Genomic DNA, 72089 nt, shown 5'->3' on the forward strand with positions numbered 1-72089 from the left:
ATATCATGACTGATCCTTGTTCTGTTTTCCCCTTTTCATACTTGGAACAGAAACACGGTGTGAAGTACGCAGGGTGTGGTCGGATGGTATATATCTATATATCTCAGTGATCAACAATGCTGCATCAAGGATGAGCTGAGCAGTACCGACGGGGCTGCGCTTGCCCGGCATCACTAGCTAGGATTACTGCATCCACATCGACCGCCTGGTCCATCTTTACCTCTCACGCTTAAGTAAGGCAATAGACTATGTTACGTAATTAGTCTTAGGATAGAATATGACAGAGTCGAGTAAATGAGGGGACTTTTTCGAACTCAACAGCCACTCTCAACATCACGGTACTATGTTCATCAGCACTTGATTTAAATTCAGTTTCATGTTTGTGTGCATACCGAGACACTGTCCTTCTGCAATTGTAGATGGCCTGTGAGACAGTATGAATCAACCAACCGAAACATTCAAAGACAAAATCAAAATCTCTGTAGAAATTAATTTGACTGATGTGGTACATGTACAGCTCTAGCTTTGCATATCATGGCATCTTCCATTCGCTCTAGAAAGCACAAGATAGGGGGAGTGAGGAGAAAATCAAAAAAGTAATTACACATATATGCATATGCTATCAAAAAATTTATCTTTCCATTTTCATTTTACATTGAGGCCATGTAGGCCTGGTTGTAGGAGGAGTCCATCTCGTGGACGACGAGGCTGGTTGCGGTGACCTGGGCGCCGGTGGCGTTGTTGAAGAGGTAAACACCGGCGTTTGCATAAATCGCCTCGGTCGGGTACACCCGCGACGTCACTGTTGACCTCCCGTCCATCGCAAAGCTCTCCACGATGGAGTGGTCCACCAGCACCCTCACTGACAGGTCCTCACCGGAGAGAACCGGCACAGTGTTGCCAACGACCCTCTTGACAATGTCATAGGCGCGAGACGAGCGCGTCTCGTCATGGCAAAAGTGTGTGCGCAGGCCTCCATCGAGGCCCCTCGAAACATAGAAATAGACGGCGGTCCGCTCTGCGTCCCCACCATGGTGCCTGGCATCGGCGAGCACGAGGAAGCCGAAGGGTCCGAGGGCGCCCCGGCCCGCCGCCCCGCCACTAGTGCTACAATTGTAGCCGATGTCGGCCTCATTGGCGGCGGCGAGATCCAGCGAGTCGATGTGAAATGAGGCCTGAATGTCGAGTTGGGTTGCACGGTGAAGGCTGAGCGGGAAGACCGAGCCGTGGTCGATGGTGACCTGGCCGAGGTCGGTGGAGTTGGTCCGGAGCGTCTCCACCTCCTGTACCGGCCACTGCAGAAGGTTGCTTCCTGTCTTGGTGTCCAGCACCACCGTCCGAGGGATTGACTGCAACATTAGCAACATACTAAGATTAATTAACAATAATTGATAACTATTCAGCAAAGTATCCTAGGTATCAATCATTGACAACAAAGAAAATAATCCTAGGTAGTATCATTCAACGTCTGAGCGGAAAGAATTGCTAACTAACAGTGTGGTAAGCAGACAAGACAACCCTTTTTCTTGTCTAATCACAATTTGGTTGGTAGTAGCAGAAATTATTTAGTATTTAGTTTGTTGTTAGTACCAAATTGCCAACCTTGGCCTGCCACTAGACCACATGCTACCACATGATTGATTCAAGGGGTATGCAGAGTTTGTTTGTGGGACATAACCTTTTTCTTGTATGTAAAGTATAAACCAAGTTTGGTTCGTGCTAAAAGAAATTGTATCAACAAACTGGCAACAGATTACCAATCTTGGTATCCCAACAGTAGCTGCAACTAGTTTGAGCTGTATGCAAGCTCAAGGAAGCTAAGAGACACTTGACAACGAGATGACAGCAACATTGCTTTAGCTGCTATATATGATGCTGTCTATCCATGATTCATCCCAAGTGGCTGCTATTATTATTTGCATGCATTGACCATGGCCCACCGGGCCATGCCATCATGCCGAGGTGTCTATGGAACCAAACCAAAAGTGTTTGCAACGCTCCTAACCATGCAAATTAAATTCACAAAAGCAACATTTTCTTAAGAATCAACTAATGGAGGTTAATCAACCAATTGATTTCACCATGTTTGCACAACAAGAAGATGTTGACCCCCACAAAAAAACAACAACAACAAGATGTTGAAAGTGGCAAGTACCTGGAGGGAGGCCCATCCCTTGGCGACGTCGGCGCGCTCGGAGTCGGTTTCACCGACCCACCCCCAGAGCACACGCCGCTTCTTTGCCGGATCGTAGAAGGTTTTGGACGCGTAGAACTTTCCCCAGTCATACCTCAGCCCGACGCCAACATCGGCGTCGGTGTCCAATGGGGTCCAGATGTTCTTTGCCGCATCGTATCGCCCGAGCGCATAGTAGTCGTGCCGGTCATCGTCCGAGCTCTCCTTCATCACATGCAAAACATCGTCGCCCCCATTTGTGTACGCGGCCTCCACCGCGTCCGTCATATCGATGCCCCTTGCACCGCCGACCGGGTATAAGTCGATGCACTCCCACATCCCCGTCCCCGGTACACGGTGAAGCAACCCGGGGACAAGCTCATAGTCGATGAAATCCTTGGTCTTGTAGGTCATCACCATGCCAGCATGGCGGTCATCCTTGGAGCCGATAACGAGCCGCCATGTGTCATCGGAACCGTCGAACCACGCAGTGGTCGGGTCCCGGAAGTCCTTCTCCCCGACGCCCGGTGGCGGGTACATCACCGGATTGTTCTCATACTTGGTCCAGTTGATTAGTAAGGGATCAGAGGGGTCACTAGGGAAGGCAAGGCACTGGACCTGGACAGAGGCGTTGGTGGAGCCGGTGTAGAGCATGACGATGCGGCCATCGGGAAGGACAGTGGCGGAGCCCGACCAAACGCCGTTCATGTCATACCACTGGTCGGGGGACATTGCGACGGGCAGGTGGCGCCAATGGAGAAGGTCGCGAGAGGCGGCATGACCCCACGCAATCTTGTTGCCCCAAATGGCGCCATCTGGGTTGTACTGGTAGAAGAGGTGGTACCACCCCTTGTAGTACACTGGACCTGAATTTGAATTCTCAAAGAAATGAGTTTCTGATGGAATCTCTAACAAGAATAAGAAACTTAGAGCAATGCCATCATTTGTATTAGTGCAACAAAAGAGGAGATGCGTACCGTTGGGGTCGTTCATCCAGTTCTTCTCGGGCTGGAAGTGGAAGCCGGTGCGCTGCCACTGGAGCATGGCATTGCTCCACGGGAACGCGTTGCCACCGGCGTCCGCCCCAAGCATGCCGCCGTGGGCGCTGGCGCCGGACGTCTTCTCCGAGACGCCGGACTCAGGGCCCCGGCTGCTGGTGCTCATCGGCGCAGCGTCGACCTCGGTCGGGTGGCCGGACATGACGATGCCCGAGGCGGGCAGCTCGCTGGCGAGCCTGACCCCGGCGAGCGCGGCGACAGCAAGGAGCACCGCGGCCAAAGTCAGGAGCACTGCGGCGCACACCGGCCCGGTCCGGCCTGGGCGCGCGCGCCCGGCCTGGGCCTCGTCATCGTCCAGCGGCAGCTGCGCGTAGGAGCATGGCACCAGCGCCGGCATCGAGCCGCGGTCTCTGGTCTCCATTGACATGGAAAAGAGACGGAGGAGACAAAGGATGCCTCGATCTCCGCAGAATCCAAAGGAGGGAGAGGAATTGGTGGGACTGATCAATTATCGCCTCTGCTAAACTTAACAAGAACGAGGAGAATGTGTGTGCCTGTGCGTGTTTGCCGAGGAGCTCCGCGGGTGCCATTTATAGTCGCCACCTTACTGCCTCAACGGCGCACCTGGCGCGGCCCCATTGGCTGGCGGCGGCCGCGGCGCGGCGGGGCTGGATTGTCAGTGCTAATCATCATCCATCCAGGCCATGTTATCCAGCTCGATTATGATTACGCCCTGTCGCACTCACTGATTGTTCTCTCAGAACCAACTACTCGTTGGCTCAGGCTGGATACGTGTTTGTGCATGTTCAGATCCTTCCATGCATGTATGATTGAGTTAGGTTAGTTGTTAATTAGCGAAAGACACGCTTATTGTGTGATACTATGGTTAGCTAGCATTGTTAGAGCATCTCTAGTCTATCTGCAAAGTTAGTTACCAAGAACCTATATACAAAACATTTTTGGTGGGTGAAACTTCCGATCTACTCCCTTCATCCGAAAAAACTTGTCCCTTAAATAGATGTACCTAGCACCAAGTTAGTGCTAGATACATCCATTTGAGGAGCAAGCTTGGGACAAGTTTTTTCGGACGGAGGGAGTATTCGTAATCAAGCATGACAGAACACTAGATATAATAAAAATTACAACCAGGTCTATCAAGCAACTAACAACGACCACAAGTACTAAATCAAGGTGAAGGTGCGCCACGCTCTTCGCCCCTCCCTTACCGGAACGGGCAGACCTTTTTGTAGTAGACAGTCAGGAAGCCATCCCAAAATTAACTTTTCAACATATTTTTTGCTAATTCACAACTCATTTTACAATGAAATTATTATTATTATTATTTTCACAATATTACATAAAACCGGAAAATAGAACATTTTGGAATCTATTTTTCATTTCGTCTAACACATGGCGTTCCTCGCGAGCCGGAGTGTCTGGTGGCCTGTGGGAGCTCGCTCCAGACACCGCGGTGGCCGGACGGGGAGCGTGCACGGAGCAAGAGATGTGTCATGGCCCAATAGCCGGCCTCGGCGACGACCAAGGCTGCCTCTCCGCTCTGGATTAAAGTGGTGGCCGACGATCAATTCTTTTGGTTTGTGTCTTAAAACCTTTTGGGTGTTAAACATTGTCACGTTACAAGTCTGTACCGCAGCCTTGTACCTCAAGATATTGGAGTAGTTAGGAAGATCCTTTTATCTTTATCTCTTGATGTAATCTTCCCTTATCTCTCCATGTATCTCTCAACCGTATATGTATGCCTCATGCGAGATCGGGCCTTGCCAATATCAATATATACATGCGGGCTCCTGTGTATAGGAGTTGAGACGCTTCGATCTATTATCTCACATGGTATTAGAGCTACCCTCTTCCCCTTCGTCTAGCTATCCCTCCCATCCTTCCCTTCCACCTCCAAACTCGACTATGTCGACATCCACCGCGGTAGTCTCCTCTGGCCTCAACAACAATGTCTCCGAACCCCTCACACGATCCAACTATGTTCTCTGGCGCGCTCAAGCTCGCTCCCAGATCATGGGGGCCGGCCTCTTTGGGTACGTCGACAAAACCCTAGAACAACTATCCAAAACCATCACCAGCAAGAATGCGGAGGGCAAAGATCAGGTGGCTGTGAGCCCTGCTTATGCGCCTTGGCTCATCCAAGATCAGCAAATAGTTGCCTATCTTCTTCGCAATCTCTCCAAAGAAGTCCTAGTGCAAGTCGCATCTCTTGAAACCTCCCATGCCATCTGGTCCGCCCTCGCCAACATGTTCTCTGCCCAATCCCGCTCCCGCTGCAACCACATCCGCATCGCACTCACCACCGCCCAGAAGGGAACCCAGTCGGCTGCTGCATACTTCGGCTATATGCGGGGTCTTGCCGATGAGATCGCAGCAGGAGGGAAACCCATAGATGAGGACGAGCTCCTCTCCCACATCATCTCCGGGCTTGACATGGAGTACCAGCCCATCATCAGCGCCTTGGACGTGCGACCTGAGCCGACCACGGTCGACGAGCTCTTCAGCATGGTATCCACCTTTGACCAGTGAGTCGAGATGTTCCAGGGCACAGGCGGCCAAGCTTTCAAGTCTTCGGCAATGCCGTTTCTCGCGGTCGGGGTGGCTCCTCCAAAGGCTACCGTGGCGGTGGCGGCGGCCCTCGTCGCGGAGGACATGATGGCAGCGGTGGTGGTGGCCACTACGGTAGTGGTGGCGGCGGCCACTACTCCAACCCCCACGGTGGTGGTAGCGGCGGCCACTATAGAGATGGTGGCAGCAACCATGGCGGTGGCTATGGCGGCCACTACTCCAACTCCGGCGGCAGTGGAGGAAACAACTACAACACCAACGCCGGTCGCCCCTTCTACAACAACAACAGGGGAGGCCAAAACAACTACAACAACAATTTCAGAGGGTATGATGAATATGAAGGAAAATGTCAGATTTGCAAGAAAACTAATCATATTGCAAAAGAATGCAAGTGGCGCTATGCAGATGATAACTCCCAGAAGAAAAAGGTTGCCGCAGCAGCCAACAAGTCATATGGTGTAGATACCAACTGCTATGTGGACTCTCGTGCAACCGACCACATCACCCATGAGTTGGAAAAAGTCACCATGCATGAAAGATATCATGGACATGATCAAGTCCACAATGCGATGGTACAGGTATGGAGATAAGCAACATTGGCCATTCAATTATTCATTCCCGACATAGAGATATTCATCTAAATAATATTCATCACTGTCCTAGTTCATCCAAAAATCTCCTTTCCGTTCATCGCATTGCTCTTGATAATCATGTCTTTCTAGAATTTCACCCATTCTTCTTTTTGATCAAGGATCAGGTCACGAGGCAGGTTCTCTACCGAGGTAGATGTGTGGATGGACTTTACCTGTTGATTCCCCAAGTTTGCAGATTCAATAAACAAGTGTGTAGTGCCATTAGACTCTCACTTGAGCGATGGCATGCTCGTTTAGGCCATCTCTCTTTCTCTATTGTTAAGCAAGTTCTTAGCAAAAATAAACTCTAATTTGTTGGAGAGCACAATCCTGAAACAGTGTGTGATTCTTGTCAAAAATCAAAAAGTCATCAGTTGTCATACCCTATATCAACTAGTGTTTCTACCAAACCACTACAACTTATATTTTCTGATGTATGGGGGCCTGCTCCTCTTTCTGTTGGTAGACATGCTTATTATGTTAGCTTCATTGATGATTTTAGAAAATATACATGGATATATCTCCTCAAAAAACGATCTGATGTCTTTCAAGTCTTTCTCAATTTTCAAGCTCTTGTTGAAAGACAGTTTGATAGTAAAATCCTTGCTGTTCAATCCGACTGGGGGAGGGGGGTGAATATGAAAAGTTAAATTCCTTCTTTCAGAAATTGGGAATATCTCATCATGTTTCTTGCCCACACGCACACCAGCAAAACGGCTCTGCCGAGCGTAAACATAGACACATAGTTGAGGTAGATCTTGCTTTGCTTGTTGCTGCATCTATGCCACTGGAATTTTGGGACGAAGCATTTCTTACTGCTGTGCATCTCATAAACATCTTGCCAAGTCGTGTCATCAAATATGACACTCCCACTGAACGGCTTTTGCATGCTAAACCGAACTATACTCCACTTCGTGTGTTTGGCTGTGCATGTTGGCCTAATCTTCGTCCTTAAAACAATCGAAAACTTATGTTTCGTTCCAAGCAATGCGTATTTCTTGGCTATAGTGCACAACACAAAGGAGTTAAATGTCTAGATATTCCCACTGGACGCGTCCACATCTCTCGTGGCGTTGTCTTTGATGAAACACAATTCCCTTTTGCCAAACTCCACCCCAACGCCGGTGCACTCCTCTGAAAAGAAATCCTTATGTTTCCTCCACATCTCTCTGGTATTGATAGTGGGGAAGAAAATAATTGTTTTGGTCCATTATTGCCTAACTCTCCTAAGGTTTGCACAATTGTACTGTTTCAAAAATATCAGCTGCAGAAAATGGTGCAAACACTGTTGAAAACAGGTTGGAAAATACTGCTACAGTGCAAGATTTCATGTGCACACACTTCCACTACAAGAAATATGTCAACTAGTGACCTTCTGTCAGTGACTCTGGAAGAATTGGTCATAGATCTATGACCATTTGAGACCAATTGGTCAAAAGCTGTTCGGGGGGCTCCAAACCCTATACTATAACGACCATTTTTGTCAAAAAGGTCGTAATTTCCTTACACGAAATGGTCATAAAGCGGACAACACTTATCTGCTGCCTTATTTCTAGTTGGTCATGACCAATATAGATGGTCATAACCTTGTAAGTTGTGGTGGATTGCTATGACTAGGCGCCACCTCATCAGTTTTGCCTATGTGTCATGTCCATGTGTCAATTTTTGCCCTAGGTTGTGAAGCAACCTATATTTCTGTTCGTCCCAAAATTTCGAAAAATTCTCATAAATTCTTTGGATCATATCTTCGTCAAATATGTCAAAAACCTTCCGTGCCTAGTTAAAATATAGTTCAACAATATTCATTTTCCTATTCTGTTCAGAACAGCACTTTGTGAAGGAAGTGCTATTTTTATATTCTTGATTGCCCTCAAAAAATTTGGGCACTCTTTCCTATCCAAACCATTGCCTCGTGACAAAATTCAGCTCCATTTGCCTAGTAAATCTTCCTCGGCAAATTTCCAAAGTTTTTGTCCACCTAGAAGCATTGTGAAGGAAGTACTATCTATGCACATCCAAATGGCGTGAAATTTATACAGTGCCTTCATATGCACAAATTATCACCCTCCTCCAAATTGCAGCTCAATCAAATCATCTATGTGAGCCCAGCTTCAATTTTTATTTTCTGTCCAGATTGGCACATTGCAAAGCAAGTGCCATCTAAACTCCTCCATTTGAGCTGAAAATTTGCCAAGACAGTCTCCCTAGTATATGATCATCCTCAGCCAAAACTCAGGCCCATTGGCCTTGTGAATTTCCCGTACCGCTAATCAAACACTTGGGTACTAATTCATGTTTGAGCATAGTTCGGTCTCCTCGTGAGATTCTTCTATTGTTATTTTCTTCCAAGCATCTACCTGGGGAGTACCAAACCTACTAGACATGCCTAGGCTTCCCAGAATGCATGTCAACGCCACGGTCACGCGGCGGGCATGCGAGTCTACGCGCTTTGGAGTTGGGGCCCTAGGCCACCATCCAAACCTCAACGTATCACCACCAAACCATGTATTTATGCTTAAATAGATAGTTATGTACCTAGAAATGATTTTTGGAAAAATAAAGAGCAAACTATAAGGCAGCTACAGTTCAAATTTGACCCGCTTCCTACTGAATCGGCAGAAATTTGTCTTTTTCACCAGAGGTGGATAAAAAACTTTTTACACCCAACCATTTTGTCAATTGTGCATTAAACATGGCCTAGTATTTTATAAAATTGATTTGGTCCATTTTTGCAACAATTATTTGGTAGTTCCTTCACAAAAAAACCCTCTCACCCACCCACCGCGAGCTACCCTAAAAAAACAAACAAACCCACCGCGCAGCGAACCCTAGCCCCGGCACACCACTCCTCCTCCCTTCCAGATCACCTCCGCCACCTCCTCCTTTCCAGATCGCCGCCTCCACCTCCCTCCGGCCGAGCTCCCCGCCATCCATGGCCTCCCCCACGCCCTCCTCCTCTCTCCCATCCCCTTCCCTCACTGCGAGCCCTTCTCCCCCGCGAGCCCTCTCTCTCTCCCTCCCGCGACTCCTCTGCTCCACCCGATTCCGGCGAGTTGAGGCGGCTCTCGCCGGCGCGCAGCTCTTTCTTCCCCTCCCGTCAGATTCATCTCTCGTACCCTCTAGTGCAAGCCCGCAACCTCACCCGTGGCTAGGGATTCGCCCCATGTCCATTTTTCTAGAGGACGGGCATGGCGCGCGCGGGCCATGCGCCGGCGACGAGGGCGCCGGATCCGGGGGCAGGGCCCCCTTCTCCTCATGCTGCATCCGTCGGCCTCCTCCTACTCGAGGAGGAGGAGCAGGAGCAGGTGGGGCGCACCTAGCCCCCAAGTTCGCCGCCGTCGAGGGCTTCTACGACCTGGATCCCGACCTCCATGGCGCCGTCTTCCAGCAACTCGAGGTCAAGGTGCTCTCCCTTCTCTGTTTGATTCGATCCGGCAGCCGTGGATGTGGATGTGGGTTCCTCACGCCTCTCAGTCTGCCCTGTTCGTGATGTGCTGCAGGTCAAGTCCACTCACGCGATGTGCCCGTCCATGGAGAGGAGCAGCAGCAACTCAAGGTCGATTTTTCCCTCCACTCCTCTCTCGTTTTGAAATCCTAGGCTGGGTTGGGTTACCTCATGTGCTTACATGCTTCCCTGTTTGCTTGCTTGTTGCTGCTCTTACTCATGGCCGTCCAGATTAGCTAGCGTGCTTAGGCAACCTATGGTGGTCACTATTTTTCTCATGTGATTCAACTCTACAAATACTCTGCCTGTTTAAAATCTGAAACAAATTGCTTGGTTTGCTGCTGGTCTGAATCCACTCACATGCTTGACAGAACAACTTGCTGCTATTGCTGTCACACCCTAGTGAAATGATCATGTAGGAAGTAGGTACCATAAATATATGAAAGGCTACAATCCTTGAGAGAACCTGGCTCTACTTTTGCAAATGTTTAGTTTACTCATGATATGGTTTCTGTAGCTATGTGACGCCACATTAAACATCTGTTTGATGTAAATAGTGATCTCAGTTTCCATACTGAAGGTAGGATTTCTGTGTTAAACCTAGGCCTGTTGTTCTTTGTTTATCTCCATTGATTCCCAGATAGCTAGTTATCTGTCTGACTCCATTTCCTGTCAAAATATGTTTTTCCACCAATACTTTTTGCACAATACTTCATGTATCAAGTTTTGATATAAATCTGTCATGCAGGTGTATGGAAGCACGAGAAGAGTGATGGCCATGAAGACTATGGTCTCCTTGTTAGCGAGCCAGCCAGGATATATGCCATAGTCAAAGAGCTTGATAGTCCTGTTACTTTGAAGGATGGGACTGTTGTCCTGCAATTTGAAGTGAGGCTTCAGAATGGCCATACTGTGATTGGCTTACTCTTCATGTCTTAATTTGTTTCTATGCTTAGTGTAGCTGTATTAGACGGTTGCTTGTGTAACTGTATTCCCGATCTGAACTCTATGGTTTTGTGGCAGTCATGTCTGCACCACATAAGCCTAGCTCTTTTAGTTCCATGATCAACTTGTCTATGCAGTCCAAGCCTTCTAAACTGTGATTGGCTCACTGTCCATGTCTTGATGTGATTCTGTGCTTAAAACGGTTTGCTAGTTAGGCTAATATCGATCTAAACTTTGTGTTTTTGTGTCCAATAGTTCTGCACTGCATGAGCTAAATTCTGTTGTCCATCAGCATGGTTGACTTGTCATTTATGTGGACGTTTGTTATTAATGTGATTAGTAGTGTATGTAATGCTATATGGAAGGCTGCACTGCTTAACCAGCTTGTTTAGAATTGGGATATTTCTGTATTAATGATTTTATCATTCTTGAACTCAGCTCGTTTCAGATCTGTACTGTTAGCACTGGGATAGATCTGTGCTTCTTGTAGTATATATGACCTTAATTTAAATATGAGTGACGTCCGAGTCATTTTAACTATGATTAGTAATAGCACTTCTGATTTGATGGTGAAATCATTAAACTGATACTGTGCTTTTGTTAACTCTATATTCTAATGCTATCATATGTAAGAAATGAATGGATTTCATCCTTACTGATTGATGCTCTCTTTCAATTAATAATACATGCATGCCTTTATGTTATGTGTTCATTGCCTGATTTTATAATAGTTCTGGCCTCTTGCAAATAAACATTATACCTATTTGCACACTGCTGCCTTGGAACAATAATAAAATATGAATATGTGCTATTTGCTGGCAGTCCTTCTCTTTCCAATATACATAAAAGTTTAGAGACTATCAATCCGAAAATATGAATATGTAAATTTTGTTCTCATTTCTCAGTTTTCGCGCCTCTTGTTGATGCAGGTGCACCTGATTGTTATTGAGGACATGGTCTTGTTTTTGGCGCGCCCAAGTATTGGGTGATGCTTGCCTACATGGTTACTGCAGCTCCAGTTCAGGTGGGCGCTCTAGCTCCTCCTCATGCCCTACATGCAGGTACACCCTTCCACCAGTACCTACTTGGACACACAAAATATTAGTAGATACAATTGACTTCTGCTTATATTATGTTGCCAGCTTCATCTGTTTTGATCATTAGAATATTGCCTTCACACTATCTAATTTCTGCGACTTCATCTGTTTTGATCATTAGAATATTGCCTTCATACTATCTAATTTCTGCAGTCAAGATGCTCTTGACTAACCAGAAATGTTCTTTTGAGTTCCATACGTTGCGTAAAACATTTCAATCTGTCATTGAGTTAGCTATATAATTCTGTGATACCATTTCTGTACTGTGATAGTTTCTCATATTTTTGTATTATACGTGTATACATTATTCCTATTTGAAGTCATCAACTGAGATGTTGCAAACATTCCCGCCATGTGCTGCTTCCTTTTTCATGCTTTGCTACTAGATCATTTGCTTGAACTGATATTGTTGGTGTATTTGTGCTTATAATTATGCTTCTATGTGGTTGTTGCAGCATGACCCAACCAAATAAACATCTGTGCCGTGATCAAGCTCTAAAAGTGTGGTGTTTCCTCTCTTTACATGAGCTCAGGGCTGAAGAAATTTGAAGAAGCTTAAAACTCGACAAAGTACAGAGTAGCTAGTTATAATGTGGTGCTAGTTATGTTGTACAGTGGCCAGCATATCTGGTTGTATAAACACTATGTAAATACTGTAATTTCGTATGATGTACAGTAGTCAGCATATTTGGTGCTAATTTTGGCTATCATTTTAATAGTTTCAAGTGTGAGAAATAGAAAGATGACCAGTGGGACAAACGAAAAGGCCAAGGCCCAAAAAGTAGATGGTCTGTAAAAAGGCCGAGGCCCAAAACAGAAATGGACTATAAAAGGGTTGAGGCCGAAAAAAATGGTCTATATAAAAGGCAATGGAACAGAAATTTAAAAGGCCGAATAGTTGGACCAGGCCCATATAGCTGACAAAATTAATAAGAAAAAAATATATAAAAAGGCTGAATTATTGGGCTCGGCCCATGTAAAACACCTAATCGGACCGGGCTGAATCTTGTCAGTGACCTTTTTAGTTGGTCGTAATTTTGCCACGTCAGATTGCCACGTCGGATCCGACGTGGCCTGGGCAGACAGCCAGTGACCTTCTCTGTGAGAAGGTCGTTAATTTCAGTTTACGACTGCCAGCTTTTGACCTTCTGTTTTTTATCACAAAAAGGTCGCAAATGAAAAACAATGACCTTTCAGTGACCAATAGTCAAGGTCACAAGTTGACATATTTCTTGTAGTGTTCCCAACTGCATCCACCTCGGGATGGTCATCGCCAGACCCGCCAGGGGCCTCGGGATCCACCCAGATCCGCCCGTCAGAAGCACCCGCGGCTACAGCACGCCCTGCAGCGCGCCCCGCCCCGGGATCTGTGCCTGTCCCTGGCTCCTCCTCGTTGACGGGTGGGCCTGCATGTCGCTCACCGAACCCCGCGCCCTCCACCCGCGCGGACATCACCAATCATCGCCCCGCCTCGGCCGACCGCGCGGGGCCCCGCACTGACGCTGCTTCCCCGGCCCACGCTGCCTCCTCGGGTTTGGAGCCCACGGCGGAGGCTGATTCGCCAGCACCATCTGACGCGTCCCCAGGCTCGGGATCCGCGACGGCTGCAGATCCTCTTGCAGCACCTGGTCGGGCGCCAGGATCCTCTGCGGCTGCTTCTTCACCTCCACGTACACGTCTACAAAGGGGAGTCACAAACCGTATAAACTACAAACATATTTCCAAGTATGGTCTCACTTGTTTGACAGGAGAAGCTAGTGAACCCAAGACCCTGGCTGATGCACTTGGGGATGCACGCTGGAAACATGCCATGGAAGAAGAAATTTCCGCGTTGCACCGTAACAAAACATGGCATCTTGTTCCTCATCGTGCAGGTACAAATTTAATTGAGTGCAAATGGGTTTATAGGGTCAAACGAAAATCAGATGGTACTATTGATCGTTACAACGCACGTTTGGTTGCAAACGGATTTAAGCAACGCTATGGCATTGACTATGAGGATACTTTCAGCCCTGTTGTCAAGGCTACAACTATTCGTCTTGTGTTATCTATTGCTGTTTCCAGGGGATGGAGTCTTCGACAGCTAGACATTCAGAACGCGTTTCTTCATGGTGTTCTGGAAGAGGAGGTGTACATGAAACAACCTCCTGGGTTTGAGAATAAAGATGCACCCCTTCATGTTTGTAAGCTTGACAAGGCTCTGTATGGACTGAAACAGGCCCCCAGAGCTTGGTATTCTCGGTTAAATCTAAAACTGCAAGCACTCGGCTTTATTCCCTCAAAGTCTGACACTTCTTTATTCATTTTCAACAAGTTTCACACCACCATCTTTGTCCTCATATATGTTGATGACATTATTGTCACAAGTTCATCTAGCTCAGCAATCACATCATTGTTAAATGATCTTAGGTCAGATTTTGCTCTTAAAGATTTGGGTGATTTGCACTACTTCTTAGGCATTGAAGTAATGAAAACTGAATATGGCATTCACTATCACAAGGCAAGTATGTGACTGACCTATTGCGTAGAATTGGTATGCAAGATTGCAAGTCTTGCCCAACTCCTCTGTCCAGTTCGGAACCACTCTCTTTGACAGAAGGAGAACCCCTGAATCAGGAGGACAGTATAAGTTACAGGAGCATTGTTGGTGCACTTCAGTACTTAACTCTGACCAGACCTAACATTTCCTTTGCAGTTAACAAAGTATGTCAGTTCTTGCATGCCCCTACCACAGCTCACTGGACTGCAGCAAAACGTATTTTGAGGTATGTCAATAATACAATGGGTTTTGGTCTAGCAATCAACAAATCATCTTCCACTCGTGTTAGTGCTTTCTCTGATGCGGACTGGGCTGATTGCTTGGAGGACAGAAGGTCCACGGGGGGCTTTGCTATTTTTCATGGACCTAATCTGATTTCATGGTGCGCAAAGAAGCAACCTACTGTTTCCAGATCTAGCACTGAAGCAGAATACAAGGCATTGGCCAATGCCACAGCTGAAGTTATTTGGGTTCAGGCCATATTAAAAGAACTTGGAGTAATGCACACTCAAACTCCTCTTCTTTGGTGTGATAATCTTGGAGCAACTTATTTGTCTGCTAATCCAGTGTTTCATGCTAGAACCAAACACATTGAAATAGACTTTCATTTTGTTAGAGAAAGAGTTGCAAACAAAGAACTTGAGATCAGGTTTATTCCCTCTAAAGATCAGCTTGCAGATGGGTTTACCAAGGCATTACCTACTAGAAGCTTTGAAGTGTTTCGACGTAATCTCAACTTAATCCAGTTGTGATTATGGGGGCGTGTTAAACATTGTCACGTTACAAGTCTGTACCGCAGCATTGTACCTCGAGATATTGGAGTAGTTAGGAAGATCCTTTTATCTTTATCTCTTGATGTAATCGTCCCTTATCTCTCCATGTATCTCTCAACCGTATATGTATGCCTCATGCGAGATCAGGCCTCGCCAATATCAATATATACATGCGGGCTCCTATGTATAGGAGTTGAGACGCTTCGATCTATTATCTCAGATTGGGGACTAAACATTTTTTGGGGAATGGAATAGAGATGCTCTTACCCGCAGATTAATTAGGTAAGGAGAAAAATTTCACGACATGGAACTAGTGCAATTTGGCCGAGCTAACAAACAGCTAATTTAGTTTCTGCATTAGGCCGCCATGTGCATAGTTATAGATTCTATTGAGAGCGAAAAAGGGCCCAATAATTCAGCGAGCCGAAACCGATGGGCTACTCCTTCCGTGGGTTACACACTCTTTCACATACGAAAGCCTCCTTTTCCGCATCTCTAAAACAACGACGACAAACATTAGAAGATGGAGAGGGAAGAGAGGATGGGCGTGTGGTTAAGCAACGCCAAGTGGCAGCGACCGTTTTGGCCATGAAAAATGACACCATTGCATAGCACACTCTGCCTGCACGCCACACGCATACTCCTCCAATGATGATCTGCGACGTGCTGACTCACCATTGTCTGGAACAGATTCGAGAGGATGCACCAGAGCCAGTCAGCAACTAGGTAGTTAAGCAAGCAACAAGTATTGGTCCCGCACTCATGCTGCTTATGCATGATGCTGACAACCAATAAGTAGCAATCAGTAGTAGCTTAGGCTCAACACATACTACTAATCAGTCAGAAGAAACTAGGAAACAAGGGTAATTAATCTTCTTTTTTGTGATCGTAATGGTAATGGATAGAGGGAGAGGGGATGTGTGGTGGTGGTCACATATGTTTGTCCTAGGAGGACGGTCATTTCCACGGGACCAATCAACCGAGAAGATCTGGCAGATCCAGCATCTACATCATCACCCGTACAATAATGCCCAACACTGTATAGTGTTCTATTGGAATTAGGATAGAGACCTTTGCGCGATCGACGCGGTGCATGGTTAAAGCATTTCTTCTAATTTTTTCCGAGTTGAATAGAACCTAGCTACTCCTGGTTGTGGATCACTCCACGTGTTAGGACTCCATCTGGCATCAATCGATCAACGGGCGACAATGTGTCGGCAGAGCATTGTTCATTGAAATTTGCACTGCAACGATGCTGGCTCAATGTTGCAGAATGTCCGAAATGATGCTGACAAGGACTAACCCCATACTATGTTCACCACACTTGCCCCATACTTTGTTTACCACGTTGACGCTGCTGTTTTTTTTTAACAGGGCGCTGCTGTTGAATTTATATACACAAAGCCAATGATGTACTTAGACTTAAACCTACATGAACTAGTACCCAGCCTAGCCTAAACAAGGTAGGACACGTGACAGCTAATCTAGCATAGCATTGACACGGTCACACACTGGTGTAGCAACGTCCTATATACCCTGTTTTTACCTCCTTTCCTGTCTGGGCGGTAGGGGGGGGGGGGGGGGGGGGTCCATCCCAGACGACCCCGAAAAACGTCGGTGATAGGAAGTAAGAATGCACATGTTTGGCAGAACTAAGCGTATGCGATGGCCGCGTCTATGCCAACCGTGAGTCAATACCCAATCGTTTGTGATATATCAAATTTCCCAAACGATCCATCCTTTCTACTTGTGTGGGATGGCTTTACCATCGCACACAGTATTCAATGGTGCAACGTTTACGATGCGCCCCGCATCATAAACAGTTAATGATTGTAAGTCGTATATGATAAATGATCTATAACAAGCATTTAGTTCTATAATACCGCCTGTGATAGGATGTAAGAATACAGTTGTCCCTATAAAACTCTATGCGAAGTTCGAATCTATCCAACACGTTGCTTATGGATTCTGCTGAGAGTGATGCAGGCCCCGCAAATGATTCAGCAAACCGAAAACGATGGGTTGCTCATGGTCATGGCGGCCGAGCCATCTAGTAGCTTACACTCCTCCAATTTACTCTTTCCTTGGTTACATCCTGTCTCTCGCATACGAAAGCCTCCTTTTCGGCAGCACCGTTTCGGTCATGACTAATTATTAGAAGTCCCTGGACTACTCCTGTCCATCGGCCAACAATTAGTGGCCTCTCCTTCTCCCACCACTGCATTGCACACACGCCACATGCATGCTTTGAGTACCAGCACACTCCAATGACGATCCATGGCGTGCTAACTCACCATTGTTGGGGAGAGATTCTAGAGGCTGTACCGCAGCCAGTCAGCAGCTCGTTAAGCAAGCAATAAGTTCTGGAGAGACCGATCACACCAATAGCAATTAGCAGTAGCTTTGGTTCCTCATATATTTATGGTTGGGCTTAATCTTGGCTTTGCCAAAAGCCTTTTTGGGTTATAAGGCAAATTCAGGAACACAACAAGGACAATTAAGTGTGGGTGTTCTTAATGGTGATGGATGAAGGGAGAGGGGATGTGTGGTGCTGGTCACGTCTGTCCTACGAACCAACCAACCAAGAAGCTCTCGCAGACCCGGCATCTGCATCACCACACGTGCAATAATGCCCAATAATGCAGAGTTCTATTGGAAATAGGATAGAGACCTTTGCTTGATCAATGCGGTGTAAGTTAAAGCGTTGTCTTCCGATTCTCTCCGAGTTGAATAGAACCTAGCTACTCCTGGTTATGGATCACTCCACGTGTACTCCATCTGGCAGGTGCCACATCATGTCACTCCATCAGTCGACCACCAGGCAACAACGCTTTGGCTGAGCATTATTCATTTAACTTTGCACTGTACAGACGCAAGCTCGATGCTGGAGAGCGTCTGAGATGATGCCGACAAGGCCTAACAACATGCATTGGATCGTGAATGATGCGGACCACAAAAAACAATGGCGTGGGACGAATGCCAGTTACTTGTAACATGCACTGAAGATTCATTCGTTCGAAAGAAAAGAAAACAAAGCACAAACATGTACCGGTAGGCGATAGTGGATATAAGCAGAGATGAAGAGAGATCCGCGCGACCAGAAAATGCAGGCCGATGTGTGTCCCCGTCCTAGCTGGCTATGTACGATCAATAGATGTCCTTTCGCATCAAGTTAACACTACAATGGTTCTTGCAATCCCAAGATGATATGTCAGCTCAGTCTCTCGACGGTGCTCGTAAGAGTAGGGTATGCGTGTGTGTGTTCATTGGGATGAGTGTATACGCGTATATATAAGCGTCTGCGTCTGTACTGTGTTTTAAAAAACATCATATGGTAATAATACTATTGTAGGGATGGGATTTACCCACTCCACCCAATTGAAGCCGCAAAAAATTCCCGGAACCCAACTCTTGGCCATGGCAGGCACCAATTGTCGCTCCTCCCTGAGGTGCGCCATTTGGTCACTACATGCAACCAAGCGCTTTTCCTCCTTACACATTATTAGATGACATGTCAGCGAGAGTTATAAGGTCAAGATTATGAGCCCGGTGACAATCAGCACTACTAGCAATTATTCGGGAATGAATTTGGACATAGAAAATAATCCACTTAGTTGAACCTATTGCAAAACCGCCACCAATAATCCTGATTACTCTCCTTCCCACTCGGTGATTGCCGCACCAAACTTACCCCACACCACTACATCATTCTTTGGGTTCAATGCAATTTTTGTGTGCTCCTTGCTATTTAGCTTAAACATGGACTACATTTTGACAAATAAAAAAATTGAGAATGTAGATTCCGTGAAGTGAGAAATAAGGCTTCATGAATAATCAGCGGACCGAAACTGACGAGGTTTTGTCAGATTCTCTTGCACTGTCAGCATGGGTAGTCATGGAGGTCCCACCTACGTTATGCTCCTAGTACCCTCTCAGAAAGAATGTCTCTCTTTTTCTTTTCTGCATCACCAAACCATACCACACAAGATGGATCACGGATGTGTGGTTAAGCTAGCAATACATGGTGGCAGCAGCGGTCACAACCTGATCGATCGACAGGATGGTGCTCTTGCAATTTCTCCGTCGATTGATGACATCAAACTAGTCAAACACACGTGTAAAAATACTTTTAGCCAAGGGCACATATTGTAACATCTTTTTCCTTTATTTTTCTATTTTCATGGTTACAATCTATATATAGCCTCACATGTGTTATATACACAAAGCCATTGATGTACTACTAAGACTTAAACCTACACGAACTACTACTCAGCCTGGTCTAAACTAGGTAGGACGCGGACAGAGCTAATCTAGCATACCATCGACACGGTCACACCTCCTAATTAATATACGTGGCAAGCATACCACTAATTAGGCACCTACTAGCATAATAATTAGTATAAGAGCGAACCAACTTGTGGTTGGATAGTTAGGAGGACAATGGTATTCTCAACACATCAGAGTTCAAGTCGTAGACTTGGCATTGTTGTTCGCATTTTCCTAGATTTATTTCAGTCCTTTCGATGATGTGCGTTCAGTGAGAGGAGACGGTCCGTCGACTACGAAAGCCATCCATGCAGGCACCGAGTGCGGGCCGCATGCACCTCTCACATGGAGTGCTAGGTTACTCCAGTGACAATCTGCGAGGTGCTGACTCGCCATTGTTGGTGGGAGAGATGGGGTATGAGTTCTACACGGATCCATCTGGAGAACCTACCATGGCCAATCAGCAGCTAGCTAGCCAGGCCAAGCAACAATTTCGGGCTGGAGTACAGTAGGTAGGTAGTGGGGGTGCTACTGGTCCTGTAGCGTGGGTTCACCGACACATAGTAACAAGAAAACAAACATGAATGGGTGGCTGATGAAATTACCAATCCATCATGGATAAGAGGAATTTTGGAGCTACTACTAGGAGCTGGCCTCTGTGTGGTCACCGAGAAGGAGATTCAACATTGATCACTGCACTTGTACAGTGCAATAACGAGATGATCTCCAATTTTCTCCGGATTGAACGGAACCTAGTCCTGCTGGCTCTGGACGTGGATCGCAACAACATTCTACGACGCCGTATATGACTATGGTAACAACAAAGCTAGATTCCTCCCAAATCATTCAGCTAACCGAAACCGATGGCTTCCAGGTATCCTTCCCTGAGCTGTTAGCATCTTGACTAGGGTATATGTGTGGCTGTATGTGACGAATAATTTTACGGTTCATGTTGTATCTTTGAAAGTGATGCTTATGACTCGTGTGAGGTAGTACTTACGCACAACCACCACATAAGGGGCTAGTGTAACATGTCAATACCACTTTGTGAACAACCTGCGAAGAACCACCAAAATTCCGCCTAATGAGTACTAACACATATCACTGATTGTGGCCTGAGCTCGCGAAAACAAGAAAACTGACTGGGTGGGCCCGCTTGTCGGGTTGGCGTGGCGATGAGTGGTCAGGCGTCCATGATGTGTGATTTGAAAAAAAATATGAGAAATAAGAAAGGGGGGAAAGAGGTGAGTGTCAGATAGGTGGGACCCTTGTCCAAATCTACCGTTCAAATATTGACTTGGATTAGTCTTCGCCACGCCAGCTTGACTGTGGGCCCAACATGTCGGATTCGTTGTTTTCGCAAGCTCAAGCGATGATCGGTGCGGAAAAAGAAGATTTTGGACTTTCTGCCAACGAAGAAATAGTAGCATTTGAAACTGGAAATTTTTACTTTGGATAGTAAATCCCCAAGGAAGGGCTATAATCCAAAAAAGGAGGAGCTAGCGGACAGTTCGAATTTCAACGATTAGGGAGGGGAGTGAAACACTTGTCTTCCACGATCATTTTTTTTTATGTTTAGGACACGCGAAGCGAGAGCGAAACTCTCTATGCGGAGAAGACTCGGCAAGAGAGGTTTGGACAAGAGGAACTGCCTTACTCCTTAGTCGCAAGTTTGATGGTTCCCCATGAGTTGTTCATAAAGTGGCACGAACCTGTTACCCTAGCCCTATACGACTTGTCCTGTGCCGTTCAGGGGTCCAAGGGAGACACAGGTGTGTTGACCGGTGGCGGCGGCAGCGGTCGTCCACCATGTCCGCGTGATCTCAGTGGCAGATGGGTCGTCCGCCATGGCAGTGTGATCTCAAGCACAAGTCGCCATACTTTGGAGCTGAGGGTGAGGACACCAACGAGCATATACAATAAGTGCAATAATGCAGAAGAATTCAGGTAGAGGCACCACCAACGGTTGCATGGTCATTTGCAACCTACTCCCTCAGTTTCTAAATATTTGTCTTTTTAGATATTTTAACAAGTGACTACATACAGAGCAAGTGAGTGAATCTACACTCTAAAATATGTCTATATACATCCGTATGTGGTAGTCCATTTGAAATCTCTAAAAAGACAAATATCTAGAAATGGAGGGAGTAGATCGTTATTAAGATGGTTATGTGATTATTACAAGGTCCAGGCGTGGCCATGCAATGTATGGTAAAAGAAGGAAAGTTGCATGTGTGGCGTGTGTGGTTGCTCACTGCCACTATCCTAGCCAAGCTAAGCTATGCTAATCAAGAGACCAATCATCTACTCCCTTCGTCTCATAATATAAGATGTTATTACAACCGATATACGGGTTGTAATAACATCTTATATTATTGTAATAACATCTTATATTATGGATTGAGGGTTTTTTAGGACGGAATGAAGCTACACTCCTGATTGTGGACCTCACCAAGTGTCAGCTTGATCGATTAATTTGGCTGGCTGAAGGGGGAAGTGCATGAATGAACCCGGATACATATGAATCCACTTCAGAAAACATATTTTTAAATGCCAAAAAAACTACTCCCTCCATCTCATAATATAATATATATATTGATTGTAATAACATCTTATATTATGGGACGCGGGGGGTTGGGGGGGGTGGGGGGTGGGGTGTTAAAAAGTTTAGCATAGAATGAAGCTACACTCGTGGTTGTGGACCTCACCAAGTGTCAGCTTGATCGATTTATTTGGCTGGATGGATGGTGCTACCACGTCATCAATCCAGTTTTAACTGTTACTGACTTTGTGACATAGCAGGGTGCAACAGGTGGCGATAATTACTAGAAAAATAGAAAACAATGCAACAACTAGCAATAAATGCATATAGGAAAAGTGAACGGGGCTACATGACACGCAAAGAGGGGTGCATCGTGCATGTGTGTGTGACTGAGTGTCATTGTCCTAGCTATGCTGTCTCTCTTCATCTAGAGGCATGGTTTCTTGAAGACTCATCGACACGAGGCAGTACAATAATGCGGGCGAAGGTTGGGACCATGAATCTATCACCAGACTCCAATTTAGCCTTGCTAATTCTCATACCCATCCATGGAATCCAGACTCCTGGCTGTGGCTCTTGCCATGTGTTGCTCCATATGGCCCATGCCACATCGGATGTCCTTTCTCTTTTTGCGGTGGACACTCCAAAATTATGTGCTCGACAATGCGACTTGAATGATTACTCAAACATTCTACGTTGCCAAGGCACAATGACATGTGGCAACAGTTGGTACAACTAGCAGCAACCTAGGAGGCACGTGAGGATATCGGCCATAGTTATCTACGATCCCGATGAAGCCGACCACGAAAATGAACGCACATGCGTGTTGTAACCTCGAAATTTTTAACTTGACTCACAAGGCGTCTAACACATGGCAGCATATTATTACAGTCGGTAATGATCACAAGTACTACCATACTAGGTAGCGCACATCTGTCGACATTCAAGCTAACCACCACTAGAATGTTGACCTAATCAACTCCACTGCTAGGTGGCCACCTTAGTTTATGACCCCACCCATGCTCACCACGTGATGTTGCCCACTTGACTTCCACATATCAGCACTAATATACGCGTGCAAAAATATATGTGAAAATTTGTCATTAGAAGAAGATAACTCGATAAAGTTAACAATAAACTATGCACACACTTGGCACGCACACACGGGTGTGTGTGGTTGTTACCTTGTTGGCTCTTTGGTTGTGTCTATTCGTCTTTGTCAAGGACAATTTCCTCGGACCAAACTTGCAAGCAACCAATGCAAGTTGCAATAACGCATCGTCCAACGTTGCAATGATTCTGTTTTGTTTGTCGACAACACGAACATGACATGAACCACACAAAACCGCCGATGTGCCTTTTTTTGCTGATTAATTGGGTTTCACAATTTACACATTTCTGATAAGTTAACATGTGCTTCCTTCGTCCAAGTTTATTAAGGCCCCTCTTATTTTGGTTCAAAAATTGACCACAAATTTAACTAATGAAATGTAAACTATAGGTGACCAAAAGTATACCTTTAAAAACCTCTTTCGAATACAAATAAAATACTATACTTTGCATTTGCATGTGAATAACTGTTTGTCTATCCCCGCCAAAAGACAAGAAAACAGAAACTGTCTATCAGTCTAACTAATTGTTAGAGAATATTTCACAATGATTTTTATACAAGAATTCATTAGCATTAGGCACTGCATTAGTTTCACTTTCTAGAAACGGCGAGCACACAAGAATAGAATCCAATGGTTCTATCGACACCATTTAACATGCAAGCATGAAGGCAAGAACCGGTATGCATGGCAGCACCCATGGCGCCAGGTCAGCAATGGCGGAGGCGACAGATCGACACCGCTGGTGGCCAATAATCACGGCCGTCAGGTGGGTGGTGTCCAGGGACAGCTAGGAGAAGACCGAGAATCTTATCACCGGCGCGCGTGATTGCCTCACGGTCTCACTGATTCGCAGCCCACATGGCATTGCCAGCTCAAATCTTCCAGTCCAATTAATCTTTCTTTCTCTATCCATCCAATATACTAATCCAGATGCAATGTTCTCCCTGGGATTGAGGCCGGCATCATTGACACTTGTCCATGAGTGTAAAACAACGGCAAGACTACTAAAAAAAATGAATACAACATCTACTCGCACTCTAGAATTAGTGAACATTTTCCTTCAATATAATGTCCGGAATGTAAGTACGTACGCATCTACTCCCTCCGTTCCAAATTACTCGTCGTGGTTTTAGTTCAGAACTAAAACCACGACGGGTAATTTGGAACGGAGGGAGTATATGAGTCTACATCATCCAAATTAGTCGGGATGATCATATAACACAGAACAAAGCAACAAAGTAACGAGAGATCTTCCTTTGTGTAAAAACATGCGTACAATATGTTATCTATCACTTTTTTCTAAACAAAAAATATTTTTTTCCAATTTCTTTTTACAATGAGGCCATGTAGGCTTGGTTGTAGGAAGAGTCCATCTCGTGGACGACGAGGCTGGTGGTGGTGACCCGGGCGCTTGTGGCATTGTTGAAGAGGTACACCCCGGCGTTGGCGTAGATGGCCTCCGTTGGGTACACTCGTGATGTTGCCGTCAACCTCCCACCCATCGCAAAGCTCTCAACGATCGAATGATCCACCAAAACCCTCACGGACAGCTCCTCGCCATTGAGTACCGGCACGGTATGGCCTACGACCCTCTTGACAATGTCGTTGGCACGAGATGAGCGTGTCTCATCGTGGCAGAAGTGTGTGTTCAAGCCGCCGTCGAGGCCCCTGGCGACATAGAAATAGACGGCGGTACGCTCCGCGTCACCACCATGGCGCCTGGCGTCGGCAAGCACGAGGAGGCCAAAGGGGCCGAGCATACCCCGCCCTGCAGCGCCACCGCTTGTGCTGCAATTGTAGCCGACATCGGCCTCGTTGGTGACGGTGATGTCTAGTGGGTCGAGGCGGAATGTGGCCTCGATGTCTAGTTGGGTGGCGCGGTGAAGACTGAGTGGAAAGACAGAGCCGTGGTCATTGGTGACGCCGCCAAGGTCAGTGGAGTTGGTCCGAAGCGTCTCCACCTCCTCCACCGGCCACTGAAGGAGGTTGCTTCCTGTCTTGATGTCGAGCACCACCGTGCGAGGGGTCGACTGCAGCAATAACAAAATAAAACATTAATTAACCATTGACTATAATTAATTATTCAGCAAAGAATCCTAGGTACTATCAATAATTGACAGCAAAGAAATAGTGTAACTAACTCTGGGGTAAGCAGACAAGACAACCCTTTTCCTTGTCTAATCCCAGTTTGGTTGGTACTAGCAGGAGTTATTTAGTTTTGGTTTGTTGGTACTACCAAATTAACAACTTTTGTCTGCCACTAGATCACATGCTACCACATGATTGATTCATGTGTATGCAGAGTTTGTAGGACACACCCTTTTCTTATCTAATCCCAGTTTGGTTCATGCTAACAGATAATTGTTTACACTTATTATTATCCAGTTATAGGTAGGTACTTGCACCAGATTACCAATCTTGGCATGCCACTATAGATTGAAGGTATCTGCAACTAGCTTGAACTATGTGCAAGCTAAAGGAAGCTAAGAGACACTTGACAACAGGATGACAGCAACATTGCTGTGGCTGCTATTATTATTTGCACTGATTGAACATGGCCCACCGGCCGTTGCCACCATCCCGAAGTGTCTGTGGAACCCAGCAAAGGAAGCACATGCAAGCTCCCAGTCAAGCAAATTAAACCACTCACAAAGCAACATTTTCTTAAGAATCAACTAGTGGAGGTTAATCAATCAATTGACTTTGACATCTTGTACAAGAAGAAGATGATGAAGATGTCAAGTACCTGGAGCGAGGCCCATCCCTTGGCAACGTCGGCGCGCTCGGAGTCGGTTTCACCAACCCACCCCCACAGCACGCGCCGCTTCTTTGCCGGATCGTAGAACGTCTTGGACGCGTAGAACTTCCCCCAGTCATACCTCAGCCCGATGCCGAGATCGGCGTCAACGTCTAGCGGTGTCCATGTGTTCTTCGCCGCGTCATACCTCCCCAACGCATAGTAGTCGTGCCGGTCATCGTCAGAGCTCTCCTTCATCACGTGCAACACATCGTCACCACCATTGGTGGTTGCTGCCGCCACGGCGTCCGTCATGTCGATGCCCCTCATACCTTCGACCGGGTATAGGTCGATGCACTCCCACATCCCCGTCCCCGGCACTCGGTGAAGCAATCCAGGGACAAGTTCGTAGTCAATGAAATTCTTGGTCTTGTAGGTCATGACCATGCCGGCATGGCGGTCATCCTTGGAGCCGATGACGAGCCGCCATGTGTCGTCGGAACCATCAAACCATGCAGTGGTTGGGTCCCTGAAGTCCTTCGCCCCGACGCCCGGTGGCGGGTACATCACCGGGTTGTTCTCATACTTGGTCCAGTTGATTAGCAATGGGTCAGATGGATCAGTAGGGAAGGCGAGGCACTGGACCTGGACGGAGGCATTGGTGGAGCCGGTGTAGAGCATGACGATGCGGCCGTCGGGAAGGATGGTAGCGGAGCCCGACCAAACCCCGTTGATGTCGTACCACTCGTCGGGGGACATGGCTACGGGAAGGTGGCGCCAGCGGAGGAGGTCGCGGGAGGCGGCGTGGCCCCACGCTATCTTGTTGCCCCAAATAGCGCCGTCCGGGTTGTACTGGTAGAAGAGGTGGTACCACCCCTTGTAGTACACCGGACCTGCATTTGCATTTTGCATCGAAGAAATGAGTTTTACATCAATATAATCACCCCTTAATGTAATATGCTGGATGATGATGAAATGCTACTTACCGTTGGGGTCGTTCATCCAGTTCTTCTCGGGCTGGAAGTGGAAGCCGGTGCGCTGCCACTGGAGCATGGCATTGCTCCACGGGAACGCGTTGCCACCGGCGTCCGCACCAAGCATGCCTCCGTGGATGTCGACGGTTGCGGCGCCCGACGTCTTCTCTGACACGCCGGACTCGGGACCCCTGCTGCTGGTGCTCCTAGGCGCCACGTCTACCGTGCTCGGGTGGCCGGACACGACGACGCCGGCGGCCGGCAGCTGGCCGACGAGCCTAACGCCGGCGAGCGCGGCTACAACGAGGAGCAGCGCGGCTGAAGTCAGGAGAATCGCGGCGCACAGTGGCCCAGTTCGGCCTGGGCGCGTGCGACCGGCCTCCGCATCGTCCGGCAGCTGCGCGTAGGAGCATGGCACCGAGCCAAGGTCTCCGGTCTCCATTGACATAGAAAGAGATCGGCGGAGGAGAAGAAGGACACCAGAGAAGGGAGAGGAATTGGTGGGACTGCTCTGCTAGGCCTAATCTTAACAGCAGATGAAGCTAGGTGTGTGCATGTGCGTGTTTGCCGTGGAGCTCCTGCTTTCTGCGTCTGGCATTTATAGTCTCCATGCCACTCGTTAGCGGCCTACGTGGCACAGCCCCATTGGCCGGCGGTGGCCCCATGGGTCCGGGCTGTCAGTGCTAATCATCGTCCATCCAGGCCATGTTACCCAGCTCGATCATGATTACGCCCTGTCGCACTCGTTGTTCGGTGAAACAAACCAATAATACTACTAGCCCGTTGGGTCAGGCTGGATTTCATGGAGTATCTGTACATGTTCGGATTCTTCCATGCATGACCCAGTTGGGATAATAATTGTTATTTAGCGGAAGACACGCTTGCCCGGCCGCGGCAATGTCGGCTTAAATTCTTCCGTTCATGTTAGCAAACATTGTTCTTCCATGCGTGAGAGTTTTGATTTTCAGCCGAGAAAATTAAGTTTTGGCCAAAATTCGGCCATCTCGACCAGGCCCGGTATATGTCTGGCCAAAACAATTCGGTCGATTTGAGTTTTGTTTTGGCCAAGTACAACTTCTGGAGTCTTCCCAAACACTATATTTGTACTCCTCAGCGTTTTGCTGGATTTTAAAACTCTTGTTCGGCTTGATTTCAAATATTTATCAAAACTTGGCATTTTTTGTTCCAAAATTAAAATCTTGGTTTTGCTATTCTGTCTAAGATTTTACCAATTTTTTTGAAATAGCCGAATTCCGGCCATCTCGGTCAGAGCCGAAAGGATACACAACCAAAAACCAAAACCTTGTGTGTGTGTGTGTGTGTGTTGTCAGCTGGAGAGCATGGTAGCTAGATAAGGGATGTGGGGGAAGAAGGCGAGGAGCCATGACCCAAGTATTGGCCACGTCGATGCGCAAGGGCTAGGCCATCACTCCGCTTGGGAGAAGGTGACGGCCGGTCTATCTCGGGTGCGCGATACCACCAGGAGCCTTGGCGGGTGATGACATGAGGAGGCTCGGGGAGAGGCGAGAGGCATGGCGGAACTGGGGAATGAGTGGGAACCCGACACCAGAGCTGTCGTCAACAGCGAGAGATGGCGGTTCATGGGGTGGTGAAAAAAAATTGTTGACATGGAACTAGCACAAATTGACCCCGTTAACAGGCGGCTAAATTAGTTTCCCCACTTACCAATTCAACAAAAGGAAAAAAATAGTTCCTCCACTAGCTAGCCGCGGTGTGCATGCCCTAGTCGTATCACCCATTGATTCATGCCCATCGGCGTGAACTGCTCTCTGTGCATATGCTACGCTAGAATCTATCCTTGCATGACCTGGGGAAGGTGCATGATGCATGCATGTGTACATATGAGAGCATATGTGGACAGTGGGCATGCCTAAAAAAACATACTCTGGTACTAGAAGCCATAGATTCCGTTGAGAGAGAAACATGGGACGCAAATAATTCGGCGAACCGAAACCGATGGCTGGCTCATGGTCATGGCGGCCCCAGCCAGCCAGCTAGCTGTAATCTACTCCTCTCATGGGTTACACTAAACCAACAAGAAACATTAGAAGATGGTGGGGGAGGATGGACGTGTGGTTAAGCAATTCCAAGTGGCAGCTTAGCTGCCGTTTTGGTCATGACTCTGCACCACTGAATTGCAGACACACGCCACATGCATGGAGTACCAGCATACTCATATGACGATCCACCAGGTGCTGACTCACCATTGCCGGGAAGAGTTTCTAGAGGCTGTACCAGAGCCACTCAGCAGCTAGTTAAGCAAGAAACTAGTACTGGTCCTGCACTCTTGCTGTTGATGTACTATGCTAACTACCAATAAGTAGCAAGCAGTAGTAGCTTAGGCTCCACACATACTGCTAATCAGTAAGAGGAAACTAGACAACAAGGGTGACTAACTTTTTTTGGTGATCGTAATAGTTATAGTAATAGATAGAGGGAGAGGGGATGTGTGGTGGTGGTCACCTACGTCTGTCCTAGGAGGACGGCCTTTTCCATGGAACCAATCAACCAAGAAGCTCTTACAGATCCAGCATCCACATCATTGCACTAGTACCATAATACCCAATAATGCAGAGATCTCTTGGAATTAGGATAGAGATCTTTGCTCCATCCATGTGGTGCCAGTTAAAGCTTCTCTTCCATTTTTCTCTGAGTTTAACGGAACCTAGCTACTCCTGGTTGTGGATCACTCCACCTGGCAGGTGCCACGTATTGTCACTCCATCAATCGACAGCGGGCGACAACGCGTTGGCGGAGCATTCTTCATTGAACTCTGCACTGCAGAAACGCAAGCCACTAGTAGAAAAAGGGCCATTTGTCCCGGTTCGTAAGGCCCATTTGTCCTGGTTGTGGAACCGGGACTAAAGGGTCGTTACTAAAGCCGTATACCTTTAGTCCCGGTTCTTACACGAACTGGGACAGATGAGCGTCCACGTGGCCGCTCCGGCGAGCCCAGGCAGGAGGGCCTTTGGTCCTGGTTGGTGGCACCAACCGGGACCAATAAGCGTCCACGTGTCAGCATTTCAGGGGCTGGGGTTTTTGTTTTTTTTAAGGGGGGGGGGGGGGGGGGGTTAGGGGGTTTTGGGGGGTTAATTTAGGTGTTTTATATATTGTGTTAGCTAGATAATTAATAGACAGAAGTGTCCTCTCTTATCTCCGTGCTTAGTCGACGCTACGTACTATACGTATAGAGAGGACTTGACACACTAACTAGTAAGCAAATGAAGGAAACAGAAGATCGTCATGAACATATGCATATAGAGAGAAGTGATATCGACCTCTCCTTCTCCGAGAGATTGGTCGAACAACAAGTTTTCGTATATCTATCCGACGCTACTGGCTACATATATATACAATATAAGATCTCTTACAATATAATCCCCTAATTATATATGAACTCGGGGTCCACATGGTATTCTCCGTCTTTATCGATCACGTGGTCAAGAAAGAATGCCGCCAATTCCTCTTGAATTACTCGCATGCGATCTGGTGCTAGGAGTTCACCCCGCATCCGAAACATCTAAATTTGAAGAAGAGGGTCAATACATATATATGAATGAATGAAACTCAACACACATGATGGTAATAAAATAAAATTGTGAATATTATTTCTTACGCACTTCATATTGTTTGTTAGAGTAGCCCCGCTCACAGGTCGTGTGGCGGATGGACTCGCAAACGTAGTATCCACAATAATTATTCCCGGATTCCTGCCACAACCACTTTACAAGAAATAGAGGTCAATCAAACTGATAAGCAAGCATGCTAAATGGTATTGATGAAACTAGCGCTTGAATCACTAGGAGATGCGTGGAACTAGCTAGTAGTACTTACTTTCGGGTGTGTAAATTGCAGCTTCTTCGGCTGTCCCGGAGCTTTTGAGGTGAATTTTTTCCAAACCCTGCCAGGCAAAGAAAACAATTACTTGATATCAGGAAATGAACAAATTTGCCGATATGGTGTGATAATGATCGATTTAACTTACTTCTCGAGCATTTCAGTCATATCCGCATACTCCTGGGGATCTTTTCGTCTCGAGTCTAAGACGGTTACTAGTCCCTGCAAAAGCTTAATCTCTAGGAGAATATAGTGGAACCTGTGGACGCATGCATAACTAATCAATAACATTACTATAACCTCGACTAATAAGGGAAACCGAATATGCAAATGACAGTAACACTCACTTGAAGTTATAAGGAAAGAGTATTATAGCTTTGTTTTGATTTAATACCAACGATCGTAGCAAGTTGGCCTCGGTATCTTTGGCATGAAATTCAACCGTATATGCACCTATGAGATCTGTGTTAATGAACCCAATATCACCGATTTGTCTTTTCTTCAATTCGGCGATCTTCAATCTGCATAATATAGTGAGGATAATTATATGTACATGCAATGAAAGAGCTGACCTATCTATAGAGACTTAATGACAGAAGTAGTACTTACAAACAGTAGCAAGTGACCGTTAATTTATCGAGGGCCTTTTGATTGAAAAACTGGAAGAACTCCTCAAATGGAATAGACAACAGTTCAATTCCAATGAGGTCTTGTTCCTTTTTAACTCTCAGCGTCAAAGTATCCTTCCCCCCAGACTCTCTGCAGGTTTTCATGTACCAATCATGGAATCTTCGCATCATCATTGTTAGAGATCTTTCATCTTTGACGAGAGGCTTCCCGTAATGGTATTTGTGTTCGTCCACCTCCAAGAAATCATAATGTACTTCGTTGGGCAGGTAATCTCCAAGATTGGTATTGGGCAAAATCTCCGGATGATTAGCGACGATATCGCTAGACACCTTGAGCGGGGGCACGATTGGTTCGCTTGTTCGCCAAGCTGGGCAATTTTTTCCCACCTCGTCGTTCTGCTAACCTTCGATCACTGATAGTACTTCGCGACCGCTCCGCTTCGATATATGACCCTTCAATAATGCACTCATAGTTGTTTTTCGGCGGAGACGGTGGTGGTTTCTTCAGGGCATCGATAGTGCGCTTTGGTTTCACCGGATCTATCTTCTCCTCCGGAGGTGGATGTTTTTTTGCTTTCATCGCTTCAAAGAAGTCCTTCACTTTGGCTTGACAGATCTCCGCGGTTTCATCCACGGTCCTCTCGTATGGTAACTTCTCTAGAGGCTTGAGAGATGGACCGAATCAGTATAGCCTCCTGCCTCTGGCTGTACTGCTAGACGCCGGAGCAGACGGAGCAGTTGCGGCTGTCTTCTTTCCTTGCTTACGAGGCGGAGGAGAAGGACTACGACGCGCCGGAGAAGCCTGAGCGGCGGCGAGTCTCTTCCGCCCTTGCTAACGAGGCGGAGAAGGAGGAGGCTGGCTGCTCGGCAGCGCCGGCGCAGGCGGAGTGCCGCCATGCGCCGGAGAAGGAGGCTGAGTGCCCTGATCACTCGCCGGAGGAGGAGGCGGAGTGCCCTGACTCGCCAGAGGAGGAGGAGGAGGCGGAGGCGTCCAGTTCGGAAGGTTGATGAGCTCCTTCCGCCATAGGCATGGAGTCTTCAGAGAAGAACCCAGCCGAGTCTCCCCTTCACCGATAGGGTGGTCAAGCTCGAGATCCTCAAATCCCTCCATTATTTCATCCACCGTCACCCTAGCATATCCTTCTGGAATCGGATGGCAGTGAAAAGTTGCGCCGGGTTCAGAAGGTCGAACAGAGCCGACAGCCGCCTTGACTTTGAAGCTCTGCCATTGCGTCATAAGGTGGCAATGTTGAGACTCCGTGATAGCATCCATGGGATAGCTAGCAGGAGCCGTCAAGACATGCTCCAGCTGAAGCAGCTCGGTGGAAGCCACGCTGCTTCTCCGCTAAGATGGCGGGGTAGCTTCGGCAGGTAGCTTGCTGCGAAGTGCGTCTCGTTCCTCTAGCGCTTGTACCCTTTCATGCAGCTTCTGCAGTTGGGTCTGCTCCACTTTCTTCCTCCTCTCCTGGGATTTGTAACCGCCTGCGTCCGGAAACCCAGCCTTCCACGGAACGAAGCCTGGCGTGCCTCGTGTCCGTCCAGGGTGCTCAGGATTCCCGAGTGCCATTGTGAGCTCGTTGTTCTATCTGTCTGGAACGAACGTCCCTTGCTGCGCTGCGGCGATATATTCCTGAAGCTTCGTGACGGGTATTCGCATTTGCTCCTTCGTCCAAAGGCATCTCCCTGATACAGGGTGAAAGGTTCCGCCAACCCCGAAGAACCAAGTCCGGCAACGGTCTGGCCAGTTCAATGTCTCTGGTTCGACCCCTTTATCAAGCAGGTCATTCTCAGCCTTGGCCCACAACGGCCGGGCTTTGAGGTTGCCACCTGACCCCGTGCGATGGTGATGCTCCTTCTTCGTAGCATTTATCTTGTTTCTCGCTGACATCTTCTTACTCTTGTCCGATGTCTTGTGGGCCACAAATGGGTCCCAGTGATCTCTGATCTTCTCATACCGGCCGGTGAATTCTGGTGTCTCTTCTTTGTCGACAAACGTTGTTTTCAGCTCATTCTTCCACCTCCTGAATAGCTCTGCCATCTTCTTAAGAGCATGAGACTTGATCAATTGCTCTTTAACTGGCTTCTCCGGATCCTCCTCTGGCGGTAGGGTGAAATTTTCCTGCAGCACGGTCCAAAGATCATCTTTCTGCATATCGTTGAAATAAGACACCTCAGGGTCTTCCTTCTTAGGCTTAAACCATTGGTGGATGCTGATCGGGATCTTGTCCCTAACAAGAACCCCACACTGAGCAGAAAATACTTCCTTGGTCCGGATGGGTTCAATCGGTTGGCCATCGCGCGCGATTGCTGTGATCTCAAACCTTTCATTCGAGCGCAACTTTTTCTTCGGGCCTCGTTTCTTTACCGAAGTTGTGCTCGATCCGGAGGGCTAGAAAAAAGAAGAAAGATGAGAGTTAATATATATGTGTACATACCAAAACAATGAATGCATAAATTAGCTAGTCAGCATAGGCTTAATTAATATATATACCTGGCCCGACTCTGTTCGGTCACCGGAGCCGTCATCACGGTCTCCTTCTTGCACCGGCATTCAGTCACCGGAGCCATCATAATCATGTCTTTCCTCCTCCATTGTTCGATCACCGTAGCCTGCTTCTTTACCCTGTCCTTCCAGACCATCATTGTCGTTAAGATACGACAAGACATCACCTCCGGCTTAGATTATGTCCCCCAACACCTCTTCTGCTGCCTAGTCTCGTCCGTGCTCCATTGTTTCTGCAAATAATACAACATGGCAATTATTATACAAACATGATAGCAGGTGGATATATTAGTGGCAAACGTAGACCTAGCTACCTAATCACAACAAGGAATCGTATTAGTGGCCTCGACGCTTCTCTAGGGTTTGGGGTGGCCTCGACAACGCTTCAAGGGTTCGGGGTGGCCTCGACGACAACGCTCTTTTAACCTGGTAAATTTGGGTGGCCTCGGCAACGCTTCAAGGGTTCATATGCAAAAGCCATGGATTTCTTCAATACTTTGACACTAGCTAGGCAACCTCTCGACCCCTCGGCCCCTCGACGACCCTCGACCCCTCGACCCTCGGCCCCTCGACGACCCTCGAACCCTCGACCCTTGACCCTCGAACCCTCGGCGGCCCTCGACCCTCTACCCTAGCTAGTTCCTGACCCTCGCCCCCTCGAACCCTCGTCGACCCCCTCCCCCCCCCCCCCCTCATGTTGAAGTTATCGGGGAGGGGGTATATCGACCCCCCCCTCATGTTGAATTTATCGGGGATGGGGTATATCGACAATGACATACCTGATAAAAAATAAGAAGACGAAGAAGAAAAAAAGAGGAGAAGAAGAAAGGAATAGAGGAGAAGATCTAAGAAAAAAAAGAAGAAAAAAAAGAGGAGAAGTAGAAAGGAATAGAGGGGAAGAAGAAAAAATACAATATTTTCTTTTTTTTCTTCTTCTCCTCTATTCCTTTCTTCTTCTCCTCTATTCCTTTCTTCTTCTCCTCTTCTTTTTCTTCTTTTTTCCTCTTCTTATTTATTTCTCCTCTTCTCCTCTCCTCTCGTTCTCCTTTCTTCCTCTTCTTATTTTCCTTTTTCCTCTCCTTCTTGTTCTGCTTCTTCCTTCTTAATATCACTTAGCAACTTTTGCAACGATAGGGGGGGTGCTCCCGTGGTCTAAAATCGGTCTATGCACGATAGAAAATTCTGAAAAAATACATCTAAAAAAAGAGGAGACGAAGAAAAAAAAGAGGAGAAGGAGAAGAAGAGAAAATAGAAGAAAAAAAGGAGAATAAGAAGGAATAGAGGAGAAGAAGAAAAATAGAAATTTTCTATTTTTTCTTCTTCTCCTTTTTTTTCTTCTATTTTCTATTTTTTCTTCTTCTCCTCTATTCCTTCTTCTTCTCCTTTTTTTTCTTCTACTTCCTCTTCTTATTTTTTTCTCCTCTTCTTCTCCTTCTTCTTCTCCTTCTTCCTTCTTCCTCTTTTCTTCTCTTTCCTTATTTTCCTTCTTCCTCGATGACCCTGACCCTAAACAGTACAACTTCCTAGACGTCCCCGCCTCTCTCATGAAAAAAAAAATCTATGAATAAAAAAACATCATATTCTATGAACAAGAAAACATCATATTTCATCCACATCCATGCATACATCATATATATGATCATCTATGAACAAAAAAAATCATATTCTATAAAAAATCATCATATATATGAACAAAAACAATTATGATAACAAGCATATATATCATCATATATATGAAAAAAACAAGCATATATATGAAAAAAAACAAGCATATATATCATCATATATATGAAAAAAAAGGATAGGGAGGGCGCCGGCCGGACCAAGGTGAGGAGGGGCGCGGGGTCGGCGGCGTGGACGGCGACGGGGCAGGTGGCGCACGCTCGGGGTAGGGAGCGACGGCGACGACGGGAGCGGGCCGGGGCGGCGGGCGTTGGGGCAGGGGGGGGGGCGAGCGGCAACGGCGTCGGGCGAGGGGCACGGGCGACGGCGACGGCGACAGCGGGCGACGACGAGGGCGACGGTGACGGCCACGGTGGGGGCGGCGGGCGGCGTCAAGACAGCCTGGCGGCGTCGATGTCGTCGGCGTCGTCGGGGCGGCAACTGCGAGATGAGAAGTGAAAAATTCCTAAGTGTCATCTTATATAGCTAAGCCTTTAGTCCCGGTTGGTGCCACGAACCGGGACTAAATGGGTGCGTTAGTCCCGGTTGGTGTCAACAACCGGGACCAAAGGTCTGTTTTGAGCAGCCCAAAGGGCAGGAAACAGGGACCTTTGGTCCCGGTTGTTGGCACCAACCGGGACCAAAGGAGGGCATTGGTTCCGGTTGGTGCCACCAGCCGGGACCAAAGGCTTTGTGCTGGCGCGGTGCGGTGGGAAGTTTAGTCCCACCTCGCTAGCTGAGAGAGATCAGCACCTGTTTATAAGCTGCGTTGCGGCTCAGGTGCTGAGCTCCTCTCTAATATGCAGGCAGTACTTGCTTACCCTTGTCACTGCCATGTTGGGCCTATTGGGCCTGCGGGCCTGTATCCTGGCCCATGTACAGATGGGTTTCTACTCGTATGCAGGCCGTGTGGCCCATTAGGCCGCATTTTTTTATTTTTTTCCAGTATTTTTTTGTTTTTCAAAATATTTATTTTCTTTTGATTTTTGCTTTACTTTTTTATTCTTTTTGCTTTTAGGTCAGAATAATTATAAACTTTCTGTTACTGCCATTAGTTTCCAAATTTGAATAGTTTATATTTTAATTCTTTGAAATTTGTGTGAATCACTACTTTGTGAATAACTTCACTATAAAAAATATTTTGAGTGATTCTTTTTCCTGCTATTTAATATTACTGCGTTTTATCATTATATTCAAAAATAGATTTTGTTATTTTAGTTTCTATCAAAAAAATTCTTTATGAAAATTCTTTTTGCTACTAAAGTTTCTAAAAAAATTCTTTATGATAATTCTTTCTACTTTTCGTGTTTTGAACAGAAAATACTTTGATAATTTTAGTTGCATAAATTTTATATAATTTTAGTTTAAAAATACTAGAGGTTTATAAAAGCTTTTTAGTTCATTCCTTTTGCTAATAGAGTTTTATAAAAGTTTTTTAGTTGATTTTCTTTTCGCTATTAAAGAATATTATAGTTTTGTTTTAGTTGATCATAACAGAATATTTTAATTGATTATTTTTAGTTCATTCTGTTAGCTATTAGTTCATTTTTTTTGCTATTAGTTCATTCTTTTTTTATATTAGTTCATTCTTTGAGCTAAAAAACCCTGAAATTGAAAAGCACTATAAATAAACTCTGAAAAGGTTGAAAGTTGGCATGGTATCATCATTTCACCCACATAGCATGTGCTCAAAAGTTGAGAGGGTTACGGCAAAAACTAGATGCACTTCGTGTACAAAACGGACAATCTCTTTCGAAGTATCAGGGTTTCATACGGAAACTCATGTGTTACAAAGGGATTTCCTTTTTTGAACTTATTTGAACTCCAGACTTTTTGTGTGTTCAAAATGCATCATTCAAAGCCACATCATCAATTTGTAACCCTTTCTCACTTCATCTATTACTTTTCATGCATTTACTAAAAAAAATTAGCTATAAGACCCGCAAATTGAAAAGCATTTCAAATGAACTCTGAAAAGGTTGAAAGTGGGCATGGTATCATCATTTCACCCACATAGCATGTGCTAAAAAGTTAAGAGGGTTACGGCAAAAACTAGATGCACTTCGTGTACAAAACGGACAATCTCTTTCGAAGTATCAGGGTTTCAAACGAAAACTCATCTGTTACAAAGGGATTTCATTTTTTTGAACTTATTTGAACTCCAGAAATTTTGTGTGTTCAAAATGCACCATTCAAAGCCACATCATCAATTTTATAACCTTTCTGACTTCATTTGTTATTTTTCATGCATTTACTAAAAAAAATTTAGCTATAAGACCCTGAAATTCAAAAGCATTTCAAATAAACTCTGAAAAGGTTGAAAGTTGGCATGGTATCATCATTTCACCTACATAGCATGTGCTAAAAAGTTAAGAGGCACTATTGGAATCCACTTCTTTGCCGTCTGCCACTTCTTTGCCGTCAGCCACAAGAAAACGGACGGCAAAGATGTGGCTGATGGCAAACAAAGTCTTTGCCATAAGCCAGTTCTTTGCCGTCCGCTAGCAGACGGCAAAGAGGTGGGTGGGTCCAGTTATTGTTTAATCAACTCAAGCCCACCGGCCCAACCTATTTCCCGTCCGCAAGCGTACGGCAAAGAAACTTTGCTGACCGTTGGCTGAAGGCAAAGAGGCGGGTACGTTAACGGCCGTCCCGCCCCCCTCTCTTCTCTCCACTCTCTCATTCCTCCCCACCCACACCCGCGTCGCCGCCGCCGACCCCGTCTGCCGTAGCCGGCCGCCCCGCACCCCTCGCCTGCGCCCCCCGACCTCCACCGCACCCCGCCGCCCCTTCCACGTCGCCCCGCCCCCCGCCCCCTCCCCTCCATCGCCATCCCCCACCCACACCGGCCCGCGCCACCGCCGCTGACCCCGTCCGGCGTAGCCGGCCGCCCCGCACCCCTCCGTGACTTCCACCGCGGCCCCGCCGCCTCTTCCACGTCGGGCAGCCGCGCCGCGGCCGTCCCCGCCCCATCCCGCCGCAGTCGTCCGACCTCCCGCTCCACCGGGTCGCCGCCTCCTCCAGCGGACGCCGCAGCCGTCCGGCCTCCTCCTCCACCAGGTAAGCTCCTCCCCCTTTTTTGTTTAATTAGTTTCTTTTTGTTTCGTTTAGTTTAGTTTCTGTTTTAGTTATAGTTTCAGTTTAGTTTTAGTTTTAGTTTAGTTTTAGTTTAGTTTATTTTAGATTAGTTTTAGTTTTAGTTTATTTTAGTTTAGTTTATTTTAGATTAGTTTTAGTTTTAGTTTGTTTTAGTTTAGTCTAGTTTAGATTAGTTTTAGTTTTAGTTTTAGTTTAGAAGAAGAAGTAGAAGGAGGAGGGAGGAACAGGAGGAGGGAGAAGAAGAAAGAAGAAAAGAAGAAGAAGAGGAAAAAGGAGAAGAAGAAGAAGAAGAAGAAGAAGAAGAAGAGGAGGAGGAGGAGGAGGAGGAGGAGAAGAAAGAAGAAGAAGAAGAAGAAGAAGAAGAAGAAGAAGAAGAAGAAGAAGAAGAAGAAGAAGAAGAAGAAGAAGAAGAAGAAGAAGAAGAAGAAGAAGAAGAAGAAGAAGAAGAGGAAAGAGGAGAGGAGGAGAAGAAGAAGAAGAAGAAGAAGAAGAAGAAGAAGAAGAAGAAGAAGAAGAAAGAGGAGAGGAGGAGAAGAAGAAGAAGAGAAGAAGAAAAGGAAAAAAGAGACAACGACCCGACCCCCGACACCCGATCGACACCCCGACACCTCGGCACGACACCCCGACCCCGACCCCCAACCCCCGACACGCTGACACCACACCCCGACCCCGACCCCGACTCCGACCCCCGACCAACCGACACCCTGATACCACACCCCGACCCCGACCCCGAGCCCGGCACCCTGACACCCCGACCCCGGCACGACACCCCGGCACGACACTCCGACACAGACACCCTGACACTCTGACACCACACCCCGACCACCGACACCCCGACACCTAACACCCCGACCACCGACACCCTGAGACCACACCCACCCTTACCCCGACCCCCGACACCCTGACACCACACCCCGACCCCGACCCTGACACCCTGACACCCCGAACCCGACACGACACCCGGCACGACACCCCGACCCCGACACCCCGACACCCTGACACCACACCCCGACCCCATATATATTTGTGTTGATCGGGTGTATTTTTATTATGGTCATGATTATGATACACTTAAATTATATACATATTATTATGTTCACGTCAGGTATCCAAATTTTTTATGTTGTACTAATTTCGTTTACTTTTTGTCATTGCAGGTGTTGACAGGATGGTGGGCAAGGGTCCAGAGCGCCCCGATCCTCCTGCGAGCGCTACTGGGAGGGGTGGTTCCATTATTCCAGCCTAGCCCCTCCGGAGAGCGCTGCTAGACAGTATGCAGACAACTGCAGCGGGCGCTTCTTCTTCGGCTGGGAGAGGTCGGGGAAGGACGAAGAAGCCTGCTAGAGGTGGACGTGGCAGCGGGAGAGGTAGGAAGGCGGTTACGCCTTCCTCGCCGCCACCCTTAGCTGATTCACCCGACCACAGGAGTGCTCCGTCTGACGTGGACCCGTCTCGGACTCCAGTCCATGAGCCTCTGGTCGCTGATCCTTCCCCCCACCAGACTCGGGTCGCCGATCCTTCGCCCCACGTAAGTCCGGGCACGGAGTCTTCGTCCCAGAGGACGCCGGTCACGGGGTCTTCGTCCCAGAAGACTCCGGTCATGGGGTCTTCGGCCCACGAGACTCCGGAGGAGAGTGGCTCCGAGGATGGTAGTGAGGACACCTTTTCAGAAGATAGCTACAGCGACGACGAGCTGGTTGAGAAGGGCAAGAAGGTCTACAAGCGTGGCTGTACAAAGCTCCCGCCTGTGCCGACGACCCCCGACCAGAGGTGGTTGATTGCACCTAAAGGGTTGAAGTAAGTGCATTTACTATTTTTTAACCTTTTGCCTTCATGTTCCTTCAAATTAATATCTAATGCGTTGGCCTTGTCATACTGCAGGGGCTGGGTACGCCCCCGTGGTTCCCGTAGGCCCAACCAGGTCCTTGGTGTGCTTTGCCGGCAGCACTTCCCTGGGTGGGTCACATTGCCCGGTGAGGGTCAGGTTCCACAGCTAGCACTGACCTGGGAGCTGTACTCGGTTGCCCCGGCCCCGCCGGAGGAGAGGATCGACGGTGTCTTGTGCGAGACGGTGGCTCACATTGTGTTCCGTCGGTTTTGGGTAATTCCTCCTTTACGGAATTAAAAATCAACACTACCTAGTGATTGTACTAATCAGTGTTGCCTTGTTTGATTGCAGACCTTCTACAGGGTTTCAGAGGGCGAGCAGGAGGCCGCGTGTATGGTTGTCAAAAACGAGTGCAAGCGCCTACTTCAGAACTTAAGGCACGAGGCTCGGGTGCAGGCCGTTCGAGACTAGTACGCCTCGAAGGGTATTAGGAGGGGCAAGCAGAAGTGTCGCGGCAAGTTTCTGAGTAAGGAGAAGTACATGCAGGTAATTACCTATTCTTAAGACCTTGAACTTAGTTTTCTTGATTTGATTCGTAAGCGTAGCGCTGAAATTTCTATTGACTCACTTAGGTGCCCCCGAGATGGTGTGTGGATAAGATGGACTGTTGGGAGGCGTTGGTGGATGCGTGGTGCTCTGCCAATGGAAAGTCGAACACCAAAGGGCCAAGGATAAGCACGACCAAATGGAAAGTGTGCCACACCATCAAGGGAGCTCCAACCTGTTTGAGTACGGGGATAACTGGGTATGTGGTTCGCTACATGATTCATGCAATTCATTCTTCATGCTAGCATTTATCCCTTCCAAAATGACTTAATTAATATGCTTAGTTAGTTAAAAATGGCATAACTACCTTGGACAGTTCATTTATGACATATTTAGCTCTAAAATGACATAATAACCTTAGATAGCTCTATAAAATGATTTAATATGCTATAGTTAGCTCTAAAATGACACAATAACCTTGGATAGCTCAATAATGATATAATTAGCATACTTTCGTCAAAAATGGCATAATAATCTTGGTTACCTCGAAAATGGCCTAAACTTAGCTTATTTTCCTCGAAAATGACATAATAACCTTTCTTAGCTCCAAAATGACCTATTTACATAGCAATATCATTCTTCATGCTAGCTTGAGCCCTTAACTAATATTTTGTTCCTCTCTCTCAGGCGGACCACCACAAGAAGCCTGTGCCAGGTCTATTCGACCTCTATGGCATGGACCATATGGCCCCGTACAAGAAGGCCAAGCCATTCATGGAGTCTAACCTAGATGATCCAGAGAGCTTCACCAACAAGACCTCCCACCACAAGCTTGTGAAGTACAGACACGAGGGGAAGGCGAGGAAAGGGGAGGACTTTAACCCGAGCCAGGATCCTTTTGATACAGAGCTGGTGATGATATCTGGTGGCGGGAGGTCCCATGGCTCTCTAGCCATTCGTGATGGACTAATACGTTATCCTAAGACTCTCCCGCAGATCAAGAAGCGCCTGAGTAGCTTTGATCCTGAGATAACGCCTCGTGCACGGCCCGCGGAGATCGCCATGGCGGTTAGTTATACGGACTCTCTCACCTTTCCTCCATTACATTGTGTGTGCGTCCGTCGATGATTACAATGCTAACGAGGAGTGGTGTGTTGCAGGCTATTGTTGAGAAAGAGAGATTGAAGACGAAGGAGCTTGTGGAGGAGGCAAAAAGGGAGGCACAAAGGGAGGCGGTGGAGAGGGAGAGGGAGATGGAGGAGAGGACGGCTAAGCTGTTGGAGGAGGAGAGGAACCGGAACGACAGCGCTAACCGGGCGCTATACGAGCTCATCGTGGTACGTTTCTCGTGCATATTAGCCCAATCATGCACGTAATGTTCGCATTACTATCTAATATGACTGACTCGTGAGAACCAAACGTGGAGAGCTTGTGCGAGAAAAACGGTCAGGCCCCTCCGCCGATGCCCCAGATTGCTCCAGCGACCACGGTGAGTTTGATTTGAATGGTCGTTGCTTAGTACTATTCACATTTCAGTTTGCAAACTTGCTAATGAGACATTATGGGAAATGATATTTGGTGCAGCATGGCTCCCGACAAGCATCAACCACTCCTTCTGCCAATGCCGGAACCACAACCGGTCCTTCACCTCCGTCTGGCACTGGCGCAGCCCCGACCATTCCTACACCTCGGTGATAACGGTATTTTTCTTCTTCATTAGCGTGTTTAGTCCATTTATGACATAATTTAGCCTATTTAGTCCACAAATGACATAATAAGATGAAGAAAATCAAGGAAGAGTAAGGAAAGAAGGACTAGGAAGAAAAGAAGAAGAAGAAGAACGAGAAGAAGAACAAGAAGAAGTTCTTCTTCTTCTTCTAGTCTTCTTCTCCTTCTTCTTCTTCTTCTTCTTCTAGTCTTCTTCTCCTTCTTCTTCTTCTTCTTCTTCTAGTTTTCTTCTTCTTCTTCTCCAAAATGAAGTTAGCTTTAAGCTATATCAAAAATGGCATAATATGCTTAGTTAGGTCAAAAATGGCATAATTAGCTAGGTAGGCTCAAAAATGGAATTTTTCTTCTTATTTAGCCTATTTAGTCCATTGATGACATAATTTAGCCTATTTAGTCCACAAATGACATAATAAGATGAAGAAAATCAAGGAAGAGGAAGAAAAGAAGGAATAGGAAGAAAAGAAGAAGAAGAAGAAGAAGAAGAAGAACTTCTTCTTCTTCTTCTTCTAGTCTTCTTCTTCTTCTAGTCTTTCTTCTTCTTCTAGTCTTCTTCTTCTTCTAGTCTTCTTCTTCTTCTTCTAGTTTTCTTCTTCTTCTTCTTCTCCAACATGAAGTAAGCTCTAAGTTATATCTCATAATATGCTTAGTTAGGTCAAAAATGGCATAATTAGCTAGGTAAGCTCAAAAATGGCATTTTCCTTCTTATTTAGCCTATTTAGTCCATTTATGACATAATTTAGCCTATTTAGTCCACAAATGACATAATAAGATGAAGAAAATCCAGGAAGAGGAAGAAAAGAAGGAATAGGAAGAAAAGAAGAAAAAGAAAAAGAAGAAGAAGAAAAGAAGAAGAAGAAGTTCTTCTTCTAGTCTTCTTCTTCTTCTTCTTCTAGTTTTCTTCTTTTCTCCAAAATGAAGTTAGCTCTAAGTTATATCAAAAATGGCATAATATGCTTAGTTCACTCAAAAATGGCACAATTAGCTAGGTTAGCTCCATTTTACCTAAGTATGCTTACTTCTTCTTCTTCTTCATTTTCTTCTTCTTCTTCTGATTCTAGTCTTCTTCTTCTAACTTTCTTTTTTCCCATTTTGCAGATTTAATTCACTATATGGAAGCTTGCATGGATGGAGTGCTTGTTTCCCTTTTCTTTTTTTCGTTTGTATCGATGAAAAATGTGGAACTTGTTATATGGATGCATGGAACAATGTGTTGGACGAACATTGTGATGTTACTGTAATATGTATGGATGGAACTTTGTTTCTTATTATGTATGTATGTTGTCATGGATGGAGCTATGTGTTGGATACATCATATGTCTGCCGTGCATGTGAAGAAAAAAAATGTATATCTGTGTGTGAATTCCTGTGAAATTAAATGGATTCAAATAAAAACAGGGGATATGTAGCCTCTTTGCCGTCCGCTAGCAAACGGCAAAGAGGACACGTGGCAGCTACCTATAAAACCTGGGAACACTGGCTGCCTATTTGGTCACTTTGCCGTCTGCCAGCGGACGGCAAAGATTCAAATCACTTTGCCGTCTGCCAGCGGACGGCATAGCTGGCCACGTGGTAGCTTCCCAGCACTGCCTAGCTGAGCTCTTTGCCGTCTGTCAGCGGACGACAAAGAGCTTTGACTCTTTGCCGTCCGCTGGCAGACGACAAAGAGCGTCGTTAACCCCCTAACGGCTCTCACGCCACCGCACTGCCGTCTGTTGTCTTTGCCGTCTGCTGGCCTAGGATGGCGGACGGCAAAATTCTTTGCCGCCCGCTTCCTAGAAGCGGACGGCAAAGAAGGCCTTTGCTGGCACGTGTTCAGACGGACAGTTTGCCGACTGCTGGCGGACGGCAAAGACGTTTGCCGTCCGTGATCCATGCATTTGCCGTCCGCCATGGCGGACCGCAAAGAAGCTGAATCCAGTAGTGAGGGTTACGGCAAAAACTAGATGCACTTCGTATACAAAACGGAGAATCTCTTTCGAAGTATCAGGGTTTCGGACGAAAACTCATCTATTATAAAGGGATTTCATTTTTTTGAACTTATTCGAACTTCAGACTTTTTGTGTGTTCAAAATGCACCGTTCAAAGCCACATCATCAATTTGTAACCCTTTCTGACTTCATTTGTTATTTTTCATGCATTTACTGTTTTTTTGAGCTATAAGACCCTGAAATTCAAAAGCATTTCAAATGAACTCTGAAAAGGTTGAAAGTTTGCATGGTATCATCATTTCACCCACATAGCATGTGCTTAAAATTTTAGAGGGTTACGACAAAAACTAGATGCACTTCGTGTACAAAACGACAATCTCTTTCGAAGTATCAGGGTTTCATACGGAAACTCATCTGTTACAAAGGGATTTCCTTTTTTAAACTTATTTGAACTCTAGACTTTCTGTGTGTTCAAAATGCACCATTGAAAGCCACATCATCAATTTGTAACCCTTTCTGACTTCATTTATTATTTTGCATGCATTTACTGATTTTTTTATGCTATAAGACCCTGAAATTCAAAAGCATTTCAAATGAACTCTGAAAAGTTTGAAAGTTGGCATGGTATCATCATTTCACCCACATAGCATGTGCTAAAAAGTTGAGAGGGTTACGGCAAAAACTAGATGCACTTCGTGTACAAAACGGTCAATCTCTTTCGAAGTATCAGGGTTTCATACGGAAACTCATCTGTTACAAAGGGATTTCCTTTTTCTGAACTTATTTGAACTCCAGACTTTTTGTGTGTTCAAAATGCACCATTCAAAGCCACATCATCAATTTGTAACCCTTTCTGACTTCATTTATTATTTTTCATGCATTTACTGATTTTTTTAGCTATAAGACCCTGAAATTGAAAAGCATTTCAAATGAACTCTGAAAAGGTTGAAAGTTGGCATGGTATCATCATTTCACCCACATAACATGTGTTAAAAAGTTGAGAGGGTTATGGCAAAAACTAGATGCACTTCGTGTACAAAACGGACAATCTCTTTCGAAGTATCATGGTTTCGGACGAAAACTCATCTGTTACAAAGGGATTTCATTTTTTTGAACTTATTTGAACTCCAGACTTTTTATGTGTTCAAAATGCACCATTCAAAGCCACATCATCAATTTTCAACCCTTTCTGATTTCATTTGTTATTTTTCATGCATTTACTGATTTGTTTTGAGCTATAAGGCCCTGAAATTCAAAAGCATTTCAAATGAACTCTGAAAAGGTTGATATGGTATCATCATTTCACGCACATATCATGTGCTAAAAAGTTGAGAGGGTTAGGGCATGGACAACACATAAAACCATTCTGCTTGTTTGCCTCAGCCACTTCCAGAATATTATGCAGCTCCTTAATGTATTCGGAGGTGTGTCTGTCACCGTACATCCATTGCCAGTTCATCTGCGTGCATTATATATAATTATGTGTGTCAAAAACCATTACAGATTCACATGGATAGATAAGTGACCAAATTAATAGTAGTTCATCATCACATTAAAACCAAAGTACATACATAGTTCAATTTGAATAACATATAGCTATCCAGAGCATCTAGTTAAACCATACATTGAAACTATGTAAAACCTTTCAATGCAACAACAAATGGAATCATAATCACAACCAAGGTAACAATTGATCCAACGGCATAATGATACCAAGCCTCGGTATGAATGGCATATTTTCTAATCTTTCTAATCTTCAACCGAATTGCATTCATCTTGATCTTGTGATCATCGACGATATCCGCAACATGCAACTCCAATATCATCTTCTCCTCCTCAATTTTTTTTATTTTTTCCTTCGAGTAATTGTTTTCTTCTTCAACTAAATTTAACCTCTCGACAATAGGGTCGGTTGGAATTTCCGGTTCAACCACCTCCTAGATAAATAAAATGAACAATAGTTATAAACAATAAATGAACCAAATAGTTATAAAAAGATAATATATACCACATTCGAATCATAGACAGGATGAGGGCCGACGGGGGCGGATACCAAAACCATCGCACTATATAATAACAAGGAATAATAAAAGTAAGAAAATTAGACAAGTATCTATCTGAAATAAGAATTTTTTCTTTCAGAAAGAAGATAAGAATAAGAGGCTCACCACGGTGGTGCCGGCGACGAGATCGGCGCGGGCGATCGACGGCGGTGAAGACGGGGACGGGACGTGACAGACCGCTAAACCTAGACAAACCTCGGGAAAAATGGAGCTCGGAGGTCGAGCTTCGAGAGGAGAAAGCTTAACTAGTGTGGCTCGGGCATTTCATCGAACACCTCATGTGCATAGGAGGTGAGCTAGAGCACCCAAATGCCCTCCCCGCGCCGGCCAGAAAAAACAGAGCACTGTGGAGTGCTCTGCTTCGGCGATGGGGTATATATAGGCAACTCATTTGTCCCGGTTCGTGGCTGGAACCGAGACTAAAGCCCCCCCTTCTGTCCCGGTTCTAGGCACGAACCGGAACCAATGTATGTGGGCCAGGAGCGAGGACCATTGGTCCCGGTTCGTTCGTAGAACCGAGACAAATGGGTCCAGACAAACCGAAACCAATGCCCACGAGACCCCGGCCGGCCCCCTGGGCTCACGAACCGGGAAGAATGCCCCCATGGGTCCCGGTTCGTGCAGAACCGGAACTAATAGGCTGGTCAGGCCCGAACCAAAGCTCTGTTTTCTACTAGTGAGCTTGGCGCTCTAGAACATCTGAAATGATGCTGATAATGCCTAACAGCATGCATTGGATCGTGGATGATCCAAGCCGACCGGAAGAAATGGTGTGGGATCGACGACAGTTCCTTGTAACATGTACACAAGATACATTCGTTTGGAAAAGAAAAACACAACATAACCGTGACCAATAGACGGTAGTGATTATAAGCTGAGATGAAGAGAGATCTGCAGCACCAGAAATGCAGGCCGATGTGTGTCACTCTCCTAGCTAGCAGTTAGTGTGTCCCTCTATCTTCCACCGGCAATGGTGAGTCAGCACCTCTATCCATTGATGTCCTTTTGCGTCAAATTAACACTATTACAGTTCTTGTAGTCTTGCGGACCCAGCAACATCAACATGACAATAATACACGCCGTGGGGATGGAATGGTCCACTCCACTCGATTGAAGCCGCCCGGAATTCCCCGAAGCAAACTCCTGGCCAAGGCAGGTGCCAATTGTCACTCCACCCGGATGTGTGCCAGTCACTCACTTCACATATCCACATGCTTTTTCCTTCTTGCACTTTATTAGACGACATGTTGGTGAGAGTTGTAAGGCAGTGTTTTTCTACACCCAGCACATTACACCCCTCCGCCCCCCCCCCCCCCCCCCCCCCCCCCCCCCCCCCCCCCCGCGTCCGTCAAGAAAATATAGCAAAATATTTCAAAAAATTCTGAAACTTTATGGGAATTATTATGAACAAATATTTTAGGTGCTTGCAAAGTTTGGTGGTCAAATGAAATCCGAAGAGCTCTGTACAGAAAAAAATACGAAATCTTCTCAAACATGGAAATACATTTTTTGACAAAACAAATGAGAATGTAGATTCCACAGAAAGAAAAAGCAGGCCCTACAAATAATTCAGCAAACCGAAACTGATGCCGCTTTTGTCGGACTCTGTTGCATCATCAGCATGGGCACCCACCCACCTTACTCTCCTATGACCTTTCTTATCTGCATCACCAAACCAAACCACACAGGATGGATCAGAGATGGATATATGTGTGGTTAAGCTAGCAATGCGTGGTGGTACCTGGTGGCAGGTACCGTTTGGGTCACAACTTGTACGGTGTGCATTTGTACCGGACATGGCGCTGCATCCTTCTCGTGCACTCCTGTCCCCTTGGGCAACAATTCATGGCCTCTCGTACACTTTGCCAAACACGCCACATGCACCACTCGCATGGAGTCCCGGGGTACTCCGCTGACGATCAGCAAGGTGCTGACTCACCGTTGTTGGTGGGAGCTGTACAGGGATGCATCCATCTGGACGTACCTACCGGAGCCAATCAGCAGCAGCTAGCTAGCTTAGGCTCCACATAATCACAAGAAAACAAACATGAATGGATGGATGATCAAATGACCAAATCCGTCGTGGATAAGAGAAATTAGGAGCTAGTACTCCAGGGAGCTAGCTTTGCGTGGTCACTGCTCTAGCTACGCTAACTAAGCTTGAAGGGTCTTGCTCTCCGTAGACACTGTTCTAGTTGCAGATTCCACGTCATGGCTGGTACAATAATGCAGGTCCACGTGTTGAATGGAGCCGATCCTAGCTACTCCCTGCAAGACTAGTATAGTGTCAAAAATGCTATTATATTATGCGATACAGGGATTAGTAAGTATTCTCTTTATCCTAAAATAAGTGCCTCAACTTTAATATAACTTTATACTATACTTTATACTGAATATAGTATATAGTTGAGACATTTATTTTGAGACGAAGGGAGTAGTAATTAAGTTAATGCTAATGCTAATCAAGAGATCAATCATCTATATTTCTTAGTGTACGATACAATCAAACTACGCTCGTGGCTGCGGACCTCACAAAGGTTCAGCTCGATCCATTAATTTTGTTGGCTGGTGGGTGCTACCACGTCGGCAAATCCTTTTCAACTCTTAACTATGCGACGAGGCAGGGTGTAATAGGTGGCGATAATTGATGGCAGCTAATAGCTGGCTAGTCGTTGTAGTAACTTGCAAGGTTGCCATGCATGAAGCGCTAACAACCAACAACCAAATCAACATCACAGTCAAAAATATATTCAACATAGCAATAATGGATATAGGAAGAGAGACCGGGCGACTACACGACCCGCAAAGAGGCGTCTAGCGTGTATGCGTGTGTAAAAGAGTGTCATTGTCCAAGCTACGATGTCTTTCTCCATCCAGCGCTATGGTTCTGCGAAGATTCGTCGGCATCAGTCAGGTACAATAATGGGGGCAGAGGTAGGGACCATGAATAGGTGATCAGACTCGATTTTAGTCATGCAACTTCTCACACCCATCTATGGAATCCAAACTTCTGGACATGGCTCTCTCCACGTTTCGCTCTATATGGTTCATGCCATGTCGGATGTCCTCTTTTTTTTGTCGTCGGCACACCAACATTGGGTGCTTGCGCATCATGACATGTAGCAACAGTTAGAACATACAGCAATGATTTGGAAGGCGCATGATGAGGCTTCAGCCATAGTTACTTACAACCGCAATGATGGGCCACGAAAATGAACGCACATGTGCATTTTAACCTTGAAGTTCCGAGTTTGACGCTGACAAGGCGACGTGTGGCAAGTGGCACCATATAATAATCTCAAGTAACTACTATGGCACCTTCAAGACATTCAAGCTATCCATCACTAGAATGGTTAACCTGGCCAACTCCACTGCTTGGTGGCCACCTTAGCATTTGACCCCACCCATGCTCACTATGTGATGTTGCCCACTTACCTCCACCTATCATCGCTTATTCATGCTTGGATCAATATGTATGTGGTGTGCGATTAGCAAGATAACTCGAGAAGGTTAAGAATAAAATATGCATACACTTGGCATGCACACATGGGTGTATGTGGTTGTTACCTTGTTGACTCTCGGGTTGTGTCTATTATGTTAAGATTAGATTAGTTTATGGCCGTTGATTAATCCATTAGTAGAAAACAGGGCTTTGGTCACAGGGCAGTTTTCACATTAGTCCCGGTTCAGTCACGAACCGGGACTAATGTGAGCATTTATCCCGGTTCGTGCGGCTAAGGCATTAGTCCCGGTTCACCTGGGCCCTTTAGTCCCGGTTGGTGCCACGAACCGGGACTAAAGGGTGCGATGCCCATTAGTCCCGGTTGGTGGCACCAACCGGGACTAAAGGTCTAACCTTTAGTCCCGGTTGGTGCCACCAACCGGTACTAATGGGCTTTGAGGCATTAGTACCGGTTCATGGCACGAACCGGTACTAAAGGTCCCATTTTCAAACTCTACCCCCCCCCCCCCCCCCCCCGACCGCCTTTTCAGTTTTAGAAAAAACAAAAGAAATTGATGGAAGTGTCAAAAAATAAAATAAAATAAGTTTCCCATGTGATATGTGGTCTAGTTGTTGGGAAAATTAACAAATATGAATTTCGACTTTATTTGCAAAATCTCTCTGGAATTTCTTAAAATGGGCATAACTTTTGCATACGAACTCGGATGAAAAAGTTTTTTATATGAAAAATCATCTACTCGAAAAGTTACATCCGAATTTAATTGGGGGAACCCCGTTAAACATTTTCAAAATCCTCAAAAACCTAACAGAAAAAAAGATACGGGGCTTTTAAGATCTGGAGAGGCAAAAAAATTCAAAAAAATTCAAATTGTGGTCAAACTGTGGTCAAACAATGGTCAAACTAATTATTCTAGAATATTAGTGTTACTAAATAATTATTTCAGTTGTTTTGAATTTTGGTCAAATCTGGTCAAACTGTGGTCAAATCTGGTCAAACTGTGGTCAAACAATGGTCAAACTAATTATTCCAGAAATATTAGTGTTACTAAATAATTATTGTGTTTTAAAACAATAGTTTCAAACTCAAAGAGTGAAATGTGTCGCTTCATGCTCAAGCTAAATTCCTGAGGGTTAATAGGATTGACATCTTACTATTGTTAGGAAAACAACATGTGCAGACTTGGAAACGAGGGAGAATAGAACCCGGAAGTTAAGCGTGCTCAGGCTGGAGTAGTGAGAGGATAAGTGACCGTCCGGGTAGATGATTTGGAATGATGAGGGGTGATTAGAGATTAGAGGATAAATTGAGCAGTGATGAGGGGTGGTGATTAGAGATTAGAGGTTAAAATAATTCAGAAATTTGAAAATAAAAAAAATTAAAAAAAAATCGCAAAAAAAATTTCAAAAAAAAATCATAAAATTTCCTTTAGTCCCGGTTGGTAACACTAACCGGGACTAAGGTGGAGCTCCAGTCTGCGTCCACGTGGACGGCCTTTAGTCCCGGTTGGTAACACCAACCGGGACTAAGGTGGAGCTCCAGTCTGCGTCCACGTGGACGGCCTTTAGTCCCGGTTCGTGTAAGAACCGGGACTAAAGGGGGGAGGCATTAGTAACGACCCTTTAGTCCCGGTTCAAAAACCGGGACTAAAGGCCCTTACCAACCGGGACTAAAGCCCCCTTTTCTACTAGTGATTATCACATGCTAATTACAAACAGTCATTATGAATCGTCATTAGTGAAACAATGCGAGGGTTGGGTATGTCCAACCCGCACAGTTGTGTCCGACCTTTAGGAATGGACGCACCGTTCTTTCTCTCTGTGCCCTATAAGAGACGCATTTTCAGCGCGTCGCTTCCACTTGTATATATTGCTTGAATCAATGAAATCTAGAGACTGTTCGTTCAGTCACTTTACATTCTTACACATTATCACGCACAGACTCTACCGAAAAAGCACATCACAGGAGAAAAAGGCAGAAAGGTAAGAAAAATGGCAGGGATGAATCTGCATGCCATTGTATCTTCCCTTGTTCACTCCATTAGACGCGAGATCCCTCGATCTACAAGACGCTGCCACGCCCGAACCCGTCACCATCATGGTCGCCATGGTCCCCGTAGTAATTTGTATCGCTCGCTCGTACTAAGTTTCAACATTGAAACTTGACATATTTTTTTAAAGTCATCAAAATATATTCAAAATGGATCCTATTTAAAAGCACTCGTCACAAGAAACACGAATATAGAAACATAACTTAATTTGGATTTTTTGTTTAACAGATATAGAACTTTGAAAATCTGAAGCCAAAATAAAACGGCGGCACCAATGACCTCAGTGCCCCCGAACTGGCGTGCCCTAAATCCTCGTCCACTTCAAACCCTTCCATGCATATATGATTGAGTTGGGTTTATTGTTAATTAGTGAAAGGCATCCTTGCTTTGTGAAATAGAAACCCAGTTGGATTGGCTGGCTGGCCATGTCGGTTTAAATGCTTCTCTTCATAGTACCATTGTTAGACCATTTATAATCCATGCGCAATAGTTTTTGGGTGTTGTTGTTGTTGTTGTTGAGCATGCCCTAGTCATATCACCGACTGATGGGCGTGAACTGCTCTCGGTGCGTATGCTCCGCTAGAATCGGTGCATGACCTCGGGAACGTGCATGATGCATGCATGTGTGCATATGAGAGCATATGTGTACAGTGGGCATGCCTAAAACAACATACTCCGGTACTAGAAGCCATAGATTCCGTTGAGAGAGAAACAGGACCCCGCAAATAATTCAGCGAACCGAAACCGATGGGTTGCTCATGGTCATGGCGGCCCCAGCCAGCTAGCTGTAATCTACTCCTCTCGCTGGTTACACTAACCAACAACAAATAATAGAAGATGGAGGGGAGGATGGACGTGTGGTTAAGCAATGCCAAGTAGCAGCTTAGCTGCCGTTTTGGTCACCACACCAAGGAGTACCAGCATACTCATATGACGACCCATGAGGTGCTGACTCACCATTGTCGGGAAGAGTTTCTAGAGGCAGTACCAGAACCACTCAGCAGCTAGTTAAGCAAGCAACAAGTACTGGTCCTGCACTCTTGCTGCTGCTGCATGATGCTAACTACCAATAAGTGGCAATCAGTAGTAGCTTAGGCTCCACATATACTACTACGAGCATGGTTAACAGTATAGGCAACTGTTGGCTATATGATGTTTCCATGTCATATAGCCATCACTTATACGAAAATGCTAAATGGAGGACAAGCTCCATGGAGCTCTTTATTTTGAAATTTTTAAAAACCGCGTTTTGAAGTTTCAGAATTTTCTGAAAAAAATCACGCACATTCATATGGATGTATACTACATATGTGGGAAATTTGAGGATGGTATACATTAAGGTGAGAGCTACAAAAAAAAGACAAAATCATGATTTTGAAAATGATGGACAGTACATGCACTTTTCCCAATAAAAAATGCATGAATTTGTCTTTTTTGTAGCTTTGACCATAAAGTTTTTCATCGTCAAACTTTATACACATATAAAACACATCCATATAAACATTTTTTTTTAAGAAAATGAAACTTCAAAAATGTGATTTTTGAATTTTTCAAAAAAATGAGCTCCATGGAGCTTGTCCACCAAAATGCCCTACTCTCACTTATAGCCACTCGTACAATAAGGTTATTTATAAGGTTGGCTATAAGAATACTACTTTTTCTCATCTTCTTTGTATCTCCTTCTTCATATTTATTGTATCGGCGAAGGAATCCGCATAGTTAGGCTCTTGCTCTAATCAGTCAAAAGAAACTAGACAACAAGGGAATTTTTTTTTTTGGTGATCGTTATTAGTAATGAAGAGAGAGAGAGAGAGAGAGAGGATGTGTGGTGGTGGTCACGTACGTCTGTCCTAGGAGGACGGCCTTTTCCATGGAACCAATCAACCAAAAAGCTCTTGCAGATCCAGCATCCACATCATTGCACTAGGACCATAATACCCAATAATGGAGACATCTATTGGAATTACGATAGAGACTTTTGCTCCATCGATGTGGTGACAGTTAAAACTTTTTTTCCAGTATTCTCTGAGTTGAATGCAAACCTAGCTACTCCTGGTTGTGGATCACTCCACCTGGCAAGTGCTACTTATTATCACTCCAGCAGTCAACAACGGGCGACAACGTGTCGGCAGAGCATTGTTCATTGAACTTTGCACTGCATAGACGCAAGCTTGATGCTGTAGAACGTCTGAAATGATGTTGTCAAGGCCTAACAACATGCATTGGGTCGTGGATGATTCGAGACGGCAAGGAGAAATGGTGTGGGATCGATGACAGTTACTAGTAACATGTACACAAGATTCATTCATTCGAAAAAGAAAAACAACCAATAGACGGTAGTGATTGTAAGCAGAGATGAAGAGAGATCCGCACCACCAAAAATGCAGGCTAATGTGTGTCACTCTCCTAGCTAGCTATATACAATCCATTGATGTCCTTTTGCGCCAAATTAACACTATTACAGTTCTTGTGGTCTTGCAGACCCATCAGCATGAACATGACAATAAGACGCGTCGTGGGGATGGGATGATCCACTCCGCTCGATTGAAGTCGCTCACTTCATGCATCCACACGCTTTTTGCTCCTTGCACTTTATTGGATGACACGTTGGTGAGAGTTCTAACTCAAGCTTGCGAACCCGACTAATTGCCCAAGTGATGATGGCAAGCCGAAGCGACAGATGGCGACGATTGGCACTACTAGCAATGATTCGGAAATGAAGTTTGCCATAGAAATAATGCACCTAGTTTTTAAATCGAATAATCCACTTAGTTGACCCTATTGCAAGACCGCCACCTATAATAGTGACTCCTTTAACTCAATGTTTGTCGCACCCCACTTATTACCCAATACTACTACATGGTTGTTTGTGTTGAGTGTAATTTTTTGTCCGCTCTTCCTTGTTCAATTCAAACCATTGTAGCTGTTTTCGTTGTGCGAGGGTGCATTTCCTGACCGGGGGTCGATCGGCGCATATCGAGGGTTTGGAACGACGTAGGGTCAGCCAGGGTCGTTGGCTGGATCATGAAGCCAAATCGATTGGTATGATTCTATATCAGCAAAGAAATAATTACAAGAATACCTACGGCGTGAGTCATGGAGGTTTACCAAGCATTGTCGTCAAGATTTTGGAGTCCGCACGACTGTCGTGCGCTCGTCAAGCTGCCGCATGACGCTCTCATGCCACTGCTGAGACCGGGTACGTCGACTAGAAGGTCTCAGAACATCAGTGGAGGCGGCAGATGAACAACGCTGGAGATTAGAAGCCATTTTTTGTTGGAAAGGTTTGTGGGTGAAGAGCTTTGGGGACTAATGCTCCATGGGGGAAAAGTAATAGGAAATGAGAAGATTTTCCGTCCTAGTGTGTTGTGATAGATGCGAAATTTCCGGTGTGGTTTTCCCCTCTCCAGGGTGTTAGGAAAGAATCACAGGAAAATCCATAATATTTTGGAGAAAAACAGCAAAATATTTCCCTTTATTTCATGTATCGTGCCGGGTAATCGACCCAAAACTACACGGAACATGATCCACATCCCAAAATAATGTCTCTAAGATGTATATACCCCGCGTCGCACCTCATCTCACAAGGGTGGCGACCCACGATCCGTTCCTCGTTCCTTGACCCGGGCGACCCAGATCCCTGGCAACTATTGCTAAACCATGGGAATACATTTTTTGACAAACACAAAATGAGAATGTAGATTCCATGGAATTGAAAAGCAGGCCCCACAAATAATTCAGCAAACTGAATTCGATGTCGTTTTTGTGGGACTCTCTTGCACCGTCAGCATGGGCACCCACCTACCTTACTCTCTTATGACCTTTCTTATCTGTATATCAGCAAAGCAAACCACACAAGATGGATCAGGGATGGACAGATGTGTGGCCGGGTTAGGCTAGCTAGCAATGCCTGGTGGTGGTGGCACTGGCATGTACCGTTTGGGTCACACCTTGTTGGATGTGGATTTGTAACTGACATGACGTTGCATCCTCCTGGTGTACTCCTGTCCATTGGGCAACAATTCATGGCCTCTCATACAATTTACTATGTATGCGTGCACGCCGCATGCACCGCTCGCATGGAGTGTTGGATACTCTAGTGACAATCAGCCAGGTGCTGACTCACCATTGTCGGTGGAAAAATAGAGGGACAGATCCATCTAGATGTACCTACGGGAGCCAGGCCAAGCAACAATTTCTTTGTGGTGTACAGTAGGTAGTAGTGGGGCTAGTTACTGGTCCTGTAGTGGCTTCATCTCCACATAATCACAATAAAACAAACATGAATGGATGGCCGATCAAATGACCAATCCATCATGGATAAGAAAAACTAGGACGTAGTACTCCAGGGAGCTGGCTTTGCATGCACACTCTTCTAGCTACGCTAATTAAGCTTGAAGGGTCTTGCTCTCCGTCGAACCAACCGAACGAGAAATAAGTCTTTTCAGATTCAACATCATTGCTAGTACAATAATGCAGGTCCACGTGTCCAACGAAACCGATCCTAGCTAGACTGTACTCTCTCTGTGAAGAAATATAGAAGTGTTTAGATCACTACTTAGTGATCTAAACAAGAGAGAATACTAATTAAGATAATGCTAATCAAGAATTCAATTCTCTAATTTTCTTACGATAGAGTCATACTATGCTCGTGGCTGCGGACCTCACCAAGGTTCAGCTCAATCCATTACGCTGATCGTAGTGGGCAGTATCATAACTTAGTATCATGCATATGATAATAGTGCACAATACCACATCCGTAGTGTATCATAGATCAGTATCATAGGTGGTCTCATTAATTGCCATGCATGACACATAGTAGTATAGAATTTAATATGATACTGTATCATAATATGATACTCAACCCTCTCTTTCTTTATTTAATTCTACACCACCTCATCAAAATTTCTTAGTTGGCATGCATGATACTAACTATAATACTCCCATTACGATCGGCCTTAATTCTGTTGGCTGGTGGTTGCTACCACGCCAGCAATCCCTTTTTAACTCTTACAACTAACCATGTGACGAGGCAGGGTGTAACAGGTGGCCATAGTTGATGGCAGCTAGTCATTGTAGTAACTTGCAAGCTTGCTATACATGAAGCGCTAACAACCAACAACAAAATCAACATCACAGTCAAAAAATATTCAACAACTAGCAATAATGGATATAGGAAGAGAGACGGGGGCCTACACGACGCAGAAAGAGGGGTCTAGCGTGCATGTGTGTGTGAAAGAGTGTCGTTGTCCAAACTACAATGTCTTTCTCCATCCAGCGCTATGTTCCGCGAAGATCGATCGACATCAGGCAGGTACAATAATGCGGGTGAAGGTATGGACCATGAATCTATGATCAGACTCGATTTTAATCATGCAAATTCTCTCACCCATCCTTGGAATCCAAACTTCTGGCCGTGGCTCTCTCCACTTGTCGCTCCATATGGTCCATGCCATGTCAGATGTCCTTTCTTTTTTTTGCGGTGGGCTAACCAACATTGTGTGCTTGCGCAACATGACATGTGGCAACAGTTAGTACAAATAGCTATGATTTGGAAGTCACGTGATGAGTCTATCCGCCATAGTTACCTACGGCCGCAACAATGTCAGCCACAAAAATGAACACACGGGCACACTGTAACCATGAAGTTCCGAGCTTGACGCTGACAAGGCGGCGTGTAACAAGTGGCAGCATATTATTGCAGTCGGTAATAATCTCCAGTAACTAATATGGCACCTTCAAGACATTCAAGCTATCCACCACTCGAATGGTTGACATAGCAAACTCTACTGGTTTGCGGCCACCATACCTTTTGACCGCACCCATGCTCATTTTCTGATGATGCCCACTTACCCTCCACATATCAACGCATATTGATGATTGGATCAATATGTATGCGGTGTGCATTTAGCAAGATAACTCGAGAATGTTAAGAATAAAGTATGCATACACTTGGCATGCACACATGGGTGTGCGTGGTTGTTACCTTGTTGACTCTCAGATTGTATCTATTTGTCTTCTTCAATGACAATCTCCTTGGACCAAACTTGCAAGCAACCAATGCCAGCTACAATAATGCATTGTTCGACGTGGCAATGATCCAGTTTTGTTTTTGGACAACAATAGCAAGGCAGGAACCACACAAACCGGTTGTGCTCACGTGTCTTTTTGTTTTTTGCTGATTAATAAGATTTCACAAATTACTTACTTCCGATAAACTAAAATGTAGTAGACACTACAAAGGTTTGCATGTGAACTACTAGTTGTATACCCCATGTCAAAAGGCAACAAAATAAGAACTATCTATCAGTCAAACTAAACCCATTGTGAATATTGATTTCACAATGATTTTTCTAGAAGAATTACTTAGCATTAGGCGCTACATTATTTTCCCTTTCTAGAACCGTGAGCACACAAGAATAAAGAGCGAATCCGATGGTTCTCTCGACACCAACCAAACATGCATGCATCAAGGCAAGAAGAAACCCATGGCACATGTTAGTATTGGCAGAGACGACTAATTGCGGCCGTCAGGTGAGTGGTGGAGAAGATCCAGAATCTTATCATCAGCATCCTTGGTGGCCTCACGATCTCACTGATTTGGAGTCCACATGCCATTGCCAGCTCCAATCTTCCACTCCAATCTTCCATTGTCTATCCATCTAATATAATCAAGATCCCTGGGGTTGGGCTTGGCATCACTGAGACTTGTCCATTTGTGTACGTAGTACCTCCCCTCCAATAATTCTCATTTGTTTACACAATAATTCCCGCTTGTTTGCTTACCCGATAATTCCCGTTAGGGTATGCAGGAGATGTGTTTGTATGTGACAAGTTGTTCATCGAATCACCAATAGTGCACTTTTTTAAACTATAGTTAACATACGAGCTGACCTTATGCCTAGCCTCGAGTGCAGAAGCAATCATGTACAGATTGATCATCGATCGTCGCTTGAAACAACAAGACCACATGCACGCAAAACCTTTTGTAATGAATTATGAATAGTGTTGACAACAAGTCCACAAACATTGTTATTCAAAGTACAGAACAAAGACAACCTTGAACAAATAAAGCGAGGACGGTCGTATTGGCTGAACTGTGTTGTGGCCGTGGTGGTAATCAGCAGTGTAGGTGTCATGAAGGTCCTGAGATTGAAAATCTCCAACTCAGATGTGGTTGTTCCTTGTTGTAACACCGTGGTAGGATGTTTTTCCTCCATTTATCGGGCATAAATATACTTATTATTTTCTTAAAAGAATTTGAATTCAAAATTTGTATAAAGTTATCTTGGTGGCCATTGATAGAATGCAGAAATGAGAAAAAAAAAACTTGGTGGAGATCAATCAGACAACGCAGAGAAGTTGCAACGAAGAAATGAGAGCGACCTTCCTTGGTCTAAAAACAGTACATACAATGTGCTATCTATCATATTTTTGCTAAACAAAAATCATATTTGCATTTTGTTTTTACAATGAGGCCATGTAGGCCTGATTGTAGGAGGAGTCCATCTCATGGACGACGAGCCTCGTGACGTTGACCCGGGCGCTGGTGGCGTTGTTGAAGAGGTAGACCCCAGCGTTGGCATAGATGGCCTCCGTTGGGTACACCCGTGACGTCGCCGTCAACCTCCCGCCCATTGCAAAGCTCTCAACAATGGAATGGTCCACTAGCACCCTCACCGAAAACTCCTCGCCGTCGAGCACGGGGACAATATTGCCTACGACCCTCTTGACAATATCGTTGGCATGAGATGAGCGCGTCTCGTCATGGCAGAAGTGTGTGCGCAGGCCGCCGTCGAGGCCTCTGGCGACGTAGAAGTAGACGCCGGTCCGCTCCATGTCGCCACCGTGGCGCCTGGCATCAGCAAGCACAAGGAGGCCGAAGGGACCGAGTGTGCCACGTCCAGTCGTGCCACCGCTGGTGCTGCAGTTGTAGCCAACATCCGCCTCCTTGGCAGCGGCGACGTCGAGCGGGTCAAGACGAAATGAGGCCTCGATGTCGAGCTGGGTGGCACGGTGAAGGTTGAGTGGGAATACGGAGCCATGGTCGACGGTAACGCCTCCAAGGTTGGTGGAGTTGGTCCGGAGCGTCTCCACCTCCTCCACCGGCCACTGCAGGAGGTTGCTCCCCGTCTTGGTGTCCAGCACCACCATGCGAGGGATCGACTGCAACAGTAACAACAGAAAACATTACCAACTTGCACTAATTAACTTTTCAGCAAAGAAACCTCATGGTACCAATCATTGTGGCAGCATATATAGAAATAGTTAACTGTGGGGTAAGCAGACAAGACATCCCTTTTTCTTGTTTAATCCTAGTTTGCTGCAGACAAGACCACATGGGTGTGAGTTTTGCTTGTAGGACACACACACACACACACACAAAACTAGCTAGTTGCATTGGTGTATATTGTACTACTCCATTATATCCAAATAAAAAGGCATTAGCAACTGTCGCCATTCCATCATTGTTTCCTTTTCCTTTTAGAATCCTCCTGGTATCATCACTGTGACAGCAAAAGAGAGAGGGAGTACTAGGTAACTCAAGACAAAGACATCCATCTTCTTGTCTAATCCCAACAGAAATTGTGTATGCTTATTATAACCAGTTAGGTGGTTCTTGGCATGCCACTAGGCCACATGGGGTGTGCAGAGTTTGTTTGTTGGACACAGCTACAATGACATTGTGCATTCAAAGTATCACAACAGTTGCTGGAACTCTTTGCAAGCTGCTATTTATCTATAATTCCTGCCAAGTTGACAAGGAGATGACAGCAACATCTCGTTAGCTGCTATCTATCTATAATTCCTGCCAAGTTGCTCCTATTATTATTTGCATGCCGACGTGTCTGTGAAACCCAACAAAAAGTGCATGCAACACATCTAACCATGCAAGTTTGTGCTAACAAAGCGATAGTGTATTTGAATCAATTAATGGAGGTATTAATCAATCACTTGAAGAAGATGATGAAAATGTCAAGTACCTGCAGGGAGGCCCATCCCTTGGCGACATCAGCGTGCTCGGAGTCGGTCTCACCGACCCACCCCCACAGCACGCGTCGCTTCTTTGATGGATCGTAGAATGTCTTGGACGCGTAGAACTTTCCCCAATCGTACCTCAGCCCAATGCCGACATCGGCATCGGAGTCCAGCGGCGTCCATGTGTTCATCGCCGCGTCATACCTTCCCAGCGCGTAGTAGTCGTGTCGGTCATCATCGGAGCTCTCCTTCATCACGTGCAAAACATCACCACCGCCGTTGTTGGACGCCGCGGCCACTGCCTCCGTCATGTCGATGCCCCTCACGCCGCCAACCGGGTACAAGTCGATGCACTCCCACATCCCCGTCCCTGGTACACGGTGAAGCAGGCCAGGGACAAGCTCGTAGTCGATGAAATCCTTCGTCTTGTACGTCATCACCATACCGGCATGGTGATTATCCTTGGAGCCGATTACGAGTCGCCATGTGTCGTCGGAGCCATCAAACCACGCAGTGGTTGGGTCCCTGAAGTCCTTGTCCCCGACGCCGGGTGGCGGGTACATCACCGGGTTGTTCTCATACTTGGTCCAGTTGATGAGCAAAGGGTCGGAGGGGTCGGTGGGGAAAGCGAGGCATTGGACCTGGACTGATGCGTTGGTGGAGCCGGTGTAGAGCATGACGATGCGGCCGTCGGGGAGGACGGTGGCGGAGCCCGACCAGACGCCATTGATGTCGTACCATTGGTCAGGGGACATTGCCACCGGGAGGTGGCGCCACCGGAGCAGGTCGCGGGAGGCGGCGTGGCCCCATGCGATCTTGTTGCCCCAGATGGCACCGTCCGGGTTGTACTGGTAGAAGAGGTGGTACCACCCCTTGTAATACACCGGACCTGCATTTTCATTTTGCAATTTGCATCAAAGAATTGTGTTTTACATGAATGATCACCACTTATGTAACGATGGAGGATGGAGGGAATGTTACTTACCATTGGGGTCGTTCATCCAGTTCTTCTCGGGCTGGAAGTGGAAGCCGGTGCGCTGCCACTGGAGCATGGCATTGCTCCACGGGAACGCGTTGCCGCCGGCGTCCGCGCGCAGCATGCCGCCGCGCGCGCCGGCGCCGGACGTCTTCTCCGAGACTCCAGACTCAGGCCCCCGGCTGCTGGCGCTCATCGGCGCCGTGTCGACCGTCGACTGGTGGCCAGACATGACGACGATGCCACCCGCGGGCAGCTGGCCGGCGAGTCTGACGCCGGCGAGCGCGGCTACCACTAGGAGCACGGCCACCGTCGCCAGCAGCAGGGCGGCACAGAGCAGGCCAGCAGTCCGGCGCACGCGCCCCACCGTGGCGGCGGCCTCGGCATCCTCCGGCAGCGGCGCGTAGGAGCACGGCAGGGGCGCTGAGCCGCCGTCTCTGGCCTCCATTGGCACAAAATTGAAGTGAAACGCAAAGGAGGGTTTACTGGAAGTGATTGCTCAATTAGCAAGAAGCTCCCCCGCTAATCTTAACAAAAGAGGAAGAGAATGTGTGTGCTTGCCGAGGAGCTTCGCCTTTCCTTTTTATAGTCTCCATGCCACCGTTAGCGGCCTAGCTGGTGCGGTGGCGTCCACCGCCGTGGGCCCGGAGTGTCAGTGCTAATCATCATCTGTCCAGGCCATGTTATCCAGCTCGAGCCTTGTAGCACTCACTCATTGTTCCGAGAAACTCTACTGGCAGTACTAGCTAGTGGCTCAGGCTGGATCATTATATTCTTTACGTAGTTACTTTGTTTGTGTTCAGAACTTCAGATCCTTCCATGATCGAGTTGGATCATAGATTCCGTTGAGAGAGAGAAAGAGAGAGAGAGAACCGAAACCGCTGCTCATGGGGTCGATCCATCATGGGGCCCCAGATAACTTAGGGCCTCTTTGATTCATAGGATTGAAAAAACACAGGAATAGGAAAAACGTAGGATTAGAATGGCATGTTCACTGGATTCTTATAGGATTTGAGTTTGTTTGATTGTGTCACGGGAAAACCAAAGAATTTCTTTCAAGAGGTTGGAGTGGATGTTCGAATTCCTGTGAAATGTAGTACAAATGAATTCTTAAGAAAAAATCCTACAAGATTCAATCCCACGAATCAAACGACCAACGTAGGAAAAATTCCTAATGATTCTAATCCTCCAACGATCCTATGAAAATCCTTTGAATCAAGTAGACCCTTAGGTTAATTACCATATTGCATCTCTTGCCTTTGCCGATCCCTAAAAGGCTATGGAGGAGTAGATTTCGGTTTTACAGCTCTAACTGCAACATAGCCAAACTCCTAAACTGTATATGGGAGTAAAAAAATTACTTCGCCTCCAAGAGGGCGCCTAAAAATACTCAGCTGTGACTGTGCGGAGTAATTTTTCTGTCGCGCTACCACCTTCCCCGCCCACCTACAACCGCCCCCCGAGCCTCCACCCCCCTACGACGGCAGCGAGAACCCACCTCCGCTGTCCCCTGCCCCCCCCCCCACCCCACCACCCCCGCCAGCACCCTGCCCGTCGCCCGCTGGCGGCGATGGCGAGAACCCACCCCCCCCCCCCCCACACACACACACCCTAACGAGGCCTCTAAGTAGAACACGGCGGCGCCGCAAGCAAACGAGACGGCAGCAAGGTGGTTGGCGCCAACAGCAAGGGAAGCACCACCACCATCGCATTCACATCCTCGCTGCTGCAGAGATAGCACCCTCACATCAACGGCGGCCTCTGCTCGAGCCGGTGGTCTTGATGGATCTTTCTTGCCGTAGTGGAAGAGGCCACAACATTACCAGTGTGGTCACCATCGGCGCCGCTAGCTGCGGAGACGCATCGCAGGTGTTCAACAAAATGTTTAAGCCATGTATAAGTTTTACTCCCCTAAATTTACGGGATCAGCTAGTACTCCACTAAGCTTTGCTCCACCATTTACTCCTCTGTTTTTTAGGGATCGGCTAGAGATGCTTTTAGGGCATGTCCAACTCGAGCCCCAAAATGGACACATCTTTTGCCCAGACTAGTTTGCCGGATACTAATGCGGGAACCGGCCATCATTGTCTCCTAAGTGTCCGTCTTTTTTAGAAAGATCGCAACACTCGAATTAATTATAGAAAATAACACAATTTATTCAAAATAGCATGCAAATTTCCCTAGTCCAACAATGGTTCAACTGTAAATATTACATCCGACATAACCGGATGTTCAACAAGTTTTTTTAGTTCATTGATTCCAAATACGAGAATACTCGAGTTAGAATCGGCACATGAATGAATTCATTGTTTCCAAATTCAAGCCCTTGAATTTCATCCAACAATGTATGCGTGTGAATGATCTGCCCTCGGTCCTACAGTACATCATGACAAGCGTGCAGACTATATAACATGTAGAGCAACATTAAGCTATCAGTAAATTAACCAATATGTAGAGCAACAAGAGGCAATACGTTGGAACATGAGGGTGCAAATGGAAAGTGGCAGGAGGGGGAGGGGCAGATTGACAGAAAAGTGGATTGGAGGGGGATTGAGTAGGTCGAGGCTGTAGCAGTCGACCTACGTGGCCGCGGTTCGGACTCCCGCAACACCCCCCTGCCCCCACCCACCAGCTTGCCTTCGGTTTACGGGATAACGGACGTCCAGACCAGTCAATGGACCGACGAGTACCACGTTAAATGGCAGGATTACGCCTCTCTAGTTCCAGTTTACTCTTTCCGTTGCCTACACGGCCTCTTCCCTAAACAAAGCCTGCTTTGCTGCATCACCAAAACCAACAGCAAACAATTGAAGATGGATGGCCACGATCTTCAATCAATGAATGGCCAACAGCTCATGAATGGCCTCTCGTACGTTTCTGCTGCATGCCACATGACATCCATGTCGTGCTGACTCACCCTTGTCGGGGAGGCATTCTAGAGGCTGTGCCGGAGCCAGTCAGCAACCAGTTCGGCATCAAGTTCTAGAGAGATCGATCAGTACGTGGCAACTACTCCTAGTGGTCCTCCTCCTGCTGCTGCATGATGCTACCAATAGCAATTAGTAGTAGCTTCGGCAAAGGTCTCTATCCTAATTTCAATAGATCTCTGTATTATTGGATTGGGGTATTACTGTACAAGTGTGATGTTGTTCATGACTTCATAGCACGACAAAAGTGTATATACCTACAATATATTACTCTGTTCGTCCCATAATATAAGATCGTTTTTATACTAGTACTGGTAACGTAGCGACAAAGCTAGATTCCGTGAAGGAGAAGGCGAGGAGCCCGTGCATGAATAATTCAGCGAACAGAAACCGATGGCTTCCTCGGATTCTTCTTCCCTGGGAGATAGCTGTCAGCACCATGCATTAGTTGTTATATTGTGTACCTGGCACTCTTCTCCTATTACTTGCCCATTTCGTGGCAGCCGCTCTTTCAGACCAAACCAAACCATGGGATGGGATTAGATGGATGCCTGTGTGGTTAAGCATTGCTCGTAGCTTCTTCCATCTTTACCAGTAAGCATCGGACATGACCACTGCATCCTCCTCCTCATGTCCCTCCGTCACTGGCAGCCTCTCGTTTGGATCGCCGGCGTGCACTGAGACTGCACGCCACATGCATCGCCCGTAAGGAGTACCCAGTGACAGTCCACACACAAGTTCTAGAGGGCTCCATGCATGCATGCATCTCTACGATGCTGTATGGGAACAGAGGAGCCACTCGATCGATCCATCACCTGCAGCAAGGTAACATGCATGCATGGTGACGGAAGACTGGTCGTGCTTCAGAAAAAATAATAGTAATATTTATCTTCTTTTTTGCGAGGAAAAAACCTGATCTATTCATCAACTGCTAAGATAGCACAAAGAACACTAGAATTAAAAATTGCATTCAGTTCCATAGACCACCTAACAACGACTATAAATATTGGAGCGAGCCGAAGGCGCGCCGTCGTCATCGCCCCTCCAACATCTTTTATCACGTTATCAAAAGGAAATCATTTTTTATGACACGTTGGGAAGACAACCAACAACATTAGGTGGGTGATGAATTGATGATTAACAACAACATGGATATGATAGGATCGGGAGAGGTATATGCTGATCTGGCCACTGTCCTAGCTGAGTAAGGACTTCTTTCCATGGTTCATCACTGAAGTGCAATAATGCAGAGGAATGCAGATAGAGGGATATAGGTAGAGTGGTTAGGAGGGATCCACACCACCAAATGCAGGCCAATGTGTGTCACTGTTACTATTTGCATCAAGCCCCACATCAGCATCAACGGGGACATATGCAGTACAATAATGAGGTGGTAGGGATGGGATGATCCACTCGGTTGAATCGATTCAAGCCACCCAAAATTCTCAGAACCAACCTCTTGGTCATGGCACGTGCCAAGTGTTGCTCCATCCGACGTGTGCCACATCAGTTGGTACGTGCGTACAATCCCTTTTCCATCTGGCTTCCTCTTTAATGAATGTCACGTAGGCCGAGTTGTAACCTCGAGGTCGTGAGCTCGACCACCGAGCATGACCCCCCGATAGGTCCATCGACGATGACAAGGCAACATGTACAAGTGGCAGCAGTTAGCGCGACTAGCTATGCTTTCTATAGAAGCAATATATGTGTGACAGCAAGCGACGTACACGCGTACTTTTACCACATAACAAGTACTTCCTCTGTTCCAAAACATTTGAAGTTCTTGATTTATCCTAATTCAAACTTCTCTAGGTTTAACCAAGTCTGTAGAAAAATATACCAATATCTACAACACCAAATTAGTTCCATTACATTCATCATAAAGTATATTGTCAGACTACATATAGTCGATGATGTGGGTATTAGTAATTTTTCCTATATACTTGGTCAAACTTAAGGAAGTTCGACTTAGGACAAACCTAAAACCTCAAAAAAAAAACCTGGAGGAAGTAGATCAGTTTATGGAGCCCGAAGTAGAGAGATGACTAGGTTCCAATAAGATTAAACTACACATATATACACTTGGCATGCTCATGTGTACGTATGTGGTTAATTGTTGCCTCGGGTTCTGTCTGATCATCCTTCTCGAGGGTGGCCTCTCGTGACCAACCTACAAGTTACCAAGCTGAAATAAAGCAATGGTTGTCGTAGCAATGATATTTTTTCCCATGGCATGGATACAGCAAGAACCACACATCAGGTGTTAGCTGATTCTAATTCTACGATGAAATTCATACTATAGTTCCTTCCATCAGTACTAATTTTCTTTATAACAGGAGCCTTATTGACACAAACATCGCATCAAGATGATACAGACCATATACAGTTCAGACCCGGATTTGTAATAATAGTGATAATCACTCCCTCAGTTACATGCAATAATATATATAACTTTTTGTGAAGTTAAGCATCGTAAAGGTTGACCAAGTCTATTGAGAAAAATGTCAACTGCATTAATACAAAATAAATACAATTTCAAAACATGTTTCACCTATGTATCTAGTAATATTTATTTGTTATTGTTTTGTCAGACCAAACCAAACCATGGGATGGGATTAGATGGATGTGTGGCTAATTCAGCATTGCTCGTAGCTTCCTCCATCATCACCTGTAAGCTATAAGCGTCGGACATGAGCACTGCATTATCTGCATCGTCCTCCTTATGTCCATCGTTCATCGGTAGCCTCTCGTGTCGATCACTGGCGTGCACACTAAATGCGTGCCACAAGCATCACTCGCGCCTACTCCAGTGACAGTCCACAAGTACACAAGTTCTAGAGGGATCCATGCATTATGCATCTGTACGCGGCTGTACCAGACCGACTAGTGTTTTTCTGCCAGAAAATAAATAAATAATCTTTAGGCTATTTGTATCTAAAACTCTATATTATTTAATGACGCAAGATAAAACTTTTATACCAAGTAAACACAATAAAGTCATTTTTTGTCACCATAATTTTTTGCCCACACAATCAGAAGAAAACCAAAGGCATTAGGTGGATGATGATCAATAATATGGAGAGGATAGGAGCAGGAAATGTATGTGGTGACCTGACCACTGTCCTATAACTACCCTAATTACAAGTCGTTTCCATGTTGAATCAGTGAAGTACAATAATGCATAGGAATCCACGCCACCAAAAGACAGGCCCAATTTGTGTCGCTGTCCTAGCCATATACAATGTCCCATGTGGTAGTAGGGATGGAATAATCCACTCGACTCGATTCGAGCCACACACAAAATTTGGAGCTTGCCATGCGCCAAGTGTCAATCCATCCGATGTGCCATCTTAGGTACTACACACATCCACACGCTTTCTCTCTCTCCACAACTCTTTTGGACGACACATAGGAGAGAGTTTGTAGCCTCAAGATCGCTAGCTTGATGCTTGAATCCGATCGACCGGTTGCCCCGTCCATGGTGACAAGGCAACATGCATGCGGTTGATGTCCTAGCTAAGCTAATCAAGAGATCAATCATATACATTTAGTAGGATTGAATCGAACAACACTCTTGGTTGTGGATCCCTCCAATTGGCACAAAATGAAATGTGACGGATGAAGTGTGCCACAGAAATGAATGCGCTCAAAGGTGTGTTCTCAGCGCTAACGAAGCATTGTCTCACACAACTAGTAATGACCCTCTAAATGTGCATGCTTTTAGTTGCGTGATGAATGAATGAATTTGTACATAATGTGTGGTTATAAAATAAAGAACCCGGTAGGATTAAAATTAAACTGCACATATATACACTTAGCACGCTCATGTGTATGTGGTTAATTGTTGCCTCGGGTTCTATCTGATCATCCTTGTCGAGGGTAGCCTCTCGTGACCAACCTACAAGTAACTGAGCTGAAATAATGCAATGGTTGCGTAGCAATGATATTTTTCCCATGGCATGGATACAGCAAGAACCACACATCAGGTGTCAGCTGATTCTAATTCTTCGATTAAATTCATACAATAGTTCCTTCCGTCAGTACTAATTTTTTTTATAACAGGTGCCTTATTGATACAAACCACATACACCCGGATTTGTAATAATAGTGATAATCACTCCCTCGGTTACATGCAATAATATATATAACTTTTTCTGAAGTTAAGCATCGTAAAGGTTGACCAAGTCTATTGAGAAAAATGTCAACTGCAGTAATACAAAATAAATACAATGTCAAAACATGTTTCAGCTGTGTATCTAGTAAATTTACTTGTTATTGTTTTGTCAGACCAAACCAAACCATGGGATGGGATTAGATGGATGTGTGGCTAATTCAGCATTGCTCGTAGCTTCCTCCATTATCACCAGTAAGCTGTAAGCATCGGACATGAGCACTGCATTACTGCATCGTCCTCCTCATGTCCATCGTTTATCAGTAGTGTCTCGTGTCGATCACTGGTGTGCACTAATGCTTGTGCCTACTCCAGTGACGGTCCACAAGTACACAAGTTCTAGAGGGATCCATGCATGCATCTGTACGCGGCTGTACCAGACCGACTAGTGTTTTTCTGCAAGAAAATAAATAAATAATCTTTAGTGCTATATGTATCTAAAACTCTATCTTAGTTAATGACACAAGATAAACACAATAAAGTCATATTTCGTCACCATAATTTTTTGCCCACACAATCAGTAGAAAACCAAAGGCATTAGGTGGATGATGATCAATAATATTGAGAGGATAGGAGCAGGAAATGTATGTGGTCACCTGACCACTGTCCTATAGCTACCCTAATTACAAGTCGTTTCCATGTTGCATCAGTGAAGTACAATAATGCACAGGAATCCACGCCACCAAAAGACAGGCCCAATGTGTTTCACTGTCCTAGCCATATACAATGTCCCATGTGGTGGTAGGGATGGAATGATCCACTCGACTCGATTCGAGCCACACACAAAATTTGGAGCTTGCCATGCGCCAAGTGTCAATCCGTCCGATGTGCTATGTTAGGTACTACGCACATCCACACGCTTTCTCTCTCCCATACTCTTTTGGACGACACATAGGAGAGAGTTTGTAGCCTCAAGATCGCTACCTTGATGCTTGAATCCGATCGACCGGTTGCCCCGTCGATGGTGACAAGGCAACATGCAAGCGGTCGGTGTCCTAGCTAAGCTAATCAAGAGATCAATCATATACATTTAGTAGGATTGAATTTAACGACACTCTTGGTTGTGGATCCCTCCAATTGGCGCAAAATGAAGTGTGACCGATGAAGTGTGCCACGAAAATGAATGCGCTCAAAGGTGTGTTCTCAGCGCTAACGAAGCATTGTCTCACACAACTAGTAATGACCCTCTAAATGTACATGCTTTTAGTTGCGTGATGAATGAACGAATTTGTACGTAATGCGTGGCTATAAATTAAAGAACCTGGTAGGATTAAGATTAAACTGCACATACGCTTGGTGTGCATATGTGTGCTGGTTGTTGGCTCTTGCTCATTTCTAACCGTCTCCGTCGAGGAGAATCTCCTCAGATCAAACTTGCAAGCAACGAAGCTGCAATAATGCAGCCCCCGACGTGGCAATGATTTATCATATTTGTCCACATTTAATCAGCAGGACAGGCCGGAACCACTCGACCTGGTTCTACTCACGTAACCGGGTTTTGCAAATTACTTCTGTATAAAGTAAACTGTTGGAATTATTGTGGTTTTTGCATGTGAACATCATTTTATTCATAGCAAGTCACATGAATTTTATATCTATCTACCATCCCTGCGCGCGCCCACACACACACAACTATCTATCAATCCAACTGATTGATTGTGTATGTATGAATGAGTTTGGCAAGGGCACTACATTATTTTTCCTTTCTTGTCTCTCGGCATGCAGCAACTAACATACATGCATGCGTGCGTGCACCAGGGCAAGAACCGGTAGCATGCATATGGGGCAGAGGAAAGAAGCATATTTTTCATCCTGGTGCCATGTCAGCAACAGGTGGAAGCGACCGATCGACGCCGCGGGCGGCAAATAATTCCGGCCGTCCAGTGGGGGTGGGTGGTCCGGGACACATGTAGAGGTAGGAGAAGATCCAGAATCTTATCACCATCATCCCCCGTGGCCTCACTGATTCGCAGTGCCCATCCTGCTAGCTAGACACACCACATGCCTTGCCAGCTCAAATCTTCCACTCCAATCTTCCTTTCTCTATCCATCAAATATAATCCAGATGTCCTTGAGTGTGCTTAGTACCCCCAATAATTCTCTTTTTATCCAATAATCCCCATTAGTTTGTGCAAGCGGGGTCTAGATTCTCTGCGATAATTGTCCGCCAATAATGCACTATTCTAAACTAAGTAACTGACGGGTATGTATGTGGACTTGTGCCGGCGCGAGCTCGCAGGCAATGCAATCATCAGCACATGCATGTAGATCATACAAAAGAGCAGGAGTACTCTGAAGAGGAAGAGCACATGCATGCATGACATGGATAAGTCACTAAGGAGCTAGAGAGAAAAATAAAATATAGTAGCTAGCTCAATCGGTGCACCTGAATTCAGAACAACATAATGTTAGTTCGTTGCAGGCTATCAGCCTTGCCGGTCCCCGACAGCATATATTGACGCAACAAACTCTGTAGCTGAACATGGCACGAAATGAAAAGGAAAAACATAAACTTAAACTTAATTTCTACGAGTTCATGCAAATTCTAGTATCCATTCATGGAATCCAATCTCCGAGTTTTTGTTTGTTTGTTTTTTGTGAGGAAAACTTCCGATCTATTAAGCAACTGTCAAGGTAGTACAATCTCCGAGTTCTACTCACGCATGCGTCTTTTTCTTGCTAATCTGCTGGGTTTTGCAAAATACTTCCGGTAACAAACCTGTAGACGCCACTGAGGTTTGCATGCGAAAACTTTTTTTCAGATTTCTTTTACGGGGAACAGTTTTTTCAGATGAAGTCACATGAACTTAGCATCTATCTATCGTCCCTGGATAATGAAAATAAACTATCCATCAATCAAAC

The 72089-nt window shown here is 45.9% G+C and overlaps 3 protein-coding genes across 3 annotated transcripts; all 3 read right to left on the reverse strand.

Moving 5' to 3' along the window:
* Positions 1-467: 467 nt before the first annotated feature.
* Positions 468-3813, reverse strand: LOC109762837 (sucrose:sucrose 1-fructosyltransferase). The gene is made up of 3 exons (XM_020321717.4): positions 3151-3813; positions 2156-3039; positions 468-1349 (listed from the first exon to the last, which is right to left on the reverse strand). The coding sequence occupies exons 1-3, from the start codon at positions 3596-3598 to the stop codon at positions 651-653; spliced, it is 2031 nt and encodes a 676-aa protein (XP_020177306.1). The 5' UTR covers positions 3599-3813; the 3' UTR covers positions 468-650.
* Positions 3814-24336: 20523 nt separating this feature from the next.
* On the reverse strand, positions 24337-29315 carry LOC109762838 (sucrose:sucrose 1-fructosyltransferase). Its single transcript, XM_020321718.4, has 3 exons — positions 26832-29315; positions 25855-26738; positions 24337-25138 (listed from the first exon to the last, which is right to left on the reverse strand). The coding sequence occupies exons 1-3, from the start codon at positions 27265-27267 to the stop codon at positions 24440-24442; spliced, it is 2019 nt and encodes a 672-aa protein (XP_020177307.1). The 5' UTR covers positions 27268-29315; the 3' UTR covers positions 24337-24439.
* Positions 29316-59536: 30221 nt separating this feature from the next.
* On the reverse strand, positions 59537-62889 carry LOC109762839 (sucrose:sucrose 1-fructosyltransferase). Its single transcript, XM_020321719.4, has 3 exons — positions 62139-62889; positions 61159-62042; positions 59537-60340 (listed from the first exon to the last, which is right to left on the reverse strand). The coding sequence occupies exons 1-3, from the start codon at positions 62575-62577 to the stop codon at positions 59642-59644; spliced, it is 2022 nt and encodes a 673-aa protein (XP_020177308.1). The 5' UTR covers positions 62578-62889; the 3' UTR covers positions 59537-59641.
* Between the last annotated feature and the right edge of the window lie 9200 nt (positions 62890-72089).

This window comes from Aegilops tauschii, chromosome 6 (assembly GCF_002575655.3).
Source record: "Aegilops tauschii subsp. strangulata cultivar AL8/78 chromosome 6, Aet v6.0, whole genome shotgun sequence".
Lineage (NCBI taxonomy): Eukaryota > Viridiplantae > Streptophyta > Magnoliopsida > Poales > Poaceae > Aegilops > Aegilops tauschii.

Coding starts and splice junctions, on each gene's coding strand:
- LOC109762837 (XM_020321717.4), bottom strand. CDS start 3,598: ATGTCAATGGAGACCAGAGACCGCGGCTCGATGCCGGCGCTGGTGCCA. Junction 3,040..3,150: donor CTGGATGAACGACCCCAACG/GTACGCATCTCC, acceptor ATTCAAATTCAG/GTCCAGTGTACTACAAGGGG. Junction 1,350..2,155: donor AGGGATGGGCCTCCCTCCAG/GTACTTGCCACT, acceptor CTAATGTTGCAG/TCAATCCCTCGGACGGTGGT.
- LOC109762838 (XM_020321718.4), bottom strand. CDS start 27,267: ATGTCAATGGAGACCGGAGACCTTGGCTCGGTGCCATGCTCCTACGCG. Junction 26,739..26,831: donor CTGGATGAACGACCCCAACG/GTAAGTAGCATT, acceptor ATGCAAATGCAG/GTCCGGTGTACTACAAGGGG. Junction 25,139..25,854: donor AGGGATGGGCCTCGCTCCAG/GTACTTGACATC, acceptor TTATTGCTGCAG/TCGACCCCTCGCACGGTGGT.
- LOC109762839 (XM_020321719.4), bottom strand. CDS start 62,577: ATGGAGGCCAGAGACGGCGGCTCAGCGCCCCTGCCGTGCTCCTACGCG. Junction 62,043..62,138: donor CTGGATGAACGACCCCAATG/GTAAGTAACATT, acceptor ATGAAAATGCAG/GTCCGGTGTATTACAAGGGG. Junction 60,341..61,158: donor AGGGATGGGCCTCCCTGCAG/GTACTTGACATT, acceptor TTACTGTTGCAG/TCGATCCCTCGCATGGTGGT.